Here is a 70,350-nt window from a genome sequence, read left to right as displayed (position 1 = left end):
GAGCTGAAGAATGAAAGAGTTGATCCATTGTTGAATGGAGTGAGTTACTTAATGAGAGTTGACTCACAGAAGGCTGAGGAACTCCTCTGTGTTTCCTGAAAAGATTCAAGGAGAAGTAGAACTACTAGCGGTGGATGAGGATTGCATCAGAGATTACTCATGAGAACTCAGCCTCTGAAAGCCATGGGACCTGACAAGCTGCATCTGAGTGTAGTGAAGGAAGGCACCAATGTCCTTGCAAGGACGGTCTCTGTCATTTTTGAGCGATCAGGGCAGGCATACACAATGACTGGCGGAAAGAAAATTTGAAGCTGTCTTCAGAACGAGCCGTTCTTGTCATCATTAATTAATAGTCGAAGGAACAACAGGTGAGACTTCACTTTACTGAGACTTCAGTGTCTCAGCAAATCATGGAGTGAGTCCTCGTGAAACACATTTATGAGCACTTGGAAAAGAATGTGGCTGGCAATAATCAGCATGAGTTTCCCAAGTTTAACTCTTGCCTCACCAACCTTGTTACCTTCCACAGCAGAACAACTGGATTAGTGGAAGAGGGAAGAGCAGTGGATGTCAATTACCTTGTCTTTAACAAGATTTTCTCAAGACATGATTTCTCAAGTCAGGATGTGATGGTCTACATGGGTGGACAACCAGAAGAACAACATTGACTGGGTGACTAGGCACACTGTAGACTGTTTGATGGGTCATACTCTATCTGGGGACTTTTAACAAGTGTAGTCCTTCAGTGGTCTGTCCTGGGATCTGTCCTGTTTTACATCTTTATCACAAACCTGGAGGATGTCTGCAGAAGAGAACAAACTGGGTGGGTAACACCCAATATGCTCAAAAACAAAGCAGACATCAAGAGGGACCTCAAATGTCTTGATAAACAGGTAGCATGAAAATGCATGAAATTCAACAAATGCCAAAGCCTGCCTCTGGGAATTAAAAATCCATTGCAACAGCAAAGGCTGGAGACAGATTACAGGGAGCAGCAATGGCCAGCTGCTCCCAGATGGATAGCCTGCTGGCAGCCAAGTGTGCTAACATAGTCAACAGGGCAGAGACCCCACCAGCCAAGGCCCAGCCCCTCCATATCCAAGGAAGTTGAGCAGGGAAGACCTGGAAATGGTAGGCAGGTTCAAGCAAGACTAGATCATCAGGCAAGTTCTTGCTGACAAGGCAGGTCTGATGTCAAGCTGGGAACGCAAGTCACCACATCAAGATCAGATCCAATGAGAGTGGTCGGGGTCAGACAAAGCCCTATAGCTGCAGGGCAGGTCCATAGAGATGAGGCATGTCCAAGGTCAAGCTGGAAAGTCAGGCTATGAGTCAGAGTCTGGATCAACAGGGCCCATGGCCAGGAACAGGCACACCTGTAACACAGCTGTGGAGAGGCACACCTGCAATGTAGCTCAAGGTGGGACTGAAGATTCAGGGCTGAACTTAAATGAGCTCCTGGGCCTTTGAGAGGGGATGTATTTGGAGGCCCCTAGGGAGTCCGGTCAGAGCTGTGAAGGCCTCTTATTGCCCGCAGGCTCTGTCAAAAGCCTGACCAGGAACAGTTCTGTAGAAAAGAGCCTGGGGATCCTGCTGCACAGCCAAGGCAACATAAGCTGGAAGTGTGCCCTGGCAGTGAGAAAGGCCAACAGCCTCCTGGGCTGTGTGCACAGGAGCATGGCCAGCAGATCAAGGGGAGTGATCACACCCCCTTACTCAGTGCTCATTAGACCACATTTAGAGTGCCACATCCAGAGCTGAATCCCAAATACAAGAAAGACAACAGCATACTGGAGCCAATTCAGTACATGGCCATTAGGATGCTCAGGAAGCTGCTGCACACAATTCTGTGTCCATGGAGCCAGCAGCTCCTGCCTTCCAGCCAGGGAAGAGGCCAAGGAGACTCCAACAGGACTGAGAGGAATCCTGCCCTGTAGCACCCACTGATGCAACAGCAGGAGCAAAGGAGGTCTCTGAGAACCAATGAGGTAAGAGAGAGGAACAGAAATTGAGAGGAAAGATCAGTAGCTCTGCTCCCTTGCACCCCTTTCATACCAAGCTCCTGTGCCTCAGGGAGAGGTTGGAGAGCCCTCTACCCTCAGGATACAAACCCTGCACCCAAGGGGGACACATCATGGAGTCAGGGAATGTCTCTATGGCTGGGACAAAGTGCTGGAGGCTCAGCCTCTTCCTCCCCACTGACCATTGTGGGGGACCACCTGAAGCCATCAGGGCTCTCTAAACCTGAGTGAGTCAGTGAACAGAGAGTTGGCTGCAGGCAGGTGAGGGGAATCCCATTCAAGAGATCTCTCCTGACTTTGTGTCAGGATTTTTTAAGGAGGCCTGCTGATTATGCAATCTCAGTTTCCTTTACAAAGAGGCAAGTCCCAGCATTTGAGTGACCAGAGTTATGGGGAAAGCTGTATGCCAGAAGTGTTTACAAAGTTCCTAGCAGTTCAACGGGTTTCAGTCTCTTCTGAGGGCCAGTTATGCATTGCTCACTCTCTGCAGTTCCTGGGGAGCGATGAGCTGCAGCAGGAACCTTCAGAGACTTGTTAGTGCTATAAACCCCAGGACACTCTGGAGAACACGGGGCATTCAAATGCTGCTGGAAACTCCCTAGCAGAGCTGCTGGAGGAAGACAGAAAGCACAGAGCAATGCCTGATCCCTGGGTCAGGGTTTGCAGAGAGCTCAGAGAGGAGAAGGACACATTAGAGAAGAGAGAGAGGATGACATCTTGCGCCTTGATCATCATTTCCCAGCACTATCAGCACAGAGGTCATCACCTCATCCTGAGGACTGCAGGTGAAGTGGTGAGGCTTTGCATGGTGGCATCTATGAGTGAGAAAGGGGATGCGCATATTCCTTCCTGGATGTCTTCTACTCTAGCTCCCTCTTCCCTCCACACATATCTTGTGATGCCCTTGTTAGCTGAACAGAATCCTGGGGAGCTTGCTGATGGGTGCGGAGTTAGATGGGTTGCTGGCCCTGAGCCAGCCCAGAGCCCTGCCAAGGGGCACCACTACCTCACCTGGGAGATAAGATCCGGGCAGAGGCCTATGCTTCTCAGGCAGGGACTTTCCCTGGCTGTGCACACAGGCATATCCCAGGCATTCACCACAAACAGGAGGGGAATGAAGCTCTTTCCTGATCTCACCTATGCTCACCATGGAGACACCCACTCCTTCTCCTAGCAGTGCTGCTCGGGGAGCCCTGTGAGCACAGCTGGCAGTGCTGAGGTCTAGCTGCTGGACTATGCCATAAGGCAGCCCCAAAGCCCTCCAAAACCATTGCTGAGGGGGGAACCTATGCAAGGTGAATGATCTTCCTTGTTCCCTATCCTCCTGCTCTTCTGAAAACCTCTCTTCCTTGTACTGGCCAATCAGCCTAGGTGTCCATCTTCCTTCATATCTAGCTCACTTTTCTCTCTGAAGCCCATGCGGAAGCTCTCCAAGAGCCCTCTCAGGCTGTTCTACTGCATGGTGGCATGGACATCAACTGCTCACACCGTCAAAGGAAGCACATGGCCCATTCCTTCCAAAACAAGTGTTCTAGACAGCAGAGATAAGCCACTTGGCTAATTCTCCTCTTTGGAGGAGAAAGGCATCTGACATGATGTGCTCACATAAAGGGATTTTCTTGCCTGGTGAGGACAGGGCTTGCTATTTGGAATAACTTCAGGTGCAGGAGAGACACTGTCACAATGTCAGGGAATGCTTTCTCTCCTATACTGATCATAGAACTACAGAATCACTGATTCTATGATTCTGTGATTCTCTCCTATACCTCTGCCCCAAGAAGAAAATGAGCACTTCTGTGGGGCAGCTCACCTCTCTGGTTCTCCTAGGAAGCCCTTCCCTTTAGATGTATGGTTTAACTTTCTGCAAAAATAAACTAGTTCTCTCATTTCACTAGTCATGGAGGTTATTAAGGAAATACAAATGCAGTCAGAGAAGTGTCAGAGTCATGTTTGTTCTGATAGAAACTTTCTTCATGATTACTCTGTAGAAGAAATGAATAAATAAAGCTCTTTCTCATAGATATCCTTGCTGGCAAAGAGCAGTGAGGGAGCTGAGGTGCTACATGGAGAAAGGGGAATGGGAGAATTGCACATCGTCAGCGGAGTTTGTCCTGCTTGGAATGAGGAATGTCCCCTCACTCCAGACACCACTCTTTCTCCTCTTGCTCATGGTCTATTTGATAACGGTGGCTGGGAACATCCTCATTGTTGTGTTGGTGGTGGCAGACTGGCACCTGCACACACCCATGTACTTCCTCCTTGGGAAATCTCTCCTCCTTGGAGATCTCCTACAGCTCCACCATCCTGCCCCAGCTGCTGGCCAGCTTCCTGACTGGGGACAGGACCATATCTGCTAGGGGCTGCATTGCACAATTCTATTTTTTCGCCTCTTTTGTGGTTACCGAGTGTTTCCTACTGGCAGTAATGTCCTACGATCGGTACTTGGCCATATGCCAGCCCCTGCTCTATGCAAGCCTCATGATGCAGAAGTTCTCACTGCAGCTGGCAGCAGCATCTTGGCTGGTGGGATTGCTAATCTCCACAGTAGTTATTTCTTTCATATCTGAGTTGAAGTTCTGTGGCCCCAAGGTCATTGACCACTTCTTTTGTGATTTTAAACCATTGCTGGAGCTCACCTGCAGTGACACCAGTGTGGTTATAATTGTAACTTTCTTCCTATCTTTTTTGGATTTAGTCTTCCCCTTCCTGTTCACAGTGGCCTCCTACATGTGCATCATAGCTACCATCCTGAGGATCCCATCCAGCGTGGGCAGGCAGAAGGCCTTCTGTACCTGCTCCTCTCACCTCACTGTCGTCACTGTTTTCTATGGCACCGTCATCATTGTCTACATGCTGCCCAGAACCCCCAGACTCAGACAGCTCAACAAAGTCTTCTCCTTTTCCTACACTGTCCTCACGCCCCTGGTCAATCCCCTCATCTACAGCCTGCGCAACAGGGAGGTCAGGGAGACCCTGAGGAAAGCAGTGAGGAAAGCTCTGGTCTGCACCCAGAGCTCATAGCAGTTGTGTGCTACTGCACACAAAACATTGATGGTTCTGCAAGGTAGTAAACTCAGTACAGGTGATATTATGCTGCAGAACAGTTATCCCTTCAGAAGAACATGACACAGAGAATATTTTTTTAGAAAGCAGAAGGGAAGAGAGTACGGATTTATTTCAGCATTTAAATGCATGGTTCAGAAGAGAATAGAAATAAATTCCCTTTCTTGGTGCCTCCTTTCTAGACAATAAAGTGTGTTACTGTATGTGGGAAATGTTGCAATGATGTGGTGATTTTCTTTTCCTGTGATGACAGGGGATTCATCTGGGGTGCGATCTGAGACAACAGGGAGGGAGATCAGGAGTAGCAGTACTTTCCTGACTGTGGATTCCTCAGATGGGAGCCATCTCCCTCTGCTGTGAACATTTCCAGGGTAGAGGTCAGTGCCTCAACACACAGCACTTGCTACTCTAATGTCCAGTGGAAATCACAGAATCATAGAATCAGTAAGGTTGGACGGGACCTCTGGAGATCATCTAGTCCAACCTCCCCACTCAGCAGGGTCACCTACAGCATGGTAGACAGGATTGCATCCAGGCGGGCCTTGAAGATCTCCAGAGAAGGAAACTCCACAACCTCTCTGGGCAATCTGTTCCAGTGCTCTGTCACTCTCACAGTGAAGAAATTCCCCCTCACGGTCAGGCCAAACTTCCTGTGCTTCAGTTTCTGCCCATTGCCTCTTGTCCTGTCACACGGGACAACTGAAAAGTTTGTCCTTGTCCCCTTGACACTCTCCTTTCAGGTACTTATACACATTGATAAGATCCCCCCTCAGTCTTCTCCTCTCCAGGCTAAAGAGGCCCAGCTCTCGCAGTCGTTCCTCACAGGGCAGATGCTCTAGCCCTCTGACCATCCTTGTAGCCCTATGCTGGACTCTCTCCAGTAGCTCCATGTCTCTCTTGTACTGGGGAGCCCAGAACTGGACACAGTACTCAAGATGAGGATCACCTTCCTCAACCTGTGGGCAACAGTCTTCCTAATGCACCCCAGGATACCATTGGCCTTCTTGGCCACAAGGGCATATTGCTGGCTCATGGTCAACTTGTCATTCACCAGCACATACTGGTAGTGTTGCTTAAACACATGCTAGTGTCTCCTGACATTTGTGACAGCCTAGAGCCTCCCAGACATCAGGAAGTTCCTAGCAGATAGTGAGGAGAAATAGGGAAGGGACCTGCTGGGACTGGTGCTGTAAATGGATGCTGTAGGTAAACCTCAGGGCATCAGAAAGGATCCTCAATACCAGGCATGGGCAAGAGCACTCATGCCTCTAGGTAGGAACTTCAGTGCCAGGCTGTCTGTGATTCAGCCCATCTTGAGTATGATGGGCACGTGCACTAAGAGTGTTGCCAGCAGGTCGAGGGAGGTGATCCTGCCCCTCCACTCAGCCCTGATGAAGCTATTTCTGGAGTACTGCGTCCAGTGCTAGGTTCCCCAATACAAGAGAGATATGGAGCTACTGGAGAGAGTCTAGTGAAGGACTACTAAGATGATGAAGGGCCTGGAGTATCTCTTGTATGAGGAATGGCTGCGAGAGCTGGGCCTGTTCAGCTCAGAGAAGACTGAGGGGGGGATCTGATCAGTGTGTAAGTATCTGAAGAGAGAGTGTAGAGAGGATGGGGTCAGATTCTTTTCCATAGTGCCCAGCAATAGGCCGAGAGGTAATGGGCACAAACTGAAACACAGGAAGTTATGTCTGAACATAAGGAAAGATTTTTGTACTGTGAAGGTAAGAGAGCACTGCAAAAGATTGCCCAGCAAGCTTCCAGAATTTCCATCCTTAGAGACATTAAAAACCTGCCTGGATGTGACCCTGGGCAACATGCTGTAGGTGACTGTGTGAGCAGGAGGGTTGAACTAGATGATATCCAGAGACCCCTTTCAACCTCAACCATTCTGTGATTCGGTGACTCTGAGAGGGGAGGACAGAGGAGAGGCAGGTGAGAAAGAGCTGTAATGGAAGGTGTCGGGGCTGGGCTGTAGGTAGTGAGGTCACTTGCACTGCAGGACGCTGCTTGGTGAGGAGCAGCAGACTGGCATGGTGAGGTGCTCGAATGAAGGGTGAGGGGCTGCCCAGGAGAGCAGAGAGGTTGTGGGAAGGCCAAGGCAGAGGCAGGGGAAGATGCCTGAGGCTTGTCTGCCCCTCACACTAATCATCCCCTGCTGCTTGTCCATATGGGCACTAAAGGCACTGCCTGGGGAGACTTGCAGAGCCTCAAGAAGGTCCACCTGGCTCTGGGTGTGACAATCAGGGACCCAGGTAGTTTTACGTTCAACCCCGCTGGTGAGGGCAAGGGGCATGAGGAGGTGGGGACAAATCCTATGAGCCAACAACTGCTGCACAGCTGTTGCTGGCAACAGGGCTTTGCTTTTGATGACCATGGGGTCCTCTTTGCTTGGAAGAGATTGAGTCAGCCTGAATAAGCAGAGCAGAAACATCTTTGCTGACAGCCTGGTGAACCTGGTAAGGAAACTGTTACTCTGAGAAGAACTGAAAGGAGAGGATGACCAATAGCAATGAGCACGCTGACCAGTGTGTGCTGGGGAGAGCTCTGAGAGCCAGGACCCAGCTTAGGAACCCACTGCCTCCACCAGCATGACAGACACAAGATGCAGTCTGCCCTTCCTGAGAAACAAGCCAGAGGAACCACCTCCAGCTCCAGGTAATCTGAGAGCAGGACTGCAGGTAGCCAGATGTCATGAAGTGCAGCAGAAATGACCAGATCCAGGTTGTCTGAGACAGAAAAGCTTTATTCCTTGTTCTATGAGGAAACTGCTTGGAAGCAGTCCCTCAGGCCATGACCTCTGCTAGAGTAAAGAAAAGCTCATTGCTGCCCACTGGCCTCCAAGGCAGTTGTGCCTGTGCTGACCCACCTGATGTGCTCACCTGGTTGCCCAGCTGTGATGTCACACTCTCTGATGTCACCATTGCTGGCGACCACCGGAGGAGATGGTCAGGCTCAGGCAGGCTCAGCTGTCTGCCTTCCCCCACCTTTCAAGTCAGACTTGCTCTTTCGGGCTTTTCCACCCACAGGGTGTATTTGGGGAAAGAAAAAAAAACTTCTGACTTGAGATTGAAGGAGACTGCCTCATCCAGCCTCTGGTACAGAAATAAATCTGAAAAAGCCAAAGTTCCTGTTATCTGGAGATGTCAGCCCATGTGAAGTAGCTGTAAGTAGCACAGATGGGTGGAAAGAGGAAGTCTTGACACAGGAGGTACCCATAGCTCTTTGATACTGAAGGACATTTTCATATTTTCAATGTACTTGGAAGGTGAAATTCTGTTCATAGTTCTCCTGGGACACATTCCCCGGGGCTGCAGTCTGTTGCAGCAGTGGTTTTCCTATTGGAAACATCACAGTCTTTGCAGAAGATAAATCTCACCTAGAGACCTAGAGTGCCTTCATCTTCCATCCAGTAGCATCTCAAAGCTGGCGGAGGAGGTGGCTTTGGATGGTGTTTATAAATGCTGGCCTCACTGAGGCACTCTTCTGGTGCAGATAATCCTCCCAGCCTCAAAATCCATTGCTTTGGATCCTCACCATCTCTAGCAGCCTCCCCTGCCTGCTATGTTCCCCTAAGAGAGACACACCAAAAACCTGGCACAGGCACACATGGTCGTGGGAAAGGAAACATGCTGCCATTCAGCTGCTGTGTGGGAACAGCAGTGTGGGAGCACACAGCCGTGCGCTTGCAGGGCAAATGCAGGTGTCCTGGGAAAGGCAGCAGGACATGGAGGCTGCAGGAGAGAAGAGCCCAGAGTGTTCCCTGTGTTACATAGATACACTGGGGAAGTTGCCCCAGGGCCATCATCCCAGGCCAGCCCCACACAACACCCCTTTCCAGTGTTGGCTGCTCCCCCAGCTGTGGGGTGATCCATGGCTAGCTCCGTTGTCCTGCAGGTCTCTGTATCCCAATGGAAGGGAAAAGGCCAGCCTCGTATGGCCTCCCTTCAGCACCACATTCACGGCCATCAGTGCAGCCATGACTGTGGTGAAGGCAAGTGGGCAGACCCAGGCCCATGCAAGTGCAAAGACCAAGGGTGGAAAAGGCAGTGTGGGGCTAGAGAAGGCCCTCCCCCTCCTACCCGTGGGAAGAGAGCTCCCATGTGATGCTGGACTCCGCTTTGGCCAATGGGAGGGGAGCACGGAGTAGGGTGGAAGAGGCAGATGGAGTCTCTGGGAATGTGTGAGGGAGTCTTCCAAAGCCCAGGGCTGAGCAAGGGATCTTTGGATCTTCCTCCTGATGCTCTCCCAGCCTGGCTCATTCTGTTCTGTCCTACGTGCTCTCCTCCCCTTGCCAGTCATGTTGGAGCAGAGGCTGAGGAGCAAGAATTCATGGAATCGCAGAGGAGTTTTGGTGGAAGGAGACCTCTAGAGTTCTCCAGTCCAACCTCCCACGCAAAGCCTTGGACCCCTCCAGCCTTGTCTGGTCCTTGCTAGACTGGACCTGACCCCAGTTACCATTCCCAAACCTGCTCTGCTCTTCTTGTCCATACACTGCAGGGCACCACCTCTCATTGGTGGGTCCCTGCCCTGCCTTCCTGGCACTCTCAGCTCCAGGCTTCCCTTCCTCCCATGGAGTAGCCACACTCTTGCTACACCGCAAAATATCCTCTTTGTAGCAGAAACCAAGTCACAAGGCTCTTCTCACTGACCACCCCCAGGCACATGCTGTCCCCGGAGATCCCCTGAGTTCTTCTGGGGGCTCAGATTCCCCTCCACAAAGATGGGCATCTGTCATCAGCACTGTCACTTATGGGACAGCCTTGGGCAGAAAATTCAGGGACCATTCACCAGCTCCACCAGTACTGGTAACTGACAGATGAACCCTGGATCCAGCTCTCAGTCCCTAAGAAATCACATGGAGACTCCGAGCTTGTCCCCTGGATCCCAGGGAGTTCACAAGCAGAGCAGCAGGCAGTGCTCTCTGGGTCTATTTTGGACTCCATCTTCTGAAGGAAGGCCAGACTTCAGGCACATCATATGGGAGATCCCCTTTTATTACGGTAATGTTATTGTGGAGGCCAAGTCTGACATAAGAGTGCCCAGTGCTTTCTTGAGCTCACAGGAATGCACAGGGAAGCATGAATCTACCACCATCACGTTACAAGACCCTGGAGGCAATATACACACATTAGACAACAGCAGGACAATGTGGAAATGAGGAGAAAAGCTCTGGACAGTGTGGAAATGAAGGAGAAAAGCTCTGAAAAGTCCTGCTGCTGTTGGTGGCCACTTCTCCAAGAAAGCTGCAGCCCCCACACAAAGGCTGTAGCAAGGAAATGGCAGCTGTGCTAGTGAACGAACAGTCCTGAGAACCAAGAGGGTCTTTCCCCACAGGCTGCATCCAGACTCTCCTCCCTTCCACTCCTGCTTTGCCCTGAGTGTTGGATTTCTGTAGAGGAAAGGACCAGACCATGACGACAGTGCCCCTTTCCTTTCTTTACTTGGACATGGAGGCTCTGTGAAGGGAGAAAGGGTGCAGAGGCTTTGAAACGAGGCTCCAGCAGAGACAGCCCCAGACTGGAGCTCTGCTGAAATGCCAGCTGCCCTGGGAGTCCAGACTCTGCACCTGGGTTTGTGGGGCACTGGCTGATGCCTTGGTACCACAGGCTGCCTGACACTGGACACATCTTTATCCCTTGCAGAGTGAGAAGCCCAAGCACTGTGAGACTTCATCAGCTCACACACAGGAGGCTTTCAGGCACTTAGACACAGGCATTCAAGAGATGCTTCAGTTTATGACAAGGGTCTTCAACTTATCTTGAAGGCCACCAAATACTCTCTTGGAAAGGAGGGGGCACAATAGCATTCGCTGAGCAGGCCATCAGGAACAGCACTTGTGGCATGAGGAAGCAGGAGAGCAGAGGTACCAGGAGGTGAACTCACACCCTGTCACCCATGGAAGCCAGGTGCACTGAGGGGAGCCTTCACACCCATATGGAGCCTCACCTCACTCACAGCTGCTTTCACAGAAGGTCACCATGTAAGTAATGGAGTTGACAGCTACAGGGACACATCCTGGCATTCTCCCTCCAACCATGGGGCATTAGAACTGCACTTGGAGCCTACTGAGCGAAGTAACCTAGAAAGAAAGAATTGGAGGGTTATTATCTGTTCTGCTGGTTTTACGTAGTCACAAAAGTGAGGGATAAATGTCTCCCCTCTGCAGTGAACTGCAATCATCAGAGCACAGACAGCTGGGCCCCTGGAGAGAGTCAATTCATGTTTTTTTTGGACACAACTGAGACCCTTATCTCGATACTGGGACCTGTTTGAGCTTCCCAGTTTCTGAAAGGCACAGACACACAGGACAAAATCTAGTCTAGGAACATCAAAATTGTCAGAGTCTAGAACACAGGGCAGATAAGGAGGGGCTGAGAGAGCTGGGTATGTTCAGCCCAGGCAAGAGAAGGCCAAGGGGGAATGTACCTGCTGTGCACAGACACGGGAGAAGACTCTTCTTGGAAGTACACAGTAACAGCATCAGTGGCAACAGGGACATCTTGGAGCATGGGAAATTGGTTGGATATGAAGAACACACCTCTTGCATCATGAGGGGGCCAAACACTGGTGCCAGGGCCCAGAGAGATTGTGGAATCTCCACCCTTGTAGATATTCAGAACTTAACTGGACAAAGACTGGACCATCCTCACCTCCTGGGCCATGCCTTGATCAGGCTGTTGGACCCCCACCTCCACAGGTCCCCACCATCGCAGGCTCAATACATCTGCTAGTCTGAGACTGTATTTGGAAGAAACCAGTGGTTTTGGAGTGGCCACTTCCACTGCTGACCAAGACAGGCACCTCAGAGCTACCCATCACCCTGAGAGGCCTGACATTCTGTGAAGCGGCATCTCCACTGTCTGCAAGGCTTTGGACAGGTACAAAGTGGAGAAATGGCTCTGATTCCTTTGAGTAACTCCCCATCTCTCTGAGGGACTGGAATGGCTTAGTGTATGGGGTGGGAAGATGAATGAGGGTCCAGATTCAACAGAAAGTCATCAAGGAACTAGCAAACAGCAAGCATCCTTGCGTTATACGAGGATGCTCCAAGGAGGAAACACAGGCACCAACAATCCCCACATCACATCCCCAAGAAGGACCTCTGCAGCAGGGACACACAAGGGACAGGACAACACGTGGCAGCAGCCAGGTAACCCACACAGTCCTCAAAGCCAGCGATCCATGCCTTCCATTTGCTTCTAATCCTGCAAGGCCTTGCCAACAGGCACTTCCTCTCAACAGCCAGGCAGAGCTCTGCACCTGTTAACTTACCACCTCGACGAAGCAGACAGGCAGTGCTCTCCCAGGGGCTCAGCAGGCCAGCTCTTCCCTCTCGCTTTTGCCTCACATGCCCTCAACGCACTCATCCATGCTGATGTCCTAGTGACAGGCCCTTTGCAGCTTCAGTGGAGGAGGCTGAAACTCTCTGGTACCACTCGCCCTCTCAAGAGGCTTGCTCAGGGGGCTCTCAAATGACCATATGGTCACACAGGGACCAGCACACACAAGGCCAGTGCACCACTCTTACACAAGCAGGCTTCCAACAAGGAAAATGGACCAAGGCTTCCACTGCTCTCAAGCGTTTGCTTCTCCCGTCTCAGCAAGGGCTGCGATTTTTCTCCCAAGCAAAGTCTTAAGCCAATCCAGGAGATTTCAGCATTGCACATGGCACTTGGAAAAGCCAGCAAAGCCTTGGCCTTCAGTGCACCACACGGCACAGTACAGAGAGAGTCTGAGAGTGCGAGCAAAGTCACCCACTGAAGGAGCTGGGGTATGGGAGAGCCAAGCTTCTTTGTCCACATTTTTAGTGCAAGGAACTCTCCTCTAAACCAGCACAAGGAGGCAGGCTGGAGCAAGGACCACTTCTCCTTCCTCTCTTAGAAAACATTTGCCCCCCAAGACTCAAGGACTTCAAGCACACAAGGTCCTCAACAACTGCCCAAAAGCCAGCATCCTCCTTCGAGGGTGGCTGTGCTCACCACCACTCCCTTGGCTCCAGCTACTTGCAGCAATGCATTTAGAGCTAAGTGGGGCTCCTCACATCCACTCAAGGCTCAGGAGAAAAAAACAGCACCTTGCCCATGTCAGCAGTGTCAGCGCGTAACGACACCACACCTACACCCTCAGGCCTGCATCTGGGTTGCTCTCTTGAGTCCCTGGTGCAGCACAGACAGGTCACGCTACAATAGGATGGTGGGGGAAATTAGAGATACTGGAACTGGGAGGAAGAGAGATCGGAGGCATGCAGGCATTTCAGTGCACTCCTCCTTGGCTTGCCTACTCAAAGGGACTCCTTGTCTAGGGAGATCTGGCACAGCAAGGGAAAAGCTCCGTTCAGTTCATCTCCCAGGAACACACCAGCCCCTGTACAAAGAAACCCTCTCCACAAAGCCTTCACTCTTCCAAAGAGCTTCCATCACACTAACGGCCAGCCAGCAATGAGTAACACACATGGCCCTCTCCTCCCTCAGCAAACACTGCTGCAGGGGAAAGCTCTCATGAAGAAAAGTGAGCAGAAAGAGAAAAAGCAGTCTTGGTTCACACTTCAGAGCAAGCAGAAACACTCCCCAGACTTTAGACAGCACATCCTGGCACATCCTGGCAAGAGCTGAGGAAACACAAGGCCTGAACCTCAGCTGGCAGAAGGCAGCAGACTGTCAGCATCTCTGGCTCACAGCACCAGGGCAGCCTGGGCCCTGAGAGCTCAGTCATCTTGCAGTGCTCCTCATCTCCCCAGCTTGCAGCACTTCCCCCCACACACCACTGCTCTCTCCAGACACCTCCTCCTGTGATGAGCACCAAGACACCGGGGTATCGTCTGCGCCCACCACAAAGTACCCCACCACTCTGACACACCACATGCCCGCTCCTCACCTCACAGAGGGTTGCCACCCAACATGCAGCTATACATCAGGGATACACAGGGCACACGACCAGCTATGGCAGCAGCTAGGGGACTCTTAGGACTTACCACCCCTCAGAGATAACATCCACATCTTGGAGAAAAAGCTCAGCAGCCCCCTGGGGTTTTGATGAGGCAGAGTTTTCTGCAGCACACAGACACTGGATAAAAGACATTACCAATGTTACTGCTCGCACCTTTTCTTAATTCATTTAGAAGCACAAAAATTCTGGCTGGACTCCCTCAGAGACTGGTGCAGGGGTGCAAGCCTGTCCTGAGGAAGAAGCCCCAAGTCAGACGCCAGGTCTGCGCTTACAGCCGTGAGGCTGACTCTGGCCCATCAGGGACTCAGGAAGAGATCACAGTCACCACCACAGCCGCGTACCTGACACAGGAGCTGGGGAAAGGCCTGCAAGTGATTCTGGGGAGCATTTCCTGACAGGAGCATCACACGGGAAGGGCGACCATGGGGCTGGAGGCAGCAAGGCCTCAGGTCCTGGGCAGAGGGAGAAGCCGCCCCACAGCGCAGGCGTCTGGCTCCTTCCGCAGGGCTGAGCCACAGGCTGCGCTCCGATTGGCTGGCAGAGCTGTCAGTCAGACACAGCCCCGCCCCTGTCCTTGCAGCCCCAGGGCACTGCCATGGCAACACTGCGCCTCCCCCCCCCCCCCCCCCCCCCCCGTGTGTAATCCCGCGGCAGCCCCTCCCCTCCCCTTCCCTCCCCTCCCCTCCTCCTGCGGGATGGCGCCAACTTGTGGGCGGCAGTGCGGGGTGCTGCGGGGCCTCAGGGCAGCCCCGCGCCGGGTGCCTGGGCAGTGCGGGGCCCCGGGGCCCGGCCGCTGCCCCGCAGGGCTGGGCTCTGCCGCAGGGGCCCCATGGGGCTCCTTGCTGCCCTGCGCCCGGGGGCCGTGCCGGGTGCGGGGGGCAGCCCTGGGGCCTATGCTGGTGCCAGCCCTGGTGCCAGCCTGGGAGACCTGGTCATGGCCAGGGTGCTGGAGCCCGATGGGAGCGTGCTGCTGCCCCCAGGGCAGGGCAGGGCCGTGTCCTCTCGCCCCTTCGGCCCCGGCCCCCTCCCCACAGCAGCCCTGGGGCTCGGCAGCGCTTGTGCTGCGCCCATCAGGGCTGGGCCATGGCCAGGCAGGGGCTGCTCTTTGCGGGGTCAGACTGGGCCTCGGGGCAGGGGGGTATCCATAGGGATGAGGAGCTCAAGGTGCACAGGAGCCTTGGGGCTCAGGGCAGCCCCACTCCCAGGACCCAGCAGTCCTGGCTGCCACATTCTGCCCTGAACCAGGCAGCACCCTCAGGCAGGGCTCTTGTGGCAGCCCCCACACTGTCCAATCACCCCACAGATCAGGGCCCACAGCCATTTTTGCAGTTAACAGTCTCTGTGAGACATGTCAGGAAGGAGCCCCTGCAGCCCTTACCCTTGGTGCAAAGCACAGGAGACTTGGGAATAAACAGCTGGAGTCCAAGCTGATCGTGTCAGTGTAGGAGGTCTCCGTCTGCCTTGCTCCCTTGCCCTCAGCTCACCTCTCGATGCAGGGAGGAGGGATGCTCTTCCTGTCCAGTCACCCCAAACTCCTCTCCAACACGTCCCTGCTCCTCTGCCTGTTAGCAAGCAGTCCCAACATGTTCCCGCTGCCTCCTGTCCCTGCTGCTTGCCATGAAGCAGCTCTGAAGGGCAGCAGTGGGGAGGGTGAGAGCAGTGCCCAGCAGCACCTGGGCCTCGCAGGGAAGTGAGGACATCACCATGTCACCAGGGAGACCTTCCTGTGACGTGTCACATCCCACTGTGACCTCAGCTCATGTCACCTGGGGCTCAGTAGGTCATTGCCATGGAGATGCACAGCCAGGGAGAGAGCAGAGAGATTTCCCATCACATCCTGGAAAGTAGTTACCCCCTCGCACCCCATTTAATATTTCCAAATATTGCAAATGTTTCTAATAAACCCTTCAGGAACATCTCCAGATGGTTCCAAAGGCTGTGAAACATTTAAAATGAGGCACTAGAGAGCTCACATCTGTGCCCCTGCACCGACAGGTCTCTGCACTGGGCAGGCCTGTGCAGGGAGCTGGGATTTGGGGTTGGACTGGAGGTTGACATCCTTCAAAGACAGGATCAAAGTCAAAGGACATCCCACATGACAGCACAAAGTGTGACCAGGCACTGAGATGCTTTTAATGAGCTTCAAAACTGATTTCCCCCATGGCTCGCTTTGGTGAGCTTCAAAACTGATAGCTACTGTGGGTCACTCTCTTTGTAGAGGTAGGATGCAGAACAGCATAGGACAGGATGTAGTCTTCCTCCCTGAAGCACCAAACCAGATTCTTTGTTTTTAAAAGAGTTCAGCAAGGTTTCTTGGTCTGCAGTGCTTGAGATGGAGATGAGATGCCAGAAAAGAGAAAACGTGCCCTTAATACGCATCATCTAGAGGGCTTCACCTGGGACGCTGGTCCTTGCCAGTCTCCAAAGCCATGGGGGAGACCAGGTAGCAAATCTGGGGAAGTGTTCCCCCTTCCTATGAATTTTGGCCAGCTTTCCTTCTGCCTGAGCCTGGGGAAAGCAGTCCTCATCTTTGGACATCAGTGTGTCCTTGAGCTTTTCAGCATCACCTTGGGGCAGTGCTTCTCGCCTGGGTACAGCCCCTGACACCTTGTATCCCTCTCCTGGGAGACTGTACTGCCTTAGTAACCTGTATCTCCCACCACACCTGGCTGTCTTGGGAGCCTGTGCAGCCTGGGCTCCCTGAATCCCCCACATTTTTGTCCCTGGGCTTTGGAGGACATGCCCACACACTGCACCACTGCTGCGCAGGCTCCGGTGCAGAGCCTGTAAGACTGCTGTGCCTCAGGACCTGCGTTTTGGCTCATTCAGGTGTTTGTGAGGGCAGCATCTCCCAGCTCTCCAGCTGCTGGAGTTGGGAAGGTCCCTACAACCAGCCTTCCTGCTCTTCCTCGTCTTTGCACTGTCCTGGGGTGACTCTTGCAGAAGGAAGGCTCCACCCCCTTTGAATACTCTGGGAGATCACAGAATCACAGAATGGTTGACATTGGAAGGGACCGTTGGAGTTCCTCTAGTCCTGCCCTCCTGCTCAAGCACAGTCACCTAGATCATGTTGGACAGGATTGTCTCCAGGTGACTTTTGAGTATCTCCAGAGAAGGAAACTCCACAGCATCTCTGGGCAACCGATTCTAGTGCTCTGTCACTCTCACCATGAAGAATTTCTTCCTTATATTTAGATGGAATTTCCTGTGTTTCAGCTTTTTTTTTTTTTATTTTTTATTTATTTTTTTTTTTTTTTGGTCATTGCCTTTTGTCCTGTCACTTGGCACCACGGAGAAGATTTCAGCCCCATCCACTTAACACCCTTCCTTACAGTATTTACAGACATTGATAAGATCCCCTCTCAGGCTTCTCTTCTCCAAGTTAAACAGGCCCAACTGTCACAGCTTTCCTTCATAAGAGAGATGCTCCAGTCCTTTAATCATCATCGTAGCCCTATGCTGGAGTCTTTCCAGAAGTTTCCATGTCTCTCTTGTACTGGGGATCCCAGAACTGGACACAGTACTCGAGATGAGGCCTCACCAGGGCTGAGTAGAGGGGCAGGATCACCTCCCTCAACCTGCTGGCAACAGTCTTCCTAATGCACCCCAGGATACTGTTGGCCTTCCTGGCCACAAGGGCACATTCCTGGCTCAGAGAGGTGGGCCTTTCCGGGTCACCACAAAAGGAAGGACTCCTTTACTTCTTTGGGTGCCTTATTCAGCCCTTGGCACCGCCTAGATGATGCTGTGATCCTCAGATCTGCACCTTTAACTTTCTGCCCTGTCTACTTTGTGTCTACGCAAGCAGAAGGAAAGCTGGGCAGAATTCATGGGAAAGGGGAAAATTTCCTCGGATTTGCTTCCTAGTCTCCCCCATGGCTTTGGAGACTGGCATGGACCAGGGACCCAGATAAAGCCCTGTGAATGATGTGTATTAAGGGCACGTTTGCTCTTTTCTGGCATCTCCTCTCCCTCTCAAGCACCGCGGACGAAGAAACTTTGCTGAGCACTTTTAAAAACAAGGACAAAGCTTGCACCCTGTCCCATATTGACCTGCATCCTTTTATTCTACACAGAACAGCCACCCACAGGAGAAACCAGTGTTGAGGTTCACCAAGGCATCTCAGCACCTGGTCACACTTTATGCTGTCATGCGGCATGCCACATGACTTTGATCCTGGTCTTTGAAAAATGCCAAGCCTCAATCCAGCCCCCAAAGCCCAGATTCCTGCACAGGTCTACCCAGTGCAGACCAGTCAGGTCAGGAGCACAAAAGTGACCTCTCCAGTGCCTCATTTTAAATATTTCACAGCTTTTGGCATCATCTGGTGATGTTCCTGAAGGATTTATCAGATTTTTTGGGAAAATAACTTAGATGAGGGGACGTGATTCCTTTCCAGAACATGATGGGAAATCTCTCTGCTCTCTCCCTGGCTGTGCCATCTCCATGGCGATGACCTACTGAGGCCCCACGTGACATGAACTGAGGTCACAGTGGGACATGACACATCACAGAGTGGTCTCTCCCATGCCACAGCAGTGTCCTCACTTCCCTGTGAGCCCTGGGTGCTCCACTGCTGCCCTTCAGAGCTGGTCCATGGGAAGGAGCAGGTACAGAAGGAAACAAGGTCACGTTGATATTGCTCATCAACAGGCAGATGAACAAGGGACATGTTGGAGAGAATTTTGGGCTGAAAAGACAGGAAGACCATCCTTGCTCCCTGGATGGAGAGAAAGATGAGAGCAAGGAAGCAAGGCAGATGGAGGCCTCCTGGACTGATACCATCTACTTGCATTCCATTTCCTTTTTCCCAAGGCTCCTGCACCTCTCCAGCAAGGATAAAGGCTTTGGGAGCTCCTTCCTGAGGTGTTGTATAAAGACTGTGAACTACAACAACGGCTGTGGATCCTGGGCTGTGAGGGTGGCTGGACAGTGTGGGGGCTGCCACAAGAGCCCTGCCTGAGGGTCCCATCTGGCTCAGGGGACAACCCTGGGGCAGCCCAGCCTCCTGAGTCCCAGGGGTGGGGCTGCCCTGAGCCCCAAGGCTCCTGTGGGGCCAGCTCCATCCTCTCATGGTAGGAGGCTATCCAAGGCCAGTGTTCCCTGGGTGTGAGTCCCAATTTGGGAATTTGCTCTGATAGGAAATGTGTCCTGGAAGCTGGGGTGTCCTGCAGATCCTGTGGGGCTCTATGTGTCTACTTCTGACACAGCAGAAAGACAGTCTGTTTGCGAGGGCAGCTTGGAAACAGATGGAAGTGCCATCCTCATGCCATAGGTCCTCCACAGATCCACCATCTCTAGCAACCTCCCTGGCCTGCTACCTTCCCCAGGAGATGCACACCAAATAGCTGAGCCTGGCACAAGCACACACGGTCATGGGAGAGGAAAACTGCAGCCATTCAGCTACTGTGTGTGAATGGGCAGTGTGGGAGTACAGAGCTGTGTGCTTGTGGGGCAAATGTAGGTGTCCTGGGAAAGGCACCAGGACATGGAAGGTGCAAGAGAGAAGAGCCCAGGGTGTTCCCTGTGTTGCATGGACACACAGGGAAGCTGCCACAGGGCCACTGTCCCAGACCAGCCCCACAAAGGGTCTCTGTATCCTGACAGAGGGGAAAATACCAGCCTTGCAAGGCCCCTCTTTTCCCAGAAAATCCTGGAGTACAGCTCTCTGCTGACCCCCGTGTGGGGCATAGCCCAGGATGGGCAAGGGCTGGGTGCTCAGACCCCCTCCCCCTCCAGACTCTGGGGGGTCATTTAAGAGTCATTTGATAATACTCCAGCCCTTTCCATGTATGAGGTCTCTGGTGGCAGCTCCAGCTGAGCTCTGGCTTTCCTCACTCCATCCCTGCATGCACAGACAGAATCTTGATGCTCCCCTAGGCAGCCTGGCCACCTTCCACCCTCTGTGCACTTCCACCCTCACACCCTGAGTGCTGGTGCTGGTGGCAGGACAGATGTGGAGGATCAACGACAGCAGTTCCTGCAGGAGCTCCCCAGGGAAATGCTGTTCCCAGCCCCACCTCAGCCCCAGCTGCAGCATGACAGAGGGGAGCTGCCCTGTCCCAGTCCACCCTGATGGTGCCAGTTCCACCTCAGGCTGCTCCTGAAAGTCTCCAGCACATCCCTGGAGGGAGCTGGAGTTGCCTCAGGCCCCAAGGTAGTCTGCAGGCAGGAGGGCTTGACTTGGGCACAGCAGCGGTGGTAGTGAGAGGAGAGGCAGGAGCAGGGAAATTGGGGTGAAGACCCCTGCCCTCAGCTGCATGGCTGGGACACTCAACAGCTGATGTCTTTGTAGCTGGCCAGGCCCCAGCTGCGGGGTAGATCCCTGCTTGAGGACAGCAGCATCAGAATTTTCATGGGCTCCAGTGTAGCTGTGACTGTGGGGACAGAGCAGACCTAGGCAAAAACAACTCCAAAGGCTGGCGGTGGAAAAGGCAGTGTGGGGCTGGTGAAGGCCCTCTCTCTTCTCTCCATGGGGAAGAGAGTCCCCAGGCAATCCTGGACTCCACCTTAGCCTACAGGAGGGGAACACATGGAGGGTGGAAGAGGCAGACAGAGCCTCTGGGAGCAGGGGTGTAAGGGAGTTTTCCAAAGCCCAGGTCTGAGCCCGGGACTTTTGGATCTTCTCCCAACACTCTCCCAGCAGTCTCGGTCTGCTCTGCCCTAGGTGCTCTCCTCCCCCTGCCACCCATGCTGATGCAGAGACAGAGGAGCAAGAATTCATGGAATTGCAGAAGAGTTTTGATGGGAAGAGACTTCAGGAGGTCTCCAGTCTGACCTCCCACACAAAGCAGGGCTGGGTGGAGCCCTCCAGTCCTCTCTGGCCATCGCTGGACTGCACCTGATGCCAATTATTAGCCCCAAACCTGCTCTGCTCCTCTTGTTCAGGCAGTGAAGGACAGCACCTCTTGACAGTGGGTCACTTCCCTGACTGCCTTGCCAGCACCCTTGACTCCTGGCTCCCCTTCCCGCATGGAGCAGCCTCACTACTGCTGCTCCCAACAGCACCTTCTCTGTTGGAGGAACCCTGTCCCAAATGGTTCATAAGTAGGTGAGTGGTATCAGAGAAGGACCTTCTCTCCTGACTTTTCATCGTATAATCAGGCCCAGGCAGTTGCCCTTGCTTTTCCATCCACTGAAGAGTCTCTGTTCAATGTTACCTGAGTAGGGGGCCAAATCTGAAATTCTCCTCACATCTTTACATTGGCTGTCAGGCAAGAGTTACTGCATGGATACAGTCACTTTTATACCCACAACGTTCTCTGTGTCATGCTTGGGTTGCAGTTTTCCTGGCCAAGGCTTTCTAGACTGTAGTGAGGTGACAGGGCCGAGGTAGAGATGAGGAATTAGGTCAGCAGGACAAGGACAGGGTCAGGTCAGGACTTGCGAGGTGCAGGGCCAGGCACAGCTAAGCCCCACAGCGTTACTCAGGCCAGGCCCATGGAAAAGGGCAGCAGCTCCACATCAAGGGGGATGAGGTCCTGCAGTGAGGCCTGTCACTGTCTCCCTTGTTCTTGAGCCCAGCAGATCCTCCTCCTTGTCTGCCTGAAGACCCTCCATGCCCACCTTGCTGCTGTGAACAGCATGAAAGCCCTGGCCTTGCAGCACCTCCGGCAGCTTCTGCTGCCCTGGGGACAGAGCTGCCTGCCCTGAGATGATACACAGAGGAATCAAGCTCTCCCTCTTTTTTCCTGTCTCTGAATACTGCCCTGCTATTTTGCTGTGACGTCTCTGCTCCCCAGAGAAGCTTTCTCCTGGTCAGAGTATCCATGCTGGCCTGGCCATTCCTGCACCCCTGCCCTGTGCTCCCCGCAGTGCCCCAGGGTGGTGGAGCTGAGCTCTCCTAATGGACACAGGACCCATGGTCTCACCTCATTGGTATTTATCTGAGCCTGACTCTGGGCCCCTGAGCTCCCTTGGTGTCACTACCAAAAGAGACACTGCAAAGGGAAACTCCTCTCATTGCACTGGAGGCATCCAAGCGAGCTCAGCCTTGCAGGCTGTGAGGTTCCTCTGTTAGAGTTATACTGATGAAACCCTCAAATACTTAACAAGACTCAAGGACAAGGGAGAGAGGATATTGTAAAACAGTCTTGCAAAGGGCAACGAACTCCAGCCGAATAACCTTGAGAAAACCACAAGATTTTGAAGAATGTGAGGAGTCGACAAGACAAAAACAGCAGAACAACCCAGAGTAACCTAGAAGTTCATTAAGGCTTATTAACATACTAAACTACACACCCTTAAATGAATAATGAGACGGAAATGACATGATAATGATGTTACCACCTTCTTCTCTGCTTCTTAAGCTAATGAACAGGAATGTTAAAGCACAAATGCAGAGTGAATATGTGATGTAATAAAACTGTAACCAATAGAAAAATTATATATAAAGCACTCCCTGAAAAGTGTGTGTAACTAAAGAAAGAGAAAGGGAGAAGGTGTGCTAGCTTTGAGGATCTACCACCTAGCACCCATCTCTGTGCAGAAATGAAATAAACAAGTATCTCGACCCAGTGTTGCTTGCACACCGGGTAACAGCACCCAGTTTTGGGACAACACCTCCATCAGTGCTGATGCAGAGAGAAGCCAGGCTTCCTGCTTCAGCATAACCTCTAGGTCCAATTCAAATGAGAGATTTCTGGGGAGATGGAGTATGAACTGAACTTTTTGTTTGTTTTTAACATGGATGCAAAAGAGACAAGAAGGAAATGCAGAACACACAGCCTTGATTCTAGACATCCTAGTGAGTGAATGCACGTGGGCCAGTTATTGGTGCTGACCTTGTACCCATTGGATGAGTTTCCTCAGTGCATCCTTGAGCTCCTTGTTCCTCATGCTGTAGATGAGGGGGTTCACGGTTGGAGGCACCACCGAGTACAGAACAGCGACCACCAGATCCGGAGCTGGGGAGGAGAGGGAGGGGGGCTTCAGGTAGGCAAAAAATATTGTGCTGACAAACAGGGAGACCGCAGACAGGTGCAGGAGGCACATGGAAAAGGCTTTGTGCCAGCCCTGCTCAGAGGGCATCCTCAGCACAGCAGTGAAGACCTGCACATAGGACACCACGATGAAAACAAAACACCCTAAGCCTAAACAGGCAGTAATCACGATAAGCCCAACTTCTGTAAGGTAGGAGTCTGAGCAGGAGAGCCTGAGGATCTGAGGGATCTCACAGAAGAACCGGTCCACTGTGTTGCCTTGGCAGAGAGGTATGGAAAATGTGTTGGCAGTGTGCAGGAGAGCATTGAGAAAACCACTGGCCCAGGCAGCTGCTGCCGTTTTGACACAGGCTCTGCTGCCCATGATTATGTTGTAGTGCAGGGGTTTGCAAATGGCAACATAGTGGTCATAGGCCATGACTGTGAGAAGATAATACTCTGTTGAACATAAGAAAATAAAGAAAAAGACTTGAGTAGCACATCCCAAGTAGGAAATGTCTCTGGTGTCCCACAGGGAATTGACCATGGATTTGGGGACAGTGGTGGAGATGGTGCCAAGGTCCAGAACGGAGAGGTTGAGGAGGAAGAAGTACATGGGGGTGTGCAGGTGGTGGTCGCAGGTTACTGCTGTGATGATGAGGCCGTTGCCCAGGAGGGCAGCCAGGTAGGTGCCCAGGAAGAGCGAGAAGTGCAAGAGCTGCAGCTCTCGTGTGTCTGTAAATGCCAGGAGGAGGAACTCGTTGAAGGAGCTGCCGTTGGACATCAGCTCCAACTGGGTATGGGGGGGCTGTCCAAGGAGGAAAAGACAGGGACAAGTTAGGAGAGACTTTAAAAAAAAAACAAAACAAATAAAAAGAAATTAATAAATATTTACATTTGTTATTAAAAATCTAACATTGCATCTCTGTTTGTGAGTAGCTCTGACACTCAGTTTCTGTCAAATGAAATCCACTCATCTTGTGGCAGGGCTTTTCAGCATCTCAGCATCTTCACATCACTTCTCAAGAATGATGGTTACAGAAATGAGTTTCAGGTATTTTCTTAATATTGTTTATTTTCTTTGAGATGCCCCTGTCACCCCTGAGGAGTGCTCCTTAAGAGCAGAAATCCTCGGCATTTCCATTTCGAGTCCTGAGAGGAAAGCATCCACTGGCACTTGGTGCCGAGAGGGGACATCTCGCCTGTCTGTTAGTCTCATTCCCTGCCCTGCTGTGCTCCTGCCCATTTGAACTGGAGGATGATGTTACTCTAAAAAGCAGCCAGCCCCTGCTGAGAGCAGAGGAGTCCTGTTTCAAAGTGCAGGTTTCCAAATTTTCCTCCCTTTCTCCAGGCACCTGAGGGAGCTCTCCACACTCCCCTTCCAGCCAAGGACAAACAAGGCTCTTTTCAGCTGCTCATTTGCAGTCTCCCACCACCATCTCCATACTGCCAGTATCTCTGCACCTTCTGTATGGGGCTCTCAGATATCACAGCAATGATATGAGACAGAAGAGCCTTTCTATAGGGCAGCTTGTAGCCTGCAGGACACTATAAGGAAACAGTCAAATGACTCTTAGGACTGGAGATGGGGTCTCCTTAAGGGAGAGTCAGTTCATTTCCAAACCCCACAGACTCCTTTTTCTGGAGCTCCACAGATTAGCAGGGGCCTGGGGACACCTCACTCCCAAGCAGACCCCTCTGTTCCTGACTTGCAGCATCATCGTTTAAACTGCAGCTGAAAATTCCCAACCCCAGAAAGCCCAAAAGCAAGAACAGGAGCATCATGGAGGGGAAACAAGGAGCAACAGCATGATTCTGCTGCCAAGGGAGGCAAGGGGAGAGAGGCAGATGGGAAGGCAGGCAAGGCTTCATCTTGCCTGGCTGGGCATGCAACCTCACTGACGGCAACATGGCAGGGCAGTGGATCTCAACCCCTTTGTGGGGCAGCGTGAGATGGGCTCGTGGCAAGAGAGATACCCCTCTCCTCTGCCAGAGGTCTGGCTGCAAAGGAGGGGGCTTATACCCTGGACCCCATGGCTGTCAGGGCAGGGACTCTTCCGAGTGGGAGGGGAGAAACTGGAGGCTTGCTCAGAGGAAGGTGTCTGCATCAGAGGGACTGACCTTCACTTGGCCATATCCATCCTTCCATGATGATTCTGTTCGCAGCTCCCTCTCATTCTCTGCCCATCTCTACTGCCTGCAGCTGTTCCTGCTGCCTGGAGCTTCCTCTGTCCAGATGTATTTCCCCTGTCAGTGCACACAGACCCTGTCCCTGTGTGTGCTCAGTTCTGCCCTACAGAAACTTCCCAGCACAGGGCACTGTCCAAGGGCATCTCTGTGCATTCAGGTCCTAAGGAGTAGGTCACAAAAGCCCTGAGAAGTCCATAAAGATGCTGCTGGTGCTGCTGTAGGGGGAAGGGGAGTTGAAGGGCTTTGATGATCTTTCTCACAGACCTGTTGATCTCTGAAAGTGAAGACTTGTGAATCCTAGTTTCTTGTCAAAAAGAGGAAACACTTTCCCTTTTTCTTCCTCTCAGTATTAGGAAACTGAAAGACCTGGAAGGAAAGCTCCTTCCCTTTTCTGTAGCCTTTTCTTCACCTTCCCTGCAGTGCTGCCATCACTGCTCTGAATCACAGCCCTGCGCATACCTGGGTGCATATCCCAGCTTCACAGCCCTGCAGCCGTCCTTGGGAGAAAGTAGCAGCATGCCCTGTGCTGTGGCAGTGTGGCAGGGGATCTCTGCTCTGAAGCATCCTGCTCTCCTCTACAAAGGAGAGTGATCCTTGAGGGATGTGAAAGGTTTAGGAGACCCTTCCAGGAACCCTCCATAGCATTGCCCTGCAGCCAGAGACTTACTGTGTCAAGGGCTGTGAAGATTTCTCCCACAAGAAGCTCTCCTCTGTCCTCTCATTCCACACAGCCTTTTACCTCTCTGTCATGTCTCATCTCACGTCACCAGCAGCAGGCAGTGCCCGGAGCCCTACTGCTCTTTGCAGAGGAGCTGCTCCTGCACGCAGCTGTCTCTGGGCAGTGTTGCGAGTTTGCCATGAGCTACCTCCATCCCAGGAGCCTGGCCCCACTCAGGAGCAGAGGCCCAGCTGAAGGCATGACTTTCTCTGTCCCTTGGGCTACCTCCCCCTGGGAAATGTTCACAGAGGTAAAGCAAAATGATCACCTTTGGTCCCTCTCTAAACAACACAGAGAGACCAGTTACAGCTTTGTCAGTTGTTTCATCAGAGGATGGTTATCTACAAGAGGTGGAAACACCCCACCCTGGAAATCCATATTCCCGTGTCTTAACGAGGGAGGATACCTAGATGTGGACAAGAAGGGAGCCCTTTGACATGAGCATTGACATGCTTCAGGTTCTCATTCAGATGACACAATCTGGTCATTGCATGCCCATTTAGAAGGCCCTGGGCTGCAGCAGAATTCAGCTCCCTACTGTAAACTCCACTTACACACAGGAGGTGGGATTCCCCTTGCCCAAGCTGAAATGGTGCACAACAGAGAATGTCTGCATGGGTGCATGTTGGCTAAGCTCCATTATAATCACTGGAGATGGAGGCTGGGAGTCAGCTGCTCACATGCAAACACCTGGTGACACTGGAAGAGTCAGAGGTGGTACCAGGCCTGTGCATTGTCTGTTTGCTCTGGTGGAGCAACTGGGAGACCCACATCCTTATGGAGCATCAGCTAAGGGATAGGTGGGGAATTTCCTTGACCATCTCAAATGACAGTAGATGCCTTCTACAATTAGTGCTCCACTCACTCTGAAGCTCAGACATATGAAGATCCCAATGTTACAAACACAAACAGCTCACGTAATTCAGTGCAGACACCTGATTTAATGACATAGAAATAGGCTGGCAGGGCCATGTCAGATGTTGCATGTCCAGCAAAACTACAGGTTTCTAGTAGTTAAAGTTTGAGACCTAAGGAAATTTATGCTCCCTTGGAGATTTTGCTGGCAAGTGCCCCAGGGCATCTTGGGTTTTCCCCACGTGCCTAAACAACTGAATCCCACTACTGCCTTTAGGTACAGTCTCTACTGTCTACGTCCAAGCATGCTCCACAAATGGGAGGCACATCACACCAAGGTCTCCACTCAAGTCTCTGCACTTTCAAATCAGGCCTCAGGGACTTCTTGAGTGGAACTTTGTCCTGCCTGCAGATTGGTTCAAGTCTGTCACAGGCACCAAGGTGCCACAGAGTCAGCTAGGCAGCCAATCCCTCCCCTGTCAGTACTGGGCAGCCCAGCTCCGTTTCTCCCTGGCCTTGGGCACTGTAGGGTCTGCTCTCTTAGTGGGAACCTCCTTTCACTATTACATTACCACCTGCTATCCATGCTGTGATGTCACCACCTGCAGTCAAAGCCTTTCCATACATATGGTTCTTGGTGACATGTTTCCTGGGACAAATCTTCAGCCAGCTCTGTACAGATGCTCTGTAGCCCAGATATACACAAACATATGCAGCCTGGGGTGCAACAAGGAGCAAATGGAGATGCACAAGGTGTCACAGGAGTGCCACATGGTTAGAATTACAGAGATGTGGTGGGATCAATTGCATGACTGGAGTCCTTCACAAACAGGGTGCAAGTTCTTCAGCAGAGGCCACCAGGGAAAATGGAGGGAAGGACGCCCTGTGTGAGATGGGATAGCTTGGATGTACAGACCTCTTCCATGGGATGGACAAGGGTGGCGTCTCTGAAGGGTAGAAGAGCCCAGAAAGGCTGGCAGTAATTAAGTACCTATCAAGCACAAGAATGCTCCATATCAGTAGTTTGTAAAGTCAGTGGACATATCCGGAGTCAAGCTTGGCTAAAGAGGGAGCTCACACCTGATTTCCAAGGCAAAGGCTAAACACACTGCTCTCCCAGAGACCTTCCTGGAACCTCACGCCAGGAGCAGGAGGGGATGTATGGGCATGGCCATGTCCAAAAATAGCCTCCAAACAGAATCACTCAATCACAGAACGGCTGATTTGGAAGGGATCTCTGGAGATCACCTAGTCCAACCTCCCTTCTCTAGCAGGATTACCTACAGCATGGTAGACAGGGTTGCATCCAGGCGGGCCTTGGATATCTCCAGAGAAGGAGACTCCACAACCTCTCTGGGCAATCTGTTCCAGTGCTCTGTCACTCTCAGAGGAAAGAAATTATCCCTTACGTTCAGGTGGAACTTCCTGTGGTTCTTTTTTTGCCCATTGCCTCTTGTCCTGTCACACGGGGCAGCTGAAAAGAGTTTGGCCCCATCCCCTCGACACCTTCCCTTCAGGTACTTATACACATTGATAAGACCCCCCCCCCCAGTCTTCTCTTCCCCAGGCTAAATAGGCCCAGCTCTCGCAGCCGTTCCTAATAGGGCAGAGGACCTCCAGCCCTCTGATCATCCTTGTAGCCCTACGCTGGACTCTCTCCAGTAGCTCCATGTCTCTGTTGTAGTGGGGAGCCCAGAACTGGACGCAGTACTCAAGAGGTGGCTTCCCCAGGGCTGAGTAGAGCGGCAGGATCACCTCCCTCGACCTGATGGCAACAGTCTTTGTAATGCACCACAGGAGATCATTGGCCTTCCTGGCCACAAGTTCATGCTGCTGGCTCATAGTCAAATGCTTGTCCACCAGCACTCCCCGGTCCTTCTCTGCAGAGCTGCTCTCCAGCAGGTCAGCCCCCAGCCTCTACTGGTGCAAGGAGTTATTCCTTGCTAGGAGCAGGAGCCTGCACTTGCCCTTGTTGAATGTGAGGAGGTTCCTCTCTGCCCAGCTCTCCAGCCTGTCCAGGTCTCTCTAAATGGCAGCACAGCCCTCAGGTGGCTCTGCCACTCCTCCCAGCTTGGTATCATCAGCAAACTTGCTGAGGAGGCACTCTGTCCCTTCATCCAGGTCATTGATGAAGAAGTCAAACAGGATGGGACCCAGTCCTGAGCCATGGGGAACTCCACTAGCCACAGGCCTCCAACTACACTCCGCACCACTGGTGATAACCCTCTGAGCTCTGCCATTCAGCCAGTTCTCAATCCACCTTACTGCCCACTCATCTAACCCACACTTCCTGAGCTTCTCTAGGAGGATGTTATGGGAGACAGCGTCAAAAGCTTTGCTGAAGTCAAGGTACTCAATGTCCACTGCTCTCCCCTCATCTACCCAGTCAGTCATGCCATCCTAGCAGGCTATCAGATTGGTTAAGCAGGATTTCCCCTTGGGGAATCCATGCTGACTACTCCTGACCTCTCCTCCATATGCTTGGAGATGACATCCAGAATGAGCTGTTCCATCCCCTTTCCAGGGATGGAGGTGAGGCTGACTGGCCTGGATTTGCCTGGGTCCTCCTTCTTGCCCTTTCTGAAGACTGGAGTAACATTGGCTTTCTTCCAGGCCTCCGGCACCTCTTCAGTTCTCCACAACCTTTCAGAAATGATGGAGAGTGGCCTGACAACAACGTCCCCCAGCTCCCTCAGTATCCGTGGGGACATCCCTTCAGGACTCACCGAGCTGTGGACATCAGGTTTGCCCAGATCGCTAACCTGATCGTCCTTGACCAAAGGAAACTCTTCCCTTCTCCAGACTTTCTCCCTAACATCCAGGCTGAAGGATTCATAAGGGCTGCCCTTAGCAGTGAAAACTAAAGCAAAGAAGGCATTCAGTAATATTGCCTTCTCTGGAGCCTTTGTCACCAGGGCCCCTGCCTCATTCAGTAGTGGTCCCACACTTTCCCCAGTCCTCCTCTTGCTACTGATGTATTTGAAGAAGCCCTTCCTATTGTCCTTAACATCCCTTGCCAGACTCAATTCCAACTGAAGGATGAGAACAGTCTGGGAAAACTGTTACTGGTGGGTAACATGGGTCATATGGGCAGAATCACTTATCTCTAATAAACTCCTGTACTTGACAAACAATTTCTCTCAAGCTCAGTGTGACTAATCCTGGAACCTGAAAGACTCCCGAATGTTCCTCTATTGGTGCGTCACAGCCATGTACCTCCTGCTGGCCGACCAGGTACTGAGGTTGAAGTGACCTCACAAGCACAAACAGCAGCCATGGGCCTGGCACTGACCTACCAGGGCCACAGGCACAAGTGACCTCAACACCTGCATCAAAGCCATGTGACCACTCCCGGTCCATCAGGGACTGAGGCAGAAGTGGCTTTACGAGCGTTAACCGCACCAATATGCCTGTGCTGGCCAGTGAGGGGCTAAGGCAGAAAGGACCCCACAAGAACAAACAGCAGCAAGGTGCCAGCTCCTGGTCTAGCATGCCTTGAGACACAGTGATCTCAGCATCATCACCAAAGCCACGTGCACGTGGCTGCTCTCTCAGGTTCTCAGGCACAACATCCTCACTGAGACAGCCAGCAGTAATGGGCCTGATGCTGGCCTACCAGGTATGAATTGAAAAGGGGCCTCACATTAAGCCCTGAAGCCATGTCCCTGCAATTGCCCTATCAGCTACTGAGTCACCATCGACCTCGCAAGTGGCAGCAGCAGCAATGTGCCTGCTACTGGCCTATCCCACACCGAGGCACCACTGAGCTCACACTAAGCCTCGAAGCCATGTGCCTGCTGCACATGGCCTATCACGGACTGAGGCAGAAGCACCTCCCAATCTGCACAAGCAGCAGGTGGGTGCCTCTCCCTGGCCCATGAGGTGCTGAGGCAGAAGTCACTTCACAGTCAGCATCCAAGCCAGGTGCTGCAGCTCACCTATCAGGTACTGAGGATAAAGAGACCTCACAAGCACCCATCCTCCCCATGAGCCTGCTGCTGGCCTATCAGGTACTCAGGCAGAAAGGACCTCAAAGTCCACACTGAAGCTATTAATCGGTTTTCTGCTTAATTGGAGAATGCACAGAGGTGAAATCACAGGAACCTGCACCAACCAAGAGCCTGCTGATGGTCGATCAACCCCAGAGATCAAAGTGACCTCACAAGCAACATCCAAGGAACATGCCTTCTACTGACCTGTTTTTAACATAGTCCCAAGTGACTTTACAGGCACACATATCATACATGTGCCTTTAACTGACCTATCAGGCACACCAGGGGAAAAAAGTCACTCTCAGCATCCAAGCCATGTTCGGCCTGGCTGCTTTCATGGCCTGCCACCTTCTGCTGGTGTATGAAGTACTCCGGGAAGTCAGACACGCTGGAATGGCCATATGTGACTGCATGTCTTAAACTCTTCATTTGAACTTCAGAGATAACAGTGGGACATCTGTGCTCCCAGGTCTCTTGTGAACCCACTGCTTACAGCTGTGTGTCTTGGGTGGCATGTCTCTCACCACTTCTTCCCGGTGGGGAAGGTGAGCAGCCCACTGGTTGCTCCCATGCAAGACAAGCGAGGCTTTCTCGCTCCTGCAGCCGCATGGCTGTTGCTTCCTCTCCCTCTCTTCACAAAGAGCAGGAGAGGGGGAACAGAGCAGCTTCCGTAAAATGCTAGCAACAAACTCTCTCCAGACACAAAAGCCATTGGGACAGGTCTATGCAGCGGGAGGGGACTAGCAGTTTCCCAGGGTGTGTCCTCAAGGCAGGAAAAATCAACAGGAACTTAGAGACAACTGGTCATCCATCAGAAACAGCCATGAGTCTGCCTGTCTGCACAGTTCTTTGGATCACCACACCAAAGCCACAGGCAGGACAAATCCCCAGAGCCTTTCCCTTCAGGATGCAGGACACTCACCACTTGCACACTCCCCAGGCACTGCTCTGCTCGCTGCCTTCCCCTGGCTACTCAGCCCAGACACACACAGAAGCTCTTGTGGTGACACCAGAAAATGGCCAAGGCTCTCTGGGCTCACAAGGCATGTGGAAAAACCTGAGCATAAGACCAGGGCCACAGCTGGCTCCTTGGGCAATGCTGCTGCTTTCAGAGGGAAGGATGCTGCTCCCTGTGGGCACAGCAGGCTGCTGCCTCGTCCCCAGACCCCACCATGCCATGAACCTCCACCTGGGGACAACAGTTAAGGGATTTGTTTTCTAATGCTGAAGTTACAGACACAATTCAGAAACACTTGGAGGTCCTGCAGGTCTCCTGAGCACAAAGCAACCTCTGTCCCTTTCCTTTCATTAGTTGGGCAGGGAGGCTCTGTGAAGGGAGAAAGGGTGCAGAGGCTTTGAAACGAGGCCCCAGCAAGGAGACCGCCCCAGACTGGATGTCTGCTGAAATGCCAGCTGCCCTGGGGGCACAGGCTCTGGAACAGGAGATATGTGTCCTCACCTGGGTTTTTGGGCACTGGCTGATGCCTTCATGCCACATGCTGCCTGGCACTGGGCACATCTTCATCCCTTGCAGGGTGAGAAGCCCAAGTACTGTGAGACTTCATCAGCTCACACACAGGAGGCTTTCAGGCACTTAGACATGGGCCTTGAAGAAATGCTGCACTTCCTTAAAAGAGTCTTTAATTCATCTTAATGGCCATTTTATAGCCCCATAGGAAAGGAGGGGGCACGACAGCATTCGCTGAGCAGGCCAGTAGTAACAGCTTTTGTGGCATGAGGAAGCAGAAGGAGAGCAGAGGTACCAGGAGGTGAACTCACACCCTGTCACCCATGGCAGCCAGGTGCATTGAGGGGAGCCTTTGCATCCATATGTAGCCTCACCTCAGTCACTTGCAGCTGCTTTCAGAGGGTCGCGATGTTTGCAAAGATGTTGACAGCTACAGGGATGCACCCTGGCATCCTCCCTCCATCCATGCGGGCACTGGAACTGCACTGGGAGCCTACATGAGTGGAGGAACCTAGAAGAAAGAATTGGAGGGTTATCATCAGTTCTGCTGGCCTTACATAGTCACAGCAGCCCGGGGCAAATGTCTCCCCTCTGTACTGAAGCAAACAATCATCAGAGCACAGACATCTGGGCCCTTGGAGACACTGGACTCCTGGTTTTGGCAAAACTAAGACTCTTTTTTTGGATGCTTGGACTTGTCAGAGCTTCCCAGTTCCTGAAAGGCACTGACACACAGGAGGAAGTCCAACACGAGGACACCATGATGGTGAGGGGCTGAAGCATGGGGCAGATGAGGAGAGGCTGGAAGAGCTGGGTATGTTCAGCCCAGGCAAGAGAAGGCCCAGAGAGATTGTGACTCCATCCTGGGAGATATTCAGAACTTGACGGGACAAGGACTGGAGCATCCTCACCCTCTAGGCCGTGCCTTGATCAGGCTGCTGGACCCCCACCTCCACAGGTCCTCCACCATTGCAGGCTCAATACATTTGCTATTTTAGGACTGCATTCCCAAGGGACCAGTGGCTTTGGAGCTGCCACCTTGAGTGCTGACCAAAGACAGGCACCTCAAAGCCACCCATCACCCCAAGGGGTCTGACTTCCTCTGTGGTGGCACACCACTATCTGTAAGGGTCTGGGCAGGCACAAAGAGGAGAAATGGCTCTGACTCATTTGAGTAACTCCCCATCTCTCTGAAGGACTCGAATGGCTTAGGGCCTGTGATGGGAAGATGCAATGAGTGTCCGGATTCAACAGAAAGTCATTAAGGCATCAGCAAACAGTGATCATCTCTGGGTCATACGGGGATGCTCCAAGGAGGGAACACGGCCACCAACAATCCCCACATCACATGCCCAGGAAGGACACTGTGATGGCACACTGGGCCCTGGGAGTGAACTCAAGTCCTCACCTTACAGTGCTCCCTTCTCCCAGCCTGGCAGGGCTCCCATAGCACTGCTCCCTCCAGACACCTCCTCCTGCACACAGCACCAACACACTGGGGCCCCCACCCCCACCACAGGGTACCCACTGCACTGTGACACACTGCCTCCCGACATGCCTCACAGAAGGTGTGGGAGAGCCAAGCTTGTTTTTACCCATTTTTCGTGCAAGACACTGTCCTCTAAACCGGCACGAGGGGGCAGGCTGGAGGAAGGACCATTTCTCTTTCCTCTCTTATAAAGTATTTGACCCTCAGGGCTCCCCTCATGGGCACCCTGACTTCTCAGCATTGCAGGGAGACTATCCCCTCAGGCCTCAGCAGGGACGAGATCGAAAACAAGAGTGGTTACACTGCAAGAGCTCTGGGACTCTCCCCTCAAAAAAGGAGGGGCAACTCTAAAAGTGCTCAGGCAGAAAACACCAAGGGTCAAGGGCTTCAAGCACACAAGGTCCTCAATGCCTGCCCAAAAGATGGCAGCTACCTTGGACAACGGCTGTGCTCACCACCACTCCCTTGGCTCCAGCAACTTGCAGCAATGCATCTAGAGCTAAGTGGGGCTCCTCACACCCATCCAAGGCTCAGGAGAAAACACAGCGCCTTGCCCATGTCAGTAGTGGCAGCACCTAACAACACCACACCTAGCACACTCCTGCCTGCATGTGGGCTGCTCTCTTGTGTCCCTGCTGCATCACAGACAGCAGGATGATGGGAGAATTCAGAGATTGCAGCTGGGAGGAGGAGAGGTGCAGCCCTCGCAGGGCACTCTTGCTTGGCTCGCCTACTCAAAGGGACTCCTTGCCTAGGGAGATCTGGCACAGCAAGGGAGCAGCACCTTCCAATTCATCTCCTAGGAACATAATTACCCATATACAAAGACCCTCTCTCTGCAAAGCTTTCACTCCTCCAAGGAGCTTCCAGCACACTAACGCCCAGCCAGCAATGAGCAACGCACATGGCCCTCTCCTCCCTCAGCAAACTCTGCTGCAAGGGAAAGCTCTCGTGAAGAAAAGCAAGCGAGCAGAAAGGGAAAAAGCAGCCTTGGTTCACACTTCAGAGCAAGCAGAAACACTCCCTGCCCTTTAGGCAGCATCCTGCCTGCACATCCTGGCAAGAGCTGAGGAAACACAAGGCCTGAACCTCATCACACACAAGGCAGCAGGCTGCCACCATCCCTGCCTCACACCATCAAGGTACCTGGCTGCTGCAAGCCAAGCCACCTCCTCACCACACAGTGATCCTCATCCCCTCAGCCTAAGGCACTCCTCACAAAGAGCACTGCTCTCTCCAGACACCTCCTCCTGTGATGAGCACCAGGACACTGGGGTATCGTCTCTGCCCACCACAAGGTACCCCACCACTCTGACACACCACATGCCCGCTCCTCACCTCACAGAGGGCTGCCACCCAACATGCAGCTATACATCAGGGATATACAGTGCACACGACCAGCCATGGCTGCAGCTAGGGGACCCTCAGGACACATCAACCCTCAGAGATATCATCCACATCTTGGAGAAAAAGCTCAGCAGCCCCCTATGGTTTTGATGGGGCAGAATTTTCTGCAGCACACAGACACTGGATAAAAGACATTACCAATGTCACTGCTCTCACCTTCTCTTAATTCATTTAGCAGCATAAAAATTCTACCTGGACTCCCTCAGAGACTGGTGCAGGGGTACAAGCCTGTCCTGAGGAAGAAGCCCCAAGTCAGACGCCAGGTCTGCACTTACAGCCGTGAGGCTGACTCTGGCCCATCAGGGACTCAGGAAGAGATCAGAGTCACCACCACAGCCGCATGCCTGACACAGGAGCTGGGGAAAGGCCTGCAAGTGATTCTGGGGAGCATTTCCTGACAGGAGCATCACACGGGAGCAGTGACCACGGGGCTGAAGGCAGCAGGGCCTCACGGCCCAGGCAGAGGGAGAAGCCGCCCCACAGCACAGGCACCTGGCTCCTTCCGCAGGGCTGAGCCACAGGCTGCGCTCCGATTGGCTGGCAGAGCCGTCAGTCAGGCCCAGCCCTGCCCCCTGCCCTTGCAGCCCCAGGGCACTGCCATGGCAACGCTGTCCCCAACCCCCATGTGACCCCCGTGGCAGCCCCGACCCTCCCCTTCTCTCCCCTCCCCTCTCCTCCTGCCGCGGGATGGCGCCATCTTGTGGGCGGCAGTGCGGGGCGCTGCAGGGCCTCAGGGCAGCCCCGTGCCGGGTGCCCGGGCAGTGTGGGGCCCTTGGGCCTGGCCACTGCCCCGCAGGGCTGGGCTCTGCCGCAGGGGCCCCATGGGGCTCCTTGCTGCCCTGCGCCCGGGGGCCGTGCCAGGTGTGGGGGGCAGCCCTGGGGCCTGTGCTGGTGCTAGCCCTGGTGCCAGCGTGGGGGCCCTGGTCATGGCCAGTGTACTGGAGGCCACAGGCAGCGTGCTGCTGCCCCCAGGGCAGGGCAGGGCCGTGTCCTCTCGCCCCTTCTGCCCCGGCCCCCTCCCCACAGCAGCCCTGGGGCTTGACAGCGCTTGTGCTGGGCCCATCAGGGCTGGGCCATGGCCAGGCAGGGGCAGCTCTCTGTGGGGCTGGGCTGGGCCCCAGGGGGGTCACTCCAACGGGCTGAGGAGCCCCAGGAGCTCAGGAGCCTTAGGGCTCAGGGCAGCCCCATTCCCAGGACCCAGCAGTCCTGGCTGCCACATACTGCCCTGAACCAGGCAGCACCCTCAGGCAGGGCTCTTGTGGCAGCCCCCACACTGCCCAGTCACCCCACAGATCAGGGCCCACAGCCATTTTTGCAGTTAACAGTTTCTGTGCAACATGTCATGAAGGAGCCCCTGCAGCCCTTACCCTTGGTGCAGAGCATAGGAGACTTGGGAATAAACAGCTGGAGTCCAAGCTGATCGTGTCAGTGTAGGAGGTCTCCGTCTGCCTTGCTCCCTTGCCCTCAGCTCACCTCTCGATGCAGGGAGGAAGGATGCTCTTCCTGTCTGGTCACACAAAACTCCCCTCCAAGATGTCCCTGCTCCTCTGCCCGTTAGCGAGCAGTCCCAACATGTTCCCGCTGCCTCCTGTCCCTGCTGCTTGCCATGAAGCAGCTCTGAAGGGCAGCAGTGGGGAGGGTGAGAGCAGTGCCCAGCAGCGCCTGGGCCTCGCAGGGAAGTGAGGACATCACCATGTCACCAGGGAGACCTTCTTGTGATGTGTCACATCCCACTGTGACCTCAGCTAGTGTCATCTGGAGCTCAGTAGGTCATTCCCATGGAGATGGCACAGCGAGGGAGAGCACACAGAGATTTCCCATCATGTCCTGGAAAGTAGTCGCCTCCCCTCATCCCAGTTAAGTTCCAAATATTTCTAATAAACCCTTCAGGAACATCTCCAGATGGTTCCAAAGGCTGTGAAACATTTAAAATGAGGCACTAGAGAGGTCATGTCTGTGCCCCTGCACCGACAGGTCTCTGCACGGGGCAGACCTCTGCAGGAAGTTGTGGTTTTGGGGTTTGGATTGGAGGTTGACATCCTTCAAAGACAGGATCAGAGTCATATGACATCCGCATGACAGCACAAAGTGTGACCAGGCACTGAGATGCTTTTAGTGAGCTTCATAACTGCTTTCCCCTGTGGGTTGCTTTGGTGAGCTTCAAAACTGATAGCTACTGTGGGTCACTCTCTTTGTAGAAGTAGGATGCAGAACAGCATAGGACAGGATGTAGTCTTCCTCCCTGAAGCACCAAAACAGATTAAAAAAAAAATTCTCAGCAAGATTTCCTGGTCTGCAGTGCTTGAGATGGAGATGAGATGCCACAAAAGAGCAAATGTGCCCTTAATACACACCATCCAGAGGGCTTTGCCTGGGATGCTGGTCCTTGCCAGTCTCCAAAGCCACAGGGCAGACCAGTAGTAAATATGAAGAAGTGTTCCCCTTTTCCATGAATTTTGCCCAGCTTTCTGTCTGGCTGAGCCTGGGGAAAGCAGTTCTCATCTCTGGAGCTCTGTTGGTCCTTGGGCTTTTCCATGTCACCTTGGGGCAGTGCTTCTCCCCGGGTACAGCCCATGACACCCTGCATAACCCCAGCACCCTGCCTATCTTGGGAGACTGTGCAGCCCTGGCTCCCTGAATCCCCCACATTTTTGACCCTGGGCTTCTGAGGACATGCCCATGCAGTGCAGTGCTGCAGTCCAGGCCCCGGTGCAGAGCCCGAAAGGCAGTGCTGTGCCTCCAGACCTGCCTTTGGCTCATTGAGGTGTTTGTGCAGTGACCAGCTCCCAGCTCTGCAGCTGCTGGAGTTTGAGAATGTCCCTACACCCAGCCTTCCTGATTGTCCTAGTTTTGCACTGTCCTTGGGCGACTCTTGCAGAAGGGAAGCTCCATCCCCCTTGAATACTGTCAGAGATGGGGCTTCCAAGTCACTGCAAATGGAGGGACTCCTTTACTTCTTTGGGTCACTTATTCAGCCCTTGGCACTGCCTAGCTGATGCTGTGAGCCCCAGCCCTGCACCCTTATCTCTTTACCTTGTCTATTGTATGTCTGCTCAAAGACTTTTCTAGGCACCTGGGGCATGGGAAGTGTTGCTTTAGAGAGCTCACTTGAAGATGTTTCACGTTGTGTAGCTGAAGGCCTCATGGAGGCTAGTCTAGGACATGGCCATGCCCCTGCATCCTCTCCTGCTGCTGCTGTGAGGGTCCAGGAAGGTGTGTGGGGAGAGCAGTGGGTTTTGTGTGGGTGGGGTGGGTTTCCCTCCATGTGCCTTGAGTTCTGCAGGAGTGGCTCAGAGTAACCAGGAAAAATCTCTTTTCTCTAGGGCCTCACATCAAGGCTTTTCCAGATGTTTGTACAGAAACACAGCCTGGTCCTAGAGGCCCAAGAGCAGCACAGCCCATAGCATGGCCTGGGACCTGTAGGAGCTGTGTTACTCTCTCTTCTTTTTCCACATGCTCCAGTTAAATTGACATTTTCTGTCATCACCTTTACAGCACCCTAGCTGGACATTTTAAGTTTCCCCTTTTTGCAGTTTTCCTCCTCCTCTTACCCTTGATTCATAAAGATACTGAGCTGCTGATTTGCCCTTCAGGGAGTTTAAGGCTTATTCCATCTTCCGAAATCTGTCCCTTTAGCCAAGTCTTTAATTCTGTTTCTATCTACGGTTTCCTATCTGTCCGAAAGATTTCTAGAGAGGCTGTCTCTTGTGGAAAGTGAACCTCATTGAAGGCAACTTAGTATAGTGTTGAGGAGTGTAATTATTTTAATGAAACTCTATCATATTTTGTTTCTGTCTTTTTATTTTCTTTTTATGTTTTTGCAATAAAAAAAAAAAGTCCTTGCTTGATGATTTGCAGCTAGTTCTCTAGGTAAAGCAGGATGGAATTGGGACATATGAGCTGTAACACTGAGTTGCAGACTTGAGTGGAATAAGGTTAGCTTTTACCAAGAGTGATGTCAGTCCCAGGTGGCTGAGGAGAGCACTGGCTGTGTTGGGGACATGGGGAGGAAGATTGTCCTCCCAGGGTCTGACCTCCAGGACACTGCTTTTCCTAGATGTCCTGACTTCCCTAGGAGACACTCTGGATGGATCTCAACAGGAGACTGTTGCTGTCACTTCTTCTGAAAGCTCCAAAATAATAATCCTAAAAGAAACCCTCAAAAGTAGGAATTCTTGTGTATTATTGAAGTCTCCATCTTTCAGCTACACTCTTGACACCTCTCCAATTAGACTACAGGATCTGAAGAAAATTACAGTGAGGGGCATGGTTCGTCAGGGCTTTTTTCATTTTAATGAGCCCCACAGTACATGTGGTGCTAAGTTGATGGAACTCAGCTCCTGAGAGGAACCTGAAGAAATATTCCAGCAGTAGAAGTCAGAAGCAAAGCCCAAGTTTTCTCAAGTATTAATGGGTCCCACGGAGGACTGTTATCCACAAAGACTCCCCAGGGGCTAATTAGAGCAGAAAATTGTACTCACGGATTACAGGCAGGCAAAGCAAATGTGCAGACAGCTCTGATTCTCAACCCTTGATGTGTTTTATCAAGCAAAATGCCCGAGCACAGTCATCGGACACCAAATCCCTAGGAAGGGAGATCCTTTCCCTTTCCCATTGCCCATGCCTGTTTCTGGGGCAGCGTGCAGGTGGGGGTGTGCAGTACTAAGTGCAGGACAACCACATGATTCCTCCTGGGCTCCCTGGGCTGCCAGGAGGCAACGAGGCCCCGGTGTCTCCTGGTGGGGCTCAGTGGCAGAGAGAACAGCCATAGCCAAGGAGACACAGACGTCAGTACTGTCAGGGCCCTTCAGCCTTGCCAGGGCCCTTGGCCATTTCCAACTCAGGCCATTCTGTGCTGTCCCACTCCTGTGCCTGTGTCCCTGGAGACTGTAGACTCCCAGCCTGCTTCTCCACTTTGATTTCTCTCCAGATTCTCCCCTCCCTTACTGATATCTCTCAGTCCTCACTGGCTGTTCTTGGAAACGCACAACCATCGGCTGATCACAGACTGTTTCTGGGGACCTTTTGCACCACAGCACTACCCTTGGAGTGATATTTCTTCAGCCTACTGTCCAGTCTGGGCTACTCAAGCTATAGTTTTGTAGCTCTTTCCACTTCCATGCTGCTTCCCACTACCAAGAACTGCTTCTGAAAACCCCAAATGGGGCACACTCGAGGTGAGTTGAGGAGGATAATAACTCCCCTTGTCTGGGTGGCCATGCTCGTCCTAATGCAGCCCCGTAGGCTTTTGGCCTTATTCTGAGGGAGGGAGAATGCACCAATGGCTCCTAGGGCATCCCTCGTAACACTCAGGCCTTCTCCTGGATGAAACCACTCCTGGGTTGGTCAGGTCCCAAACTATCCTGATACACAGGGTTTTTCTTTCCTAGGTGCAGCACTTGCCACTTCTCTTTGTAAGACTTGATGAGGTTTCTGCTGGCTGAATCCTTCCATTTCTCAAGTTCCCCCCAGACTGAGGCTGTCCTGTGGCAGTGTTAATATGTGTCTGTTGATGGCTCCCCCTGACCTGTGGTGCCTCCAGCAAGATAACAAGATGGGCAATGCATTCAGGTGCTTGAACATCCTCTCAGCAGAGAGGTTTTCTGCTTCTCTTCAGCCTGTTTCTCTCTGGCTTCAACTTACAGTCGTTGTCTCTCTTTATCCTGCCACACACTGTTATGCAGAACCTATCTTTACCTTCTTGATGACCTCCTTGTACAGGGAGGTCGTTGTTCTGGGGGCCCAAAATTGGATGCAATATTGCACATTCTGTCTAGAAGGTTCCAAGGAGAAGGAAATAATCACATCCCTTGACCTCCTGGCCATGCTCCTATTCATACAGCCCAGGCTGCTGTTGGCCTTCTCTGCTGCCTGGGCACACACCTGTCTCATACTTTGCCTTCTGTCTGCCCAAATCCTCAGGTCCTTTTCTGCAGAGCTACTCCATGGACACTCAGTCCCCAGCCTGTATCTCTGCAGGATTTTCTTCTGTCCCAAGTGCAGGGACATGGCCCTTGTCCTTGCTGGATTTCATGAGATTCCTGACCTGGCTTTCCTCCTGCCAATCTAGGGCCCTCTCAGTGGCAGCCCTCAAGCATAAGACTGCTCCCCACTCAGGTTGGAGTCATCTACAAGCGTGCTGAAAGTTACCCTCTCCGGGTCATTCATGAAGGTTTAAAACAGGACAGGTTCCAGGAAGGAGCCTGTGTTACTCCATTACTCTTGAACTCTTCAGGAAGAGTACCGTCCTTTCACCAGTATCTTCTGAGCCTCATCATCCAATTATGTGGCCATTTGGTTATCTACGCATTCAGACCATGAAGACCTAATCGGTGTGCAAGTCTTCTGTGGGAGAAACTGTTGCAAGCCTTCCTAAGCTCGAGTTAACTGATGTTCACTGCTCTCTGATGGTTCACCAATACAGTTCTTTTAACTTAGAAGGCCATGCAGTTGGTGATGCATGATTTACCCTTGGTAAACCTATATGGAATGTTCCCAGTCACCTTCTTCTCCTTTATGGGCCCAGAACTGTGATCAGAGAAGACTCACTCCATGACACTCGCCTGATCAAAGTGAGGCTGAACAGCCTATACTTCCCCAGTTTGTCCCTGTGACCTTTGTGGAAGATAGATGCCACTTTGCCTTTCTCCAGACATTGGGGCCTCCTCGAGTCTCCACACCTTTCCAAGATGATAGAAAGTGGCCTTGAAGATAGCTGCCAGCTCTCTCAGCATTCTCAGCTGCAGCCCATCCAATGCCATAGACTTGTGTTCTTGCAAAGAATTCCTGACTCAACTATCAAGCACTCCTGGTCCTTCAGAGGTGCCTCCATTGGGACCCCTCTACCAGCCCTCCTAGTAGGCCCAAGTCTGCTCTCCTGACCGCCAGAGTCTGGAGTCTGCTTCTCCTCTTTACAAGCCTGACACTGAATATCACATCCATGATCAGTTCTTCCCCATTGACAGGTTACAAGGTCAGGAAAATGGCACCTTTGTTGGTATATCTGGCTTAGCTGTGGTAGGAGGTGGTCCTCCACACCCTCCAGAATCCCCCTGGATAGTTTGAATCCTGCTTCACTGCTTTCCCAGTGAGAGTCAGGGAGATTAAAGTCCCCCCATGAGAATCAGGCTCCATGATCCATAGGCTTCCTCAGGGTGCTTCAGAATGTAGCAGTTCTGTCACAGGTTGTGCATCTCTACTTCCTGCTGTTTGCGTGCCAGGCTTTGTGCATTCGTGTATATTTGGAATGTGGAACCTCAGCTGTGGCACCAGGGCTGAGCACAGACTTGTCGCTGTGAAATGTGGTCCCAGAGCCAAGGACACTGTGTATGCAAAGGCCCCGCTTCAGAGCAGAGACATGCTGGCGTAGATGGCAACTGAGGATGTAATGCTGACATGAGGCTTCCGCTAAGAGAGTAAACGCTACAGTACCCAAGGCCAGAGAGAGACAGAACTCGGCCATGCAGTTGTGGCAGAAGAGGTGTTTTGTACCCAAGTTGACTCTGCAGTGTCTTGGGGTCTGTGACAGAAGTGACCAGATCTCCAGGAAGGAGAAGGTGCCACTGAGAAAGTCACTGGGCCTGAACAACCTGCAATGCAGTCACACTGTGGCGGCATCATTAACACAGTCCCTGTTCATGTCTGTGGGAATCAGAAAAAGTTTGGAGACAGGAGAACAACTGGGCTTTGAGAGTGTAGGCAAATATGTGGAGAACATGGTGTGATATGCTGTCCATCTTTGCAGCATGTTTGGCTGTAAATGGGATAGACTGTGTGAAGACAGTGATGGGAACCCACTCTCTGCGGATACGCAGGAAATCCGCGATGCCCTGGAGTGTTTGACAGCAACCACTCCAGAAAGGCATGGAGTTCCTGGAGGTCCTGTGCTGGACCTGCTGGAAACGTGGTGGTTGTGCTGCACACCCCATGCATCTGGCATAGCCCTGAAGGCCTCTTGTCATTGCATTAAATCAAGTGTGAGCACTGAATCACAGGAGCTGTTTGCAATGTTGGGATCTGTATGTGTCCTGGCTTTGGAGTGAGTGGAGCTCTTGCAGTTGTCGGTAGCAAGTGTCATTGCAGATGGCCAAGGAGATTCTCCACTTGGCCCCCAGCTCGTGCTCTGGAAGGATTTGTGTCTCATAGTTACTCTGTCAGAGTAGGCAGACAGACACTGGCACATGTCTTGGATGACCTCTGTTTCTTCCAGTGCCACCAGGTGTTTGTGTGTGAACAACTTTCTCCCACCCTATTTCACCTTTGATTCCAATGGGAGCTTTGAGAAGGAGCTCCCATGCAGACACTCATTTTGTTTACCCCCAAATGTGGGCAAGGGGAATCCCACATCCTATGAGTTCGTGGGTGCACAGGAAGGAACTGAATGCCACTGCACCCCAGGGGCTTCTCAGTGGGCATTAGATGTATTGATGAACTCCTCTAAACAGGTCCCTGAAGCACAGGTAAATGAACTCCCTTCTTCTCCCTGCATCTAGGTGTCCTGCCTTCCTAGGAGATGGGAGCAGGGCCTTCTAGAGTGGGACGTTTCCACCTCTCTTAGATAACCATCCTCTGATGAGACCAGCTGCAAGGCTGGACTCAATCTCTCTCCGCTCTTTCAGGAAGGACCGTTGCTGATTATTTTAGTCTTTTTCAGTGGACTTCATGTGAGCCTGCTGCCTTTCAGGAGCTGTCAATCCTGGAGTCTCAAGGACATCTTGAGTGTGCACAGGGGACAGAGACAGTCATGCTTTCAGCTGGGACTCTGCCTCTGAGCTGCACTTGGCTCCTGTAACCATGGTAGCCCTTGGCAATCTGTCACGTGCTGCAGAGAGACAGCTCTGTCCAGGAGCAGCTCCTCTTAAAAGAGCAGCAAGGCTCAGAGCCAGGTTCTTTCCCTCTCTCTTTAACTGAGAAGTTAAAGACAATTGGGAGTGGGAGGATGACTGAGAGCTCCCTGCAGGGATAAACCTTCACAGCTCCCGACACAGTAAGTCTCTGGCTGCAGGGCAATGCTGCTGTGGTTCCTGGCACGTTCTTCTGCAGCTGGCACCTTCCACAGCTGAAAGGGTCTCTCAGGGTGGCTCTCCCAGCTCCTCCTGTTTGTAGCAGGTGGTGCTTTAGAGCAGGGATTCATTGCTATGTGGTCAGAGGGACAGGGCATCACAGAACGCTGCAGGGGAGTAAAGCCAGGGAATGCACCCATGTCTGCCCAGCGCTGTAATTCAGAGCAGTGTCCCTGTGCCCCGTGGTGCTGTGTGCCTGGGGCAGTGACTGTGCTGCCTGTGAGGGTAACAGAGGTTACCTTAAAGACTGGGGACTCTCCTGAGTCTGTGCTTTCATTTTCCTGTTTGCAGAGTGCTCACAGGGAAGAAATAGGGCAGAGCGAAACAGCTCCCAGGAGGAAAAGCTCCGAGCAGTGAAGATATGCTCAGTGAAGGACAGGAAACTAGAACAAAAAATGCTCTGGGGGGGGGGGGTAATTTGGAGACCTCCCTGTCATCCTCTTCAATTCAATCTCTAAGCAAGCACTGCTGGGTCTCCTCTCCCACCTAGTAGACGTCCGCCCTTACAGCCAGGGGGTCTAGGGCATGACAGTCCTCTTCGCAGCCTGAGCTCCAGCCGAGGAGAGAGGCATCTCTTATTGCAACATGCCCATTTCCCACTGTGTGGCAAAAGGGCTGAGAGCCACTGTCCTGTGATGTTGCCACCTGGGAGGTGGTGTGCACAGCTGGGTGAGGGGAAGTCTTTCCTGAGTGCCCGTCTCTCCCTTACTCTTTGCCTTTTCCTGTGGCAGGAGTGATAGAGCAACTACTCCTTGTTTCCTCACCTCTCCGTGCTGGTCTGGTTTTGCTCTCCTGCTCTCTGGGGCTAAGGAGGGGGTTCAGCTGCAGCTGAGGCAACAACATCACAGTCCCACTACACTGCCTGGAGAAACATTGCAGTTAGTACAGTGATGGGAGGGCAGGGTCCTTCTCAGTTGGAAAGACATGCTTAAGAAGGACTGAATCAACCCCTGCCTTCACTGCACTGTTTCCCTCCCTTGGCAGGTGGGAGCTGGTGTGATTGATCCAGATACAGACACCCAGTTCAAGAGGGTAAAGCCTGGAGAGACGAACCCCTCAGAAGGACATTCTCTTTCAGGCACAGCTGCCATGAGTGCTAAGTTTTTCTCTCGTAAGGATAAAAAGAGAATATTCCCCCTGGGTCGCCAGACCAAATCCCCTTTCCTCAGCTCAGGGCATCTATTCCCAGGTATCTCCACCAAATACACGGGGAAGTCTGACACCTCCATTTACAAATCTCAGTGGCTGATTCTTCTGGAGCTCATGGTCAGAGGCCCCTGCGTTGCTGGGCAACCTCAGCACAAACTGTGGGCCAGGAAAGGAGCTGAACAAGGTAAAGGAGAGAGGTAATGTGGGGATGCTTTGAAGAATGGAGAGGGGTTTGCTCAGAAAAGCCTGTTCTAACTTGTCAATGCCTTTTCCTCCTTGGACAGTGCCCTGAACCGAGACAGAGCAAATGTCCAACAGCAGCTCCCTCAGTGAGTTCCTCCTCCTGGCATTTGCAGACACACAGGACCTGCAGCTCTTGCACTTCTCGCTCTTCCTGGGCATCTACCTGGCTGCCCTCCTGGGCAACAGCCTCATCATCACAGCTGTAGCCTGTGACCACCACCTCCACACCCCCATGTACTTCTTCCTCCTCAACCTCTCCCTCCTCGACCTTGGCACCATCTCCACCACTGTCCCCAAATCCATGGCCAATTCCCTGTGGGACACCAGGGCCATTTCCTACTCAGGATGTGTTGCACAAATGTTTCTATTTCTCTTCTTGTTAGGAGGAGAGTATTGTCTTCTCACAGTCATGGCTTATGAGCGCTACGTTGCCATGTGCACACCTCTACACTATAGCACACTCATGGACAGCAGAGCCTGTGTCAAAATGGCAGCAGCTGCCTGGGCCAGTGGTTTTCTCTATGCTCTCCTGCACACTGCCAACACATTTTCCATACCCCTCTGCCAAGGCCACACAGTGGACCAGTTCTTCTGTGAGATTCCCCACATCCTCAAGCTCTCCTGCTCAGATGCCTACTTCAGGGAAATTTGGCTTCTTATGGTTAGTGCTTTTTTATTCTTTGGGTGTTTCAGTTTCATTGTGGTGTCCTATGTGCAGATCTTCACTGCTGTGCTGAGGATCCCCTCTGAGCAGGGCCAGCACAAAGCCTTTTCCATGTGCCTCCCACACCTGGCCGTGGTCTCCCTATTTGTCAGCACTGGCATTTTTGCCTACCTGAAGCCCCCCTCCCTCTCCTCCCCAGCTCTGGATCTGGTGGTGGCTGTTCTGTACTCGGTGCTGCCTCCAACACTGAATCCCCTCATTACAGCATGAGGAACAAGGAGCTCAAAGATGTCCTGAGGAAACTGATTCAGCGCATCCTAGGTCAGCAGCAATAAGCTGCCCATGCCTCCTCACAAGTGGTTTCTCATTTGTCTCAGACAACTGTTGTGCTCTGGGCATTCTCCCTGTGATAGACATGTTTGTATAGGAGTGTCTGAATTTATCCCACTTCTCCAAAGGCATGACCTCAGTCTGCCTGACCCAGAGGCCTCCTGTGAATGTGTCTGTCCCTGTGTCACAGCTGGCCTCTCTCTAATAAAAGGCAGTGCAGTGCAGTGCTTGAAGGTTGGGCTCTTCTTTTAACACTGGAGCCAAGAATGTCTCAAGGACTTTCACGCTGAAAGACTTTTTTCTCCAGGTGCTGCTTGGGCTCAAGCCAATGAGCACATCGGTGATGTGTTAGGGAATGAGGGCTGGATTCAGTTCTGACTTGTGGGGGGTCAGTGCTCCTGCAGGTGGTGAATGGTCAAGCAGCATCTCCCATATGACAGGGCTGGAGACTGATGCCTGTCCTTCTCAAAGGGAGTTTGGAGCCCCCAGGAGAGCACAGGGTACCTCCAAGGGCACCATGTGCCTCGAGGTGAAGGGAGCTTCACCAGGTCAAGTGGAGTTACTCAAAGGTAGAGGGCAAAACCGATGAATGTCCAGGCTAGTGAGAGCTCTACAATCCCAGAAGAGGCAGTGGGCACTGAGCAAGCACAGAGGAGGGAACTTGGGGAGTTTTTCATACCATCTTCAATCAAAAACCATGGGCTGGGATCTAGAATCATAGAATCATAGAATCAGTAAGGTTGGAAGGGACCTCTGGAGATCATCTAGTCCAACCTCCCTGCTCAGCAGGGTCACCTAGAGCGTGTTAGATAGGGTTGCATCCAGGCAGGCCTTGAATATCTCCAGAGAAGGAGACTCCACAACCTCTCTGGGCAACCTGTTCCAGTGCTCCGTCACTCTCACAGTGAAGAAATTGCCTCTAACGTTCAGGCGATCTGGGACAGAGCCTGAGGCATTTGAAATGCCCTGTGCTTGCTGAGAGCATCCTCCAGAGCCACAGACACTTTGGTGGGAATTGTCAGGTGCAATGATGCCCATCCAACATCCCAGGAATCTCCTGGTCACCAGAACAAGGGACACAGAGTGTCACTGTGCTCTGCCTCCTTCTGTCACGGGGGCCAGTCTCAGCTTGGAGGCTGATGGAGCTGACACATCTCCTTCCCCATGGAGCTGCTGTGCCTGCTGTGGGGCTGAGGCTGTGGAGTGAGTGCCCAGAGCTCTGCAGCCCTCTGTGGCAGGCACCGATGTGGGGCCACCACCGTCCTGGGCTACTTTGCTGAGTGGGCTGTGGAGAGGGTAGGGGAGATGGGGAGAGACGGGGAGAGGCTGGGCTGGGCTGGAAAGGGCCTGAGAGAGGAAAAGTGCCAATGTCAGCTCAGCTGTGTGAGCTGGCAGGGTAAGGACACAGGCTAGGGGTGTTGTGATGTAGAGCCAGGTCTTATGGAGGGGAACCAAGACATGCCTGGTGCAGAGGAGAGGAGGTCGGTCTGTGCTCTTGGTTGCATGGAGCGACCATGGCATGGTGCCCCCAGGCATTTGTCACAGACCGGCCTCTCACATCGGCCATTTCTAGTGCTCCTTACGCATCCCTGGTTTCTGGGTGCATTCTGACGTGTGGCCAGCTCCTTCCTCCTGGGCTCGCTGCCTGTGTCTAGGGGAACAGTCAGCCCATCCTGGCCCCTCTCCTAGCCCGGACCCTGCCAGACCCTAGAGGATGGCTATGTACGATCTCCAGTGTGGGAGAAGGCCTGGGCTGCGCAGGGGCTCGATGCTGGGGAGGCTGCTAAAGCAGGAGGGCTGTGGGTGGATGGGTCATGGAGGGTTGTTATGGGACCCATGACAGGGAGATGCTCTCCCAACCCTGAATGCACCGAACCTTGTGCGGTGCCTACACAGTAGGGCCATGGCACTGTGTGGGGTGCAGGGATGGGGTACAGATGGGAGCCATGATGCTCCTCAGCACTCCATTGCAAAAGAGAACCTCCCAGGAGAGCTCTCCCTGCCCGGCCCCATGAGCTCTTATCCCTGCTCCAGCTGTGCCAGGCAGAGGCTGAGGACCAAGACGTCCCTCAGCAAGACTGTGCCAGACTTGGGAATCTTGCCCTGAGCAGCAGGACAGGCAGAGAACCCTCCTCCTATGTCCCTGTCCTGATGGGAGGTGACGTGAGCCCCAGAGAAACAGGGCACTATTTTTGCGTGTGAGATGAACACCACAGCTGCTGTGCTGCTGTGCAGAAACACCGACCACAACTCCTCACTGCAGCCTCCACTGCCCCTTGCCCCTGTCCTGCTGACCTGCTACCGCCCTTGCATTGTCCCATCTCCCGTCCCCTCTCCCCACACCGCAGGGACCAGCAGTGCAGCAGGAGCTGACACAGCCCTGCAGCTGCTGCCTGGCCCATGGCCCTCCCCACCTCCCCACAAAACATGACATCCATCTTCAAGAAGGACAAGAAAGAGGATCTAGGCAATGACCTGCAGGTCTTGGTGGACATCAAATTGGTGAGAGGTCAACAGGGTGCTCCTGTAGCAAGGATGGCCACCGTTACTCTGGGCTGTACTAGCAAGAGTGCAGACAGCAGGGTGAGTGCAGTGGGACAGACGAAACACTCTGGCAGCCTCAACTAAAGAGAAGCAAAATAAAGAAAGTGCTGAATTAGCAGACTGCCCATCTTGGAGAGAGAGGTATGATAAATAAAGGACCAAAAAGAAAAGAAAAAAGAAAAGAAAATAGAAAAGTGAAGAGGGGAGGGGAGGGGAGGGGAGGGGAGGGGAGGGGAGGGGAGGGGAGAGGAGAGGAGAGGAGAGGAGAGGAGAGGAGAGGAGAGGAGAGGAGAGGAGAGGAGAGGAGAGGAGAGGAGAGGAGAGGAGAGGAGAGGAGAGGAAAAGTATTTTTGCCATGGGCCAAGTGGCCCAAGCCAAATGTGCCCAGACTTGCTCACAGGGGAGAGTGCCAGGGGGACTTCTGATTTATTTGACGTCTGATAGCATGCCCAGAATTATGATTCAGTGATATATCTGTGCAAATCTAACTAAAACTAAGATTGAAGCACTATGACTGATACTCCAGAACATTGATGTGGGAAAAAACAAACAAACAAAAAAAAAACAAAAAACAAACAAAAAAACTCTTTCTATTGTCTTCAGTGGCTGTGGGATGAAGCCTGAGTTTAGTCTGAAAGAGAAAAGATTGGGACTGAATGTCCTGAGGGTGGCTGTAAACTACTTGATGCCCTCTCTCCTCTTCAGTGATACTTGCTAGGGTCACACCTCAGTCAACAATACCTTCTATCTTTTCCCTTGCATAATAAACAAAACTGTGAAGAATTATGATGATCTGTGGAGCCCTTGAAAGAGTAAGTATGTGCGTGAGAGCTCACAGCACCGGTCTGGAAAAGCCAAGTGGCAGTGGCCTGCCCGAGGTGCCAAGGATCCCAAGCCCTGAGCCACAGAGCTGGATACAGGCTCCTCTGCTTGTGCCATGGGCTCCTGACTCACCTCACAGAGTAAGACAAATTTCTGTGGGAGAGGTGGAGGAAGAAAGTAGAAATGAATCAAAACAGGGAGACTCAGGCCAGGGGTCCCACCAGTAAACATCTCTAGCTATGGGTGCATTTACCACCTCTCTGGAAAGGCCATTTCTTCCATGAGCAGCAGAGCCTGAGGGCATGCTCCTGATGGACTCCCATAAGCACTCAAGGTGTTCCCTTCACCCAGCTGGAAGGGCACAGATGGGACCTGGCCCTTTCTGTTCCTCCCAAGCATGTTGTTTGAGGAAGTGCTGGAAGAGCAGGCCTGACGGGATCCTCATGGCACTGCACTGCCTGGGGCTGTGAGAACAGCCCTGCACACACTTCCTAGGCCTGGTGCTTGGGGACAAACAGCCGGCTGTGCTTATGGGAGCATGCCTTCCTGGTGGGCAAGGAGAGCTCAGGCTCCTGTCACCCTGCTGTAGAGGAGCTGGCAGCTCCAAAGACTGAGGGGAGGAGGGACAGGTCCCACCTCTCGTGAGGTGAAGGTGCTGACACGTGCCTGGGGCCAGGTCCCTCCTAAGCCCTTTCCCAGATCCTGGAAAGCCACTGCAGGAGCAAGCAAATCCTGGAGATCACCATTCCCCGGGTTCGTGGGCGTGAATGACATGGTGACCTGTGTGTGAGAACATAACCGGCCAGCACCAGGGACATGGCTGGAGTTTGTACTTGTGAGGTCACCACCACCCAAGCACCTGATAGGCCAGCAGCAGGCACATGGCTCAGATCCATGTTGTGAGGTCACTTCTCTCTGAAGCTGGTGGGCTACAGCAGACTCTTGGTTCATGGAAAATCTTTCTGTTTCCTCTGTATTTGCTACTCAGAGGCCAGGAACAGGCTTATGGCTTTGACACTGATTTTGAGATCGTTTTCCCATCAGCACTTGATACACCAGAAGCAGAGAGAAGACTGAAGTTTGTGCTTGTGAGGTCACTTCTGCCTGAGTGCTGATAGGCCAGCAGTGGGCACATGGCTTCCATTCTGATTGTGAGGTCACTTCTGCCTCAGTACCTGATAGGCCAGCAGGAAGCTCCTGTATCTTCTAGTGATGTCACCTCAGTCTCTGGTGGTGATAGGCCAGAACTACAGGCACATGGCTTGTATGGTCATTGTGAGGTCAGTGCTGCCTGAGTACCTGATAGGCCAAAAGCGGGGACATGGCTCTGATGCTGATTGTGAGGTCACTTCCTGCTCTGCAGCTGATGCGCCAACAGGAGGCCCTTGGTTGCTGTTGGTTTCATGTAAAGTCCCCTCTGCCTCTGCTGCTGACAGGCCAGAAGCAGGTTCATGGCCTCAGTGCAGACCGTGAGGTCACTGCTGCCCGAGTACCGGATAGGCCAGCAGCAGGAACAGCATCAGCAGAGCAGCTGTGAGGTAACTTTAGCCTGAGCAGCTGAGCAGCAGCAACAGGGCTGTGGAATGGCTTGGGAGGATGCTTCTGGCTCTGAAGACAACAGGCCAGAAGGGCTGTTCCCTGCAGGGCTGGGGCTCTCCAGAGAGGCCTGAGCCGCCTCCCAGGCTGTGCTGGGCAGGGGACTTGTGCCAGGTGCCCACTGTCATGGGTCCAGCATGGAGTCCACTGAATGGGCTCATCACTAAGTTCCTTAGCAGGGAACTTAGCAAGTCCCTTAGCAAGCAGGGATTTAGTTGGCCTCTCTGGAACTTTTTGGACACTGAGAGAAAGAGACTACCTCGGTTTTGCAGTTGCAGGATGTGGAGGGTGTTGCAGAGGGTAGGACCCTGGGGCGGAGACCCCATCCTACCGAGCTCCTCTCTAGCAGAATAAGCTGCCTTTGCCCCATCATCCCACAGTTTTAACAGCCACTCTATCAACCCTTCATGGGGCTGCTGCCTGCAGAACCCCTGCACATCCTGCAGCTCTGATACTTTACAATCATGAGTAGTGGTGGCCCCTTGCAAATTGGCTGTATTTGGTCTGGTGAGCTGCTGCTCTGCCAGCGGCCAGGCAGCTGCTTCCCTGTCGGAGGCGGGCTTGCGGAATCATAAGACTACTCAATATGAGCTAGCAATATGATCCATTTATTTCAGCAACTTAACCTGCTTATATACCATCGTATGCTGTTCACACACTCAAGCATCCTGCTGGCTATATCTAATTGGCTTACTACTATAGTTCACGCCACAAAGCTCTGTGCTATTGGCTATCCACATATTCACTGTCCCGTCTCGCCAACCCCTTCATCCTGGTTTTACATAGCATTCATTCTTACTCCCTCATTACTTGTCCTTCAAGGTGTCTCCAAGGTTACTCCATATCAGCAAGTCAGGGTTGCTCATTTGCACGGCCTGATATCCATGCTCGTCCAGCCAATTCTCTACAATTCCCCCGTTTTTCTTTTGAGCAACCCAAACTTGTTGAAGAGCCTTGGAGAACATCCGCTTAACACAACTAAAAGTAATACAGAGGTTGCAGTGGTTTCTACAGGAGCTCCCCAGGGAAATGCTGTGCCCAGCCCCAGCCTCAGCTCCAGTATGAGGGAGGGGAGCTGCTGTCTCCTGTCCCACCCTGGTGGTGCCAGTCCCACCTCAGCTTGCTCCTGATTGTCTCCAGTGCAGTCCTGGAGGGAGATTGAGCTGCCTCAGGCCCTGGGGCATTCTGGTGGCAGAAGAGTTTCACATGGGCACAGCAGCAGCAGTGCCAAGAGCAGAGGAGGAGCAGGGAAACTGGGGTGAAGACTCCTGCCCTTGGCTGCACGGCTGGGGCACTGGACGGGAGATGCGTTTGTGGCTGGCCAGGCTTCAGGTGTGGGGTGGGTGCCAGCTGGAGGGCAGGAGTGCCAGGATTTTCTTGGGCTACAGGGCAGCTGTGACTGTGGTGAAGGCAAGTGGGCAGACCCAGGCATGTACAAATGCAAAGGCCAGGGGTGGAAAGGACAGCGCGGGGCTGCTGAAGGCCCTCTCTTTCCTCCCCATAGGGAAGAGAGTCCCCAGGTGATGCTGGACTCGGCCTTCGCTGATGGGAGAGGAGCACAGGGAGGGTGAAAGAGGCAACCAAAGCCTCTCAGGGTGCATGAGGGAGTTTCCCACGCCCAGGGCTGAGCCAGGGACCTTTGGATCTTCCCCATGACCATCTCCCAGTCGAGCTCATTCTGCTCTGCCCTGGGTGCTCTCCTTGTTCTGCCAGCCATGCCAGAGTGGGATCAAGCTTGGGTCACAGCTTTTCTGGCCAAGGCTTTCCTGACTGTAGTCAGGGGACAGTTCCGAGGTACAGATGAGGAGTTAGGTCAGCAGGAGGAAGACAGTGTCAGATCAAGAGGTGAGAGGAGCAGGGCCAGGTACAGCCATGTCCACAGCATATCTCAGGCATATCACAGCAGCTCCACACCAAGGAGGATGAGGTCCTGCAGTGAGGCCTGGTCTCTCTCTGTCTCCCCTGTTCTGGTGCCCAGCGGATCCTCCTTCCTGTCTGCCTGCAGCCCCTCCATGCCCCCCACCTTGCCACCAAGCACAGCATGAGAGTGCTGGCCCTGCAGCCCCTCGGGCAGCTCCTGCTGCCCGGGGGACACAGCCACCTGTCCTGTGCAGGTGCACAGAGAAACCTGGTTCTTGTTCTCATTTCCTATTTCTGAGTGCTGCCTTGATCTTCTCCTATGACATCCCTGCTCTCCGGAGAGCCTTTCCCCAGGTCAGCATGTCCATGCTGGCCTGGCCATTCCCACATCCCTGCTCTGTGCTCCTGACAAGACCCAAGCTGGCAGTGCTGCTCTGCAGTGCAAGCAGGCTGTGGGGCCTTGGGGCCACATAGTGACTCCTGCCTCAGTTCTGGTCATGCTGGTCAGGTCAGGAAGCAGATTTGGCCAGACAGGGATCACCACTGCCGATTACTGGCGTGTGTCTGTGCTCATGGATTGTGCTCAGAGTGAACCCAGGGCATCTGCAGTGTCAGGAGATGTGTTTGGATGGGCACTAGCTCTAGCCTGTGGTGTTTCACTGAGGGTGCAGGAATCGCTCTCCAGTGACTGTTCCCGGGGCCTCCTTGGTCCTCCCTGTCTCTCCGGGCATTGCAGAGTCCTCATTTCCCCATGCATATCTGGATTTAGTGCCTTACTTTCTGGTCACTCCACTGTGGACCATCCCTCGTTTTGTGAGGCTCCACTCACTGTCCACCCCCAAGAAAACACTCTCCCTGGAGATCCCCTGAGCTCTCCTGGGGCTCAGACTCCCCTCTAGAAGGATGGCCATCTCGCATCAGAACTGCCACCTGTGGGACAGCCCTGGGCAGGCAATTCAGAGTCCATCCCCCATCTCCAATGGTCACTGAGAGGTGAACCCTGAACCCAACCTGCAGTCTGTAGCAGATCAGCCAGGGAATCTGAGCACATCCGCTGGAGGCTATAGAGCTGACAAGCAGAAGAGCAGGCCCTTTTGTTGTGCAATCCCTTGGGCTTATTTTTGACTCAAACTTCTGAAGAAAGGCAGGATTTGAACAGGTCAAAGAGGAGATCCACTTTTATTATGGAAATGTTTTAATATGGAAATGTTATTGTGGAGGCCAAGTCTGGCATAAGGGTGTCCAGTGCCTGGTCCTGCCTGAGCTCACAGAAATGCACAAGGAAGCACCATGTTACAAAGAGCACTTAGGCCATATGCATACATGAGAGCACAGCAGGGCAGTCTAGAAATGAGGAGAGCAGGCCAGAAAAGAGAAGGTGCTGCTGCTGATGGTGGATGCAGGTCCAGGATATGTGCAGGCCTCAAGTGAAGACCACAGCAAGGAAATGCCTGCTGCAGCAGTGTAGAGATGGTCCCGAGGAGCAGAAGGTCTGTTCCAACAGGCTGCATCTAAACTCTCCTCCTCTCCACTCCTGCTCTGCTGTGAGTGCTGGAGCTCTATACAGGGAAGGGACCAGCCATCTGCTGGATCCTCCCTCACAGGAGGTGGGTGTGAGATCACACCCTGACAGCGGCCAGGGGAGCTGAGCTCTCCAAAAGGGCAGGGGACTCAGGACCTCACCTTGTCTGTACTCACCTGAGCCTGACTCTGTCCCCAAGGCTCCCTTGGTGTCAGTGCTGAAAGAGACACTGCAAAGGAAAAATCTCCTCACTGCACTGGGGGGCATCCGAGGGAGCTCACACTAGCAGGCTCCAAAATTCTCCCATCTCTGATGATGAAGGGGGAAGCCTAGCTCACTACTTCAATGTACTCTGTGAGTCATATTCCAGTGAGAGAGAAGTGGCATAAATCAAAACATTTTTCTTTCTTTTCACAAGAAAGTACCAGCAAAAAGTAAGGAAAAAAATGAATCGCACAGATACTTGATGCCAAATGCCATGTGACCATTGAGTGGATGCACATGGGATGGTTATTGGTGCTGACATTGGACCCACTGGATCAGTTTCCTCAGGGCATCCTTGAGCTCCTTGTTCCTCATGCTGTAGATGAGGGGGTTCACTGCTGGAGGAACCACTGAGTACAGGACAGCCACCACCAGATCCAGAGCTGGGGAGGAGAGGGAGGGGGGCTTCAGGTAGGCAAAAAATGCTGTGCTGACAAATAGGGAGACCACGGCCAGGTGTGGGAGGCACATGGAAAAGGCTTTGTGCAGGCCCTGCTCAGAGGGGATCTTCAGCACAACAGTGAAGATCTGCACATAGGACACCACAATGAAAATGAAACACCCAAAGAATAAAAAAGCACTAACCATAAGAAGCCCAACTTCCCTGAGGTAGGAGTCAGAGCAGGAGAGCTTGAGGATGTGGGGAATCTCACAGAAGAACTGGTCCACTGTGTGGCCTTGGCAGAGGGGTATGGAAAATGTGTTGGCAGTGTGCAGGAGAGCATGGAGAAAACCACTGGCCCAGGCAGCTGCTGCCATTTTGACACAGGCTCTGCTGTCCATGAGTGTGCTATAGTGTAGAGGTGTGCAGATGGCAACGTAGCGCTCATAAGCCATGACTGTGAGAAGACAATACTCTCCTCCTAACAAGAAGAGAAATAGAAACATTTGTGCAACACATCCTGTGTAGGAAATGGCCCTGGTGTCCCACAGGGAATTGGCCATGGATTTGGGGACAGTGGTGGAGATGGTGCCAAGGTCGAGGAGGGAGAGGTTGAGGAGGAAGAAGTACATGGGGGTGTGGAGGCAGTGGTCACAGGCTACAGCTGTGATGATGAGGCTGTTGCCCAGGAGGGCAGCCAGGTAGATGCCCAGGAAGAGCGAGAAGTGCAAGAGCTGCAGGTCCTGTGTGTCTGCAAATGCCAGGAGGAGGAACTCACTGAGGGAGCTGCTGTTGGACATTTGTTCACATTAATCACAAGGGCTGTTGAAAGGAGAAAAGACATTAAGAAGTTAGGAGAGACTTTTATAGAACAATAAATAAATAAATAAATAAATAATTTTCTTCTTAACAATCCCATATTGCTTCTCTCTTTATTGGGATGCCCTTTGTGCAGTTCCCTTCCTCCAGCTCTCATTTATGCTGGCTGAGTGCGTCATGAAGAGCAAAGACCTCTGCCCATGGTCCCAAGTGTCTGTCCTACTGTACCTGCAGGGGGTATGTGAGAATTCTGGTGACTCACTCTGACATTAACAATTTCTGTTAAGTGAAATCCATTCCTCTTGTGGAAGGGTTTTGCAGCATCTTCACTCCCAATTCTAAACAATAAGAATTGCAGAAATGTGTTTTGAGGATCTTTTTCATATTATTTTCTTTGAGATGCCCCTGTCACCCCTGGGAGTGCTCTTTAGAGCAGAAATCCTCGGCATTTCTACTCTGAGTCCTGAGAGGAAAACATCCACTGTCACTTGGAGTGGGAACATCTCACCTGCCTGTTAGTCTCATTCCCAGCTCTCCTGTGCTAACACCTCTTTGAGCTGGAGGATGATGTTACTCTAAAAAGAAACCAGCCCCTGCTGAGAGCAGATGGATCCAGTGTCCAAGTGCAGATCTCCAAAATTCCCTCCCTTTCTGCAGGCACCAGAGGGAGGTCTCCACACTCCCCTTCTAGCCAAGCACCTCTGCAGCTTATTCATGGGTATCTCAGATATCACAGAGGTGTTCTGAGACAGCAGAGCCTTTCTAGAGGGCAGCTCGCAGCCCGGCAGGACACCACAGGGAAACTCTCCTTAAGGGAGAGTCAGCTCATTTCCCAACCCCATGGACTGCATTTCCTGGGGCTCCACATGTCAACATCCAACCCCAGAGAAGCCAAGGACAAGAACAGGAGAAGCATGGAGGGGAAACAAGGATTAACAGTGTGATCCTGCTGCCAAGGGAGGCAAGGAGAGAGAGATAGAGGGGCCAGACTTGGGAAAGCCTTCACCTTACCCAGCTGGGCATGCAGCCCGGCAGATGGTGTCATTGCAGGGCAGTTTTTCTCAGCCCCTTTGCTGGGCAGCATGAAACAGGCCTGAGGTAGGAGATATGCCCTTCTCCTCTGCTGGAGGTCTGGCTGCAGGGGAGGAGGCTCATGGCCTGGACCCCATGGCTGTCAGGACAGAGGCTTTGCAGGGTGAGAGAGGAGACACAGGGGAGGAAGGTGCTCAGAGGAAGGTGCCTGGGAGCTCTCTCTCTGTCTTACGGTCTTTTCCCAGACAATTCTAACAGACCTCAACCCACCCTCTGGGTGCTCAGCTCTGCCCTACAGAAATCTCCTGGATCAGGGCACTTTCCAGGGGCATCTCTCTGTATGCAGGTCCTAAGGAACAGGTCACATAAACCCTGGGGAGGTCAAAAATGTGATGTTGATGATGTCTGGAGGCTAAGGTGAGGACTAAGCGGCTTGGAGAGATTTCTCATAGACCTATCAATCTCTCGGAGTGAAGGCTGTGGAGTCCCAGTTCCTTGGCAAAACAGAAAACACTTTCATTTTTTTTTTCTCCCTGACAGAATTAGGGAGAAAATTGGAAGCACAGAGACCAGAAGAAAAGCTCCTTCCCTTTCAAGTAGCCCTTCTCCTGCTCTGCCTCTTGAGAAGATCCCTTGGACATGTCCAGTGCCTGAGCTAGAGCTGTGAGCAGCCTTGACCCATGCGTCACCTCTCAACAGAAGAACAAATCTGACCCACTTTGGATCACTCCTCTCATCTAGAGCTTTGTCCCAAAGTAGCACAGTGAGCTCTTCAGGCAGGCTGAGCGCTAGCTCTTGCAGGCAGGAGATTCCCAGGCACACAGCACCCAGGGGCTCAAAGACACTGCTCTGAATCACAAACCTGGGCAGACCTGTGTGCACACCCCCAGCTTCACACCCCTGCATCCATCCCTGGAAGAAGGGAGCAGCATTCCCTGTCCCTCTGACTGTGTGTAGCTGAATCCATGCTCTGAAGCATCTTATATGACTTCTTATGCCCTGAAGGAACCACAAGGGTGATCCTTAAAAAGTCTGTCAGCCAAGATAGCCTGATTTGGGCTGGGTTCAGGAGACCCCTCCAGGAACCTCCTTAGCATTACCCTGCAGGCAGAGACCTACCGTATCAGGGGCTGGGAAGATTTCTCCCACAAGGAGCTCTCCTCTGTCCTCCCACTCAAAGCTGCTTTTCACTTCTCTCTGCCTCGTCTCATCTCATAGCAGCAGCAGCAGGCAGTGCCTGGAGCCTTGCTGCTCTTAGCAGAGCAGCTGCTCCTGGACAGAGCTCTCTCTGGGCAGTGCTGTCAGGTTGCCATGAGCTCCCTCAGTCTCAGGAGCCTGGCCCTGCTAAGGAGCAGGGGCCCAGCTGTAGGCATGAATTTCCCTGTCCCTTGGGCTCCCTCCTCCTGGGAAATGTTCTCTGAAAGAGACAAAATAATCACCAATACTTCCTCTCTAAGCACTGAGGAAAAGCTGATTCCAGCATTGCAAATTGTCTCATCAGAGGATGGTAACCTACAAGAGGTGGAAATGTCCCACACTGGAAGCCCCTATTCCTATCTCTTAACTAGGCAGGACTCCTTGATGGGGTCAGGAAGGGAGTTCATTTACCCATGGTTCAGGTGTTGATTCAGAAGAGTCAGCTGAGGCATCTCATGGCAGTGTAGAAACCCCCAGGCTGGAATGGGATTCAGCTCCCTCCCATGAACTCTACAACACACAGGAGGTGGGATTCTGCTTGCTGAAGCTGAAGTGTGCACAACATAAGTGTCTGTGTGCAAACTCCTTGCCTAAGCTGTTGTAATCAGTGGAGGTGGAGAGTGGGAGTCAGTTACCTGGTAACACCTGGTGACAGTTACAGAGACAAAGGTGGTCCAAGGCATGTGCCAGTGTCTGTTTGCTCTGATGGAGCAAGGCAGAGACCTGCATCCTTCCAGAGCATGAGGTGGGGGGGCAGGTGGGGAATTTCCTTGGACATCTGAAATGACACTATTTCCCACTACTGTTAGAGCACCACCCACTACGACACAGACACACGGAGATGCCCACAGTGCAAACTGCTAACGTAATTCAGTGCAGACCCTTGATTTAATAAGATAAAACAGTCAGACAGGTCCACGTCAGATGCCTGGGGTTTGTAGCACAACCATCTCAGACCTACAGGACAGCTATCCCTTTCAGAGTGGTTTCTGGGCAAACACCCCCGGTTATCTAAGGCTTTTCTACCTGTGCCCAGACCAATGAATCCCACCACTGCCTTTAGGGAAAGTCCATCCCGTCTGCCTCCAAGCATGCTGCATAAATGGGAGGCACATCACAACAAGGTCTCCACTCTAGTCTCTGCACTCTCAAACCCTGCTTGCCTTCCTCCCCCTCAACGTCATCTCACCCCTGGAGGGTTTGAACCAGGACTGGGCTAAAGATGACCTCAGGATGGCTGGGTCACAGGCTGCCCAGGCCCAGGGACTTCTTCAGTGCCACCTTGTCCTGCCTGGAGATGGATTCCGTTCTGTCACAGGCCTCATATTGCTGCAGAGTCAGCTCAGGCATCAAACCCCTCTCCTGATGTTTAGACACAACTCGACTCTGTTTCTCCCTGGCCTTGGGCACTGCAGTTTTTTTTTTTCTTTTAGTGGGAACCTTCTTTAATCATTCCATTGCTACCTGCTATCCATGCCAGCATGGCTCTGCTCTGAAGTGGGACCGTTGCACACACAGTGCCCTTGGCTCTTGGAAACAGGTTTTTACCAGGATCGATCTTTTCTCAGTGCCACACCTGAGGCTCTGCAACCCAAATACGCACAAATGCATGCATCTTGGGACACAGTTAGGAGCATATGGAGATGCACAAGCTCTCACGGGCCTGAAACATCATTGGAATGACTAAGATGTGGTGAGATCACTCACGGGAGTGGAGGGCTGTGCTTGCAGAGTTCAAGCACTTCAGGAGAGACTGTCAAGGAAGATGAGAAGGGGGGATTTCCTTTATGTGAAGGGCAAGCTCACATGTGTGGAGCTTTTGCATGGGATGGAGAAGGGTTTGGGTGAGAGCTTGTGGGTGAGCGACACTGTGAGGGTGACATCATGATGGGTGCTACAGACTACCCAATCAGGGTGAGGAGGTGGATGACATCTCCTGTTAGCCAAGTGATAAAGTCTGTCCATCAGAGACCCTGGTTCTTCCTGGGGGGACTTTAAGCCTCCTGACATTCAATGGAAGGGCAAAGAGCAGAGCGCAAGCCGTCCAGGAGGTTTCTGAAGGGCATCAAGGACAACTCTTTCATACAGCTGCCAGAGGGGCTGCTAAGAGTGATGCTTTCTTGTATCTGGAAATTTGAAACAGTGAAGAATGGATCAGAAATGGGATAGTAAGTGTCAGCCTTGTCTACTGTGACCATGAAAATGTGCATTCCTAGATCTTCAGGGAGGTGAGGAAGGACAGTAGCAGAGTACAGACCCTGGACTTCAGAGAAGCAGACACTGGCCAGTACCTGGGACTGATGGTAGGACCCATGAGATGCAGCTCTTCAGCTCCCGAGGCCACTAAGGCAGCATACCAGAAGCAAAAGGAGGGAGAAGCTGTAATGGAAGAATTTAGAAATATTGCCCAATAGGAATGATGTTAGGGAAGAAAAAATCCTGTAGGACTGACACTTGCAGGGGATGCCAAGGGCATAAAGATGAGCTACTACTGCTTCAGTGAGAATAAAGAATAAAAAGGAAAAATGTGGCCTCACTGCTAAATGGGACAGGGAATCTTGTAGCAGCAGATGCAGACAGGTCTGAGAACTCAGCCCCTTGTTAGCTCCTGTTTCCACAAGCAACGTCTCCTGGGCTGTTATACCTTGAGTCAAGACTGCAGAGGAGAAAAACAGGCAACAATGGATGAGGTTAGTGAGGGATTTACTTGGGAGAACTCAGACTATACAAGTCAATGGGGTTGGATGGGCTGCATACAAGGACACTGTGAGAGCTGACTGCTGTCACTGCAAGGCCACTGGCTATCATCTTTGGAAGATTGTGGAGATGGGTGAGGTCTCAATGTCTGGAGAAAGGGAAACGTTACAGCCATCTTCAATAACGGCCACAGGAACAACCTGTGGAGCTGCAGGCAGTTCAGCCTCACTTTGGTGAGGCGTGAATCATGGAATGAATCCTCTCAGATCACATTTCCGGGAATATGATGGAGAAGATGCCTGGGAACCGTTAGAATGCATTTACCCACAGGAAATTGTACCTCACCAGTCTGACTATCTGCTATGAATAAAGAGCTGTATTTGTGGATAGAGAAGAATAAATGTCTTTTCCCAAAACTTTAGCAAGGTGTTTGACATTGTCTCCCACAGTATTCTTGCATGCACATCAGAATGTTTCAGTCTAAAAGAGCAGACAACTGGATGGGTAAAAAGCTGCTTGGTTGGTCAGGCTCGGAAGGCAGTGGTGAATGGGTAGTACTCTTCCTGGAGGCCATGGAGAGGAGGAGCACCACAGGGTCTCTCCAGGAACTTGTCCTGTTTATTAATGACACAAAGCAGGCAACAATCGTCATGCTTGTAGGTGATCTCAGACTGGGGATGTGGTGGGGGGGCAGCCATATTCTTGAGGGCAGCCATTCAGAGGGACCTGGACAGGCAGGAGGAATGGGCTGTCAGGCATCTCAGGGAATTCAGGCACCTCAGGGAATTCAATGAGGCCAAATGCCAGGTCTTGCACCTGTGATAAACCAGCATCCGGTAGTGTTACAGACTGGGGCCAAAGTGCCTGGAGAGCAGCTCCGTGAGAAAGGACCTGAAGGTTCTGGTGAACAGAGGCAAAACAGGAGCTAGTAGCATTCCCTGGCAGCAAAGAAGGCCAAAAGCATTGTGGGCTGTATGACCAGGAGCACAGCCAGGAGGTCGAGGTGAATGATGATTGCCTTCTAGTTAGGATTCATTAGGCCACATCTAGAACACTGCATCCACTTTTGGTTTCCCAGGAAAAGAAAGAGGTAACTGGGAGCAAATTTGGCTGAGGGCCTTCAAAATAGTCTGGCAGCTGGGGCACTTGCTCTGTGGAGAAGCATTGGAACTGATTGCCAGACAGGCTGTGCAGTGTCCTCCCTTGGAGGTTTCCAAGACCAGACTGAATGCAGACCAGAGCAATATGGTCTAACCTCAGAACTGATCCTGCTGTGAGCAAGGTGATTGGGCTAGGGACCTGCTGAGGTCCCTTCTAGCCTGAAGGAGTCCATGAATCTTCCCATTCTTGATCTTCCCTTATTGATATCAGGGAAAGTACCAAGGTACCCTGTGACAGTGGAAGAAGGCCAACTTTTCTGTCCTCCTCCAGTCAGAAATATTCAAATGCAGGGCTTCTTGGCAGGAATCCCCCAAAAGCCCTGATCAATCCTTTGCTTCGCTTTTAATTTCCTCATCTTTTTTTCTTTCCCTTCTTTCATGTTTGTCTCCTCTACCACTCGCGTCCCTTCCCATACAGTCCACCCCTGCTTACCCTCCATCTATTGTCTATGGTGTTGGTGGTGGTGGTGGAGTGGTTTTGTTCTCTTATGTTTTGACACAGAAGAGCTTCAGTCCTAAAGGATCTTGAGAAACTTGGGTGATTCGGACAACAAATACCTCATGAAGATTTACAAGAGAAGTGTCAGGTGCTGTGCCTAGGTGGGAATAATTCCATCCATGAGGAGAGACTGAAGGACCTGGGCATCTTTAGCCTGGTGAAGTGGAGGCCAAGGGCAGTAGAACAGTAGCCTGTGACTGCTTGAAGGGTGCTTTCAGAGATGAGGGAGCGTTTCTTCATAGTGGGAAACAGCATGAGAAGCAGAAAAAGACACAAACAGCAGCTTGTGGGGTTTAGATGTCACTTTTGGGAAAAAAATCTCTTGAAGGCTGGTGTTGCGGTGCTACAGGTCAACCAGAGGGAGTCTGTGGTGAATGCATGTCTTTGTGTTTCAAGGAAAAGCAAGTGAGGACAGGAAGACATCAGGAGAGGTAGGGAGAGCCCCGGGTGAGAGCAAGTGGGGAAGCAGGCTGGGTGTGTACAGGCTGCAGGGAAGCAGGCGCAGGCATGGGAAAGCATAGGACAGGCTGTGGTGGAGATGGCTGAGGGCACTGCCGTGGCTGAAAGCCTCCAACAGAACTCAGGTCTCTGTCCCCTTGGATGTGGCTGGTGTCTCTGTCACCAAGGTCCATGAGAAGGCACTGTTTCCATAAAGCACTGTGGCCTTGATGCCTCCTTGTCCCCTGTGAGCCCAGGAGCTGCCATATCATGGTCCTGCACTCCGCACTGTGCACCCCCACCCACAAACTGGCCCCAGGAAAAGCCCTAAGCAAAGCATGATGGAAGGATCAGCCTTCCCAGGGGAGTGGTGTCAGTGCCTGGTCACTCTGCTTGAGAGCACACATCAAGGTTGACTAGGCATCAGAGGCACCTGTACATTGCCTTTGCCTACCTGCAATCAGTGCCTCCAACTTTCTGCTCTAATCAGCCCCTGGGGAGGCTTGGTTGGTAACAACCATCAGTGGGACCTGCTAATGCTCCAAGAAACTTGGGATTTCCTTCTGACTTTAACTTCTTGAGAGGTTTCTTCAGTCTGCTATCAGCACCTGAGGTTCATGGGCTAAAGACCTGAGGGGTCATTAAAATGCAAAATCCCCTAAGGAGCCATGCCTCTTTCCATAATTTTCATCAGCTTCTCAGTTCTTCTGTGGCTAATTGGGGAGGTTTCACTGAGCATCTGGAAGAGAAAGATGTCTGCTTCTTAAGCTTTTTCTGGTTTTCAGATTAAGGGATACCCACCTTCTCCAATTCCCACTGACCCACAATGCCTCCTAATGAAGTCCGGATATGTAGAAAAGGCAGTATTTTTGATAAGAGGCAGGTATGGACAACCTTCCTCCCCACCTCCCCAGACCTGCCATTTCTCTCATCTGCCACTGGGGACATTCATCACTCTTGTTAAAATCTGACCTTTCTCCACATAACTCTGTAGCTGAATGCTACAGCTCATGTGCACCAGTTCCCACCTGCTTTCCTTAGAGAATTAGTTGCAAGCAGACACAGAAGGGATTTTCTTAAAACCAACCAAACAAAATTATAATTTGAAACAGTTTAATAAAAGCTGAAAGGCACTCCTCAATTGTATGGCAAGCCCAAGCTGCCTCCAGTGAGGTCCACTGCCCACAAGACATAATGATCCTTGAAATGTTTTCAACTGATGGGTAGGAAAGGATGGACTGAAACACAACAAAGGAGCTGGCTAAAGAGACAATGAGACTCCTGAAAAATGACACCATCTACAGACTCCCAGAAGCTCGGAGCAGCAACTGGAGAGTTGAGAGGCATCAGAATGGATAAAGAGCAACCAGAAGAGTAAAACTGGGAAACTATGGAAAGTGCATATGCCCAGAGAGTCTCATGCAAGTTGATCAGCTTCACTAAAATACTGTATTTATAAATGGCCTAATTTGCACCAATCTCAGTGTTCCTCAGTTGTAGTGATGTCTAAACATCTAGCCACTCTCCCTTTCCATTCCTTGCATGGTCGTGAAGTGCAGCTCCATTTGAGGTGATGACAGGGATGGAAATTATCTGACTCAGTGCCAGACCCTTTCAGTGCAGATGTCTCTGACTAACCCAGCTGTCTGGACTTCCCTTTCTACTCAGTGGAAAGAGAAATGTTGTCCCACAGAGAGGTTTTGAGAGGCTTCTCTTGGTGACCAAGTGATATTCCAGAAAGGTTCCCATAGTTCCTGTCTCACATTTCTCAGCACCACATGGCAATACAGCTCCACAGGGCACCTCAGGCAGTGATGGCCTCTCTGTGTCTGTAAGGGCCTTTGTGCAAAGTTCTCATCATTGGTTGAAGTGTATTGAAAAAAATAGCTCTTTGCAAGAATGGAAAAAAAATCTTGCTTTTCAGAATTTTGCATACACACTGGAAATCAGAGATTCCCAATGTCACTGCTCATACCTGCTCTTAATTCATTTAGCAGGATAAAAATTCTGGTTGGACTCCCTCAGCAGCTGGTGGAGGGTACAAGCCTATACTTAGGAAGCAGTACAAAGTCAAACTCCATGACTACATCTACAGCCAACTGCCTGCTGCAGGTCTATATGCTGCTGGGACAGGCAGAACTTCTGAGTCAATTCCCAGTCCTGGTTAAGATGCTGGCCTTGCAGTTGCTCTGTCTCTAGTGGCATCACGAGGAATTTCCAAGCTATATGCCTGATGCTGCCTTATCAGGGACTCACAAAGAGACGTCCTCACAGTCACCACAACAGCCATGTGCCTGTCACAGGAATTGAGGAAAAGTCTGCAAGTAATTCTTGGTAATATCTCCTAACAGGAGGATTACATGGGAGCAGTGATCATGGAGCTGAAGATGGCAGGGCCTCATGTCCCAGGCAGAGAGAGAAGCCTTCTCACAACTCAGAAGTCTGCTCCCTTCCTCAATGCTGAAAGACCCAGCAAATCCTCCACACACTAAGGACAACAAGTGCTCTTCTACTTTGTGCACTGACAATTTGAGAAATGCAGGGAAGGACTCAGGCCAGGGCATCACAGCTGTAGAAACCAGCAGAGCCAGGATTCAGCAGCTCTTCACCCTGACCTGTGAGCAGGGCTAATGGCGAGTGGAGGACTACTTGCCCATCAGCTTCCAAGGCCCTGGAAAAGCCAAGCATCTCCCAGGGACAGACCTACTCTGGAAACACCCTCCAGGCTGCTGCCAGGAGGGTCTCAGGGCCAAGCAAGAGGTCTGGAGCAACAGCAACAGTTGGGGCATGGCAGGACACATGGGGACAGCCACTCTCAGAGCACATCGTAAATGGAGTTTTCAGGACAACAGTGAACATGGGGAAAGACCCTGGTGAGGACACAAGCAGTCTGGTCAGATGCTGGCCAGGAGCTTGCAAATGCAGCACTGAGCAGCATGTGGGGATTGTGGTGGCCACAACAGCTCTGTGAAAGGCTTGAAAATGGGTCTCCAGCACCCAACAGAGGCAAAGCTTCCTGCCCCAAACCCTAACAGCCACCCTAACCAAGCTTGTTGGGGGCAGGCTGGCACATCTGGCTTGAAGGGCAGCTCCCCTCTGTCCCAGGTCACTGTGTCCCATGGTCATGGCTCCACCATGGAGCTGGAGCTCCTGAAGGAAAGCAGCCCTAGGGCAACAACACTATCTCTGTCCCTGCCCCAGCATCAAGGCACCCACTGGCATCTGGATGCATCCATAGCCTTGCCTCCTCTGCTCATAGTCAGTCTCTCCCCCTCCAGGGTGTTCTCCCCAGGGCTAGACTGGGCTCAGCCCCAGCATGTTGCTCCAAAGAACTGAGGAGCCTCAGGGATACGGGGCAGCCAGGGGGAGAGCAGGTCGGGGCCTGCCAGTGCTGGGCAGTGGAGGTGTGGGGCCAGAAGGGGGCTGGGGGAGATGTCCCTGTTGGACTCCTACCAGCACTGCACATCACGGCTCAGAGAAAAATGGTTGAGGTCAGCAGGGACTTGTGGGGTGGGGTTGGCACCTCCACCTGCTTCCAAGCTGCTCTCCAATACAGACTGTCCTTTGGGTGCAGAGGTTTGACTCCTTTTTGCAGGAGGACAGAGGCTGTGGCCCTCTGAAGAGAACATCTCTGAGCCCAAAACATGCACTGTCAAGTTGGAAGCATCAAAGGATTCAGAAGGAAGAAAGGTTCTCCCTCAGAAGTAGATGACTTGGGGTTATTACAAGGTGCATCCATTTCCTATATTGGCACTTCTAGCAGGCTCTTGAGAGCCTACAGCATCTGCAGGACATCCGAGCCTTCAAGATAGAGGACCAATATCCTGTCAGAGCCAGATCTGAAAGGTGGACCCATTCCCAGGGAAAGCTGCCCTTGGATTACCCCCTGCCAAGAGGTGACAGAGCCAGCACACACGAGCCTTGGGGCTCAGGGCAGCCTCAGCCCCAGGAGCACTGGGAACAAGGAACTGAGATGTGGGCTGATGGTCTCAGTCCAGCAGTCCCTCATCTTGCTAGCCCTCTTGCCCTCAGCTGATCTCTCTAGCTGGAGGGAAAGGATGCTCTTCCAGTCTCGTAACCCAGAACTCCTCTCCAATGTGTCTCTGCTCCTGTGCCTGTCAGTGAGGGACCCCAGTGTGGCCCTGCTGCCTCCTGTTCCCACTCCTTGTCATGGAGCAGCTCTGAAGGGCAGTGGTGGGGAGCATGACAGCAGTGCCTGTGGCTTGCAGGGAAATGAGGACATCCCTGTGGCACCAGGAAGACCTTCCTGTGATATGTCACATCCCACTGTGACCTCAGCTCATGTCATCTGGGGGCTCAGTGGGTCATCACCATGGAGATGGCACAGCCAGAGAAAGAACAGAGGGATTTCCCCTCATGTTCTGGAGAGTAATCACCTCCACTCTCCCCAGTTACTTTCCAAAGCTGCAGGAACATCTCCAGATGGTGCCAAATGCTGTGAAATATTTTAAATGAGGCATTAGAGAGGTCAAGTCTCAAAGATGAGATCAAAGTCATGTGGCACCTCACATGACAGCACAAAGCATGACCAGGTGCTGAGATGCTTTTTGTGAGCCTCAAAACTGGCTTCTCCTATGGGTGGCTGTTTTTGTAGCAGTAGAATACAGGACAATAGGGGACAGGAGGCAGCCTTCCTCCTTGAGGCACCAAAGCAGGCTTTGTTTCTAAAACTCCTCAGTAAGTTTTCTTGGTCTGCAGTACTTAAGATGGAGACAAAATGTCAGAAAAGAGCAAACGCGCTCTTAATACACATCATCCATAGGGCTTTATCTGGGGTGCTGGTTCTTGCCAGTTTCCAAAGAAGTAGGGGAAAACACGTAGCAAATCTAGGGAAGTTTTCCCATTCTTCTTTAATTTTGCCCAGTTTTGCTTCTGATTGAGCCTGGGGAAAGCAGTTTTCATCTCTGGACCTCTGTTGTTCCTTGGGCTTTTCCATGTCACCCCGGAGCAGTGCTTCTCCCCTGGGTACAGTACCTGACACCTGGCATCCCCACGGTGTCCTGCTTCTCCTGAGAGCCTGTACTGCCTTGGCACCATGGATCTCTCACAACACCCTGGCTATCTTGGGAGACTGTGCAGAACCGGCTCCCTGAATCCTCTACATTTTTGACCCTGGGGTTCTGTGGACATGCCCACACACTGCAGTGCTGCTGTCCAGACTCTGGTGCAGAGCTGGAAAGGCAGTGCTGCACCTCCAGACCTGCATTTTGGCTCATTCAGGTGTTTGTGCAGTGACCAGCTCCCAGCTCTGCAGCTGCTGGAATTTGAGAACGTCTCTACAACCAGCCTTCTTGCTCTTCCTCATCTTTGCATTGTCCCAGGGCAAATCTTACAGAAGGGAGGCTCCATCCCCCTTGAATACCTCAAGTGATCACATAATCACAAATTCACAGAGTGGCTGAGCTTCAAAGGGACCTCCAGAGATCACCTAGTCCAACCCCCCTGCTCAAGAGGGGTCACCCAGAGCATGCTAGATAGGATTGTCTCCAGGCGGGCTTTGAATATCTCCACAGAAGGAGGCTCCACAGCCTCTCTAGGCAACCTCTTCCAGTGCTCTGTCACCCTCACAGTAAAGAGATTGTTCCTCATTTTCAGGTGGAACTTCCTGTGTTTCATTTTGTGCACATTGCCGCTTGTCCTGTCTGTTGGCATCACTGAGAAGATTCCAGCCCCACCCCCTTCACACACCCCTTAAGGTATTTATAGACACTGGTAAGATCCCCTCTCAGTCTTCTCTTCTCCAGGCTAAACAGGCCCAACTATTGCAGCCTTTCCTCATAGGAGAAATGCTCCAGTCCTCTGATCATCTTTGTAGCCCTATGCTGGACTCTCTCCAGTACCTCCATGTCTGGATGCAGTACTCGAGATGAGGCCTCACCAGAGCTGAGTAGAGGGGCAGGATCACCTCCCTCGACCTGCTGCCAACACTCTTCCTAATGCACCTCAGGATTCCATTGGTCTTCTGGCCAGGAGGGCACATTGCTGGCTCATAGAGATGGGGCTTTCCAAGTCACTGCAAAAGAAAGGACTCATTTACTTCTTTGGATTGCTTATTCAGCCCTTGACACTGCCTAGCTGATGCTGTGAGCCCCAGCCCTGAACCATTAGGCCTTTGCCCTGTCTATTTTGTGCCTATGCAAAATCTTCTGTAGGCACCAGGAGCATGGGAAGTGTTGCTTTAGAGAGCTTACTTATGCTGTTTCACGTGGTGGAGCTGAAGGCCTGCTGGAGGCTAGTCTAGGATGTGGCCATGCCCCACCTTCCATCCTGCTCCTGGTGTGAGGGTCCAGGAAGGCCTCTGGGGCGAGCAATGGGTTTGATGTGGGTGGGATGGGTTTCCTTCCACGTGCCTGAGTCCTGCAGAGGTTCCTCTAAGCACCCAAGAAAATCTCTCTCCTCTATGGCCTCACATCAAAACTTTTTCAGACTTCTGCACAGAAACACAGCCAAGATGCCCTAAGAGCAGCACGGCCCACAGCAAGGCCCGGGAGCCCCAGGAGCTGTGTTACTCTTCTATTTACCACACACCCTGATTAAACAGACAATTTTTAACACTGCCTTTCCTGCTCACCAGCTGGACATTGCAACTTTCCATTTTTCCCAGGTTTCCTCCTTTCCATACTCCTAGTGTATTCAGATACCAAGATGCTGCTGTGTATTTCAGGGAGTTTAAGGCTTACTCCATCTTTCAGTAGTCTGTCCCTTTAGCCAAATCTTTAATCTTGTTTCAATGTATTGCTTCCTATCTGTCCAAAAGATTTCTAGTGAGGCTCTCCCCTGTGGAAAGTGGACCTCATGTGAGACAGCTTGTCCTTAGTATACTGTCCAGGAGTGTGATTATTTTCAATGATAATTAAAATTTTAATGATAAATTAAAATAATTTTTAAATTTATTTAGGGGGGAAGAACATTTTGTGTTGATTTGTAGCTAGTTATCTAGATAAAGCAGGAGGAAACTGGGGCATATGAGCT

General features: G+C 52.3%; 4 protein-coding genes across 4 annotated transcripts; 2 read left to right on the top strand and 2 right to left on the bottom strand.

Annotated features, from left to right (window-relative positions):
• Positions 1–4,084: 4,084 nt before the first annotated feature.
• Positions 4,085–5,042, top strand: LOC134154326 (olfactory receptor 6P1-like). Its single transcript, XM_062601078.1, is given in 2 exon segments — positions 4,085–4,279; positions 4,281–5,042. Coding segments are annotated over 2 exon segments (957 nt in total).
• A 17,764-nt stretch (positions 5,043–22,806) lies between these two features.
• On the bottom strand, positions 22,807–23,742 carry LOC134154325 (olfactory receptor 14A16-like). The gene has a single exon (XM_062601077.1). It carries the CDS (start codon positions 23,740–23,742, stop codon positions 22,807–22,809), a length of 936 nt encoding a protein of 311 aa, XP_062457061.1.
• Positions 23,743–45,595: 21,853 nt separating this feature from the next.
• Positions 45,596–46,465, top strand: LOC134154324 (olfactory receptor 14A16-like). Its single transcript, XM_062601076.1, has one exon. It carries the CDS (start codon positions 45,596–45,598, stop codon positions 46,463–46,465), a length of 870 nt encoding a protein of 289 aa, XP_062457060.1.
• An 8,914-nt stretch (positions 46,466–55,379) lies between these two features.
• LOC134154323 (olfactory receptor 14A16-like) lies at positions 55,380–56,315 on the bottom strand. Its single transcript, XM_062601075.1, has one exon. The coding sequence runs from the start codon at positions 56,313–56,315 to the stop codon at positions 55,380–55,382; it is 936 nt and encodes a 311-aa protein (XP_062457059.1).
• Positions 56,316–70,350: the final 14,035 nt, after the last annotated feature.

The sequence above is a fragment of the Rhea pennata genome, unplaced genomic scaffold, assembly GCF_028389875.1.
Source record: "Rhea pennata isolate bPtePen1 unplaced genomic scaffold, bPtePen1.pri scaffold_23_2, whole genome shotgun sequence".
Lineage (NCBI taxonomy): Eukaryota > Metazoa > Chordata > Aves > Rheiformes > Rheidae > Rhea > Rhea pennata.
This window is presented reverse-complemented; position numbering and strand designations above follow the sequence as displayed.

Coding starts and splice junctions, on each gene's coding strand:
- LOC134154325 (XM_062601077.1), bottom strand. CDS start 23,742: ATGTCCAACGGCAGCTCCTTCAACGAGTTCCTCCTCCTGGCATTTACA.
- LOC134154323 (XM_062601075.1), bottom strand. CDS start 56,315: ATGTCCAACAGCAGCTCCCTCAGTGAGTTCCTCCTCCTGGCATTTGCA.
- LOC134154324 (XM_062601076.1), top strand. CDS start 45,596: ATGTCCAACAGCAGCTCCCTCAGTGAGTTCCTCCTCCTGGCATTTGCA.